Genomic DNA, 72,089 nt, shown 5'->3' with positions numbered 1-72,089 from the left:
TATTCTTGATAAATTATGCATTTATGTTTAATTAAGAAACGTTAATTCAATATATCATATTTAATAAAGTTATTAAAAAATTTATAATAGTATCAAGTTATACAATATTTAATTTAATAAAAATAATACATCCTAGTAAATAAAGAAAATAAATAACAATGAAGGGTTATCAATCACATTTTTTAGTAATCAATATTATCATAATTATGTAAATTCAATATTTTGTTTGCAATTATACTAAAATATTGGTTGTTGTTGAATATTCAAATTATCCCTGAATTGGTACATATTATTTTTTCTGAGAAATGTTGGTTAATTTTGTCTATTTTCAATATTTACTAATTATATATAAGAAACACTATCCTTCAATTCATTTTAATACAATGATTGTGATTTTACATTTAAATTAAAATTCTTCTAAATCTCTTAAAATTAGCATTATTTATTACCATTTTGAAATTTGAAATTCAAAACAATTGGTAATCAATAATTATAATTTTATTTGAATCAACAATTATAATTTTACATAAATAAAAAACATAAATATCTTAATTAAAAATTTATTGAAAATAATATATTAATAATTATGATTTTTTACTATAAAAATTTATTTATTTTTGTGACCGTGGTTTCTGCGGACTATAATCTAAATATCTTAATTAATAATTTATTGAAAATAATTAATTAATAATTATGACTTTTTACTATAAAATTTATTTATTTTGTAATCGTGGTTTCTACAGGTTATAACCTAATATAGTTTTAGATGAATATAAACATATCAAAAAACATTATAACATTTACCATAGCTTTTTATTTAGAGAAAACTAAATAGATTTCAAAAAAATCACCAAAATTTATTATGCAAATGGTTCTTTCTCATGTGTTTTTCTTCGGTTTAACCGGTTCAACCGGTTTATTTTTACTGGTTCAACTGGGTTTTACCAGCCGGTTCAATCCGGTTCACAAATCAACATAAAACCAGTGATAGTTGAACCGTTCTCTCTCCCGGTTCCCGGTCCAACCGGTTCGACCAGCCGGTTCAAACCGGTTTTTAAAACGTTGCTAAATTCTCAACCGAGGACCAGGTTCTCAGTCCTAGGTGTTTTCGGCCAGCTTGAAGATTTGAAGATTGTTCTTGGTGTTCTCGGTGAAAATTATGAAGATTTGAAGGATATTTCTTGAAGATATGAAAGTTTTTAGATGATACTTGAGGGTGATTTGAGAAATTTTTTGAGTAAAAAGGTGAGGAATGGCTTAATTTTTCGGATGAAAACATATATATATCGGTTGGTTTTTCGGTCGAAGAAGGGTTTGCGGTCTGAGGTCTGATTTCGGTGGGGGGGGGGGGGGGGGGTTCGGTCCGAGGGTTCTCGGTTCCAAAAGACAAGTTTTTGATTATTAAGTGTATTTCTATTCTATCCTAAAATAAAAAAACTTATATAAACATTATTTATATAATCTAAAACATGCCCCAGCCCTTATGAAATTAACGAAATAAATAAAACTCAAAATTTTATTTAACGGGTTTAACTTTTATTGACTTGAAAATAACGGGCTGTCACAAAACATATCCAGAACTGTTATAAAATTAGACCAAAATACCCCTGTCATTTGGGTGCAGCTGCCCTTATGAAATTAACGAAATAAATAAAACTCAAAATTTTATTTAATGGGTTTAACTTTTATTGACTTGAAAATAACGGGCTGTCACAAAACATATCCAGAACTGTTATAAAATTAGACCAAAATACCCCTGTCATTTGGGTGCAGCTGCATCAGTGAATCTATTTACTATTTTGCTGCATTGAGGATTAGTTATAGTAACAACCTCAGGTTTGTAATCATAGTCATGTAGCTGATGAAAATTAGACCCAAATACCACTGTAATTGGATGGTATCACTCGAAAGTAATTTTTTTGCTGCATATAGGGAGTGGTAGAGAATGTTTAGGTTTAATCAACAAAATTGTGGATAACTAGGAAACTATATATTCTTGCCTATTGGATTTCCTCCCCCGGTTGACTGTTTTACCCATCTCATTGCATCTCCTATTTTGAATATCTCACCATGGGTCTTCATGATTCAGTTGCTATTGGAATTAAGTAAACAAGTTGGCTGCTAGCTTTGCATACTCCAAATCCAAAATGAAAGATCTAGTCTAACTTAATCCTTTGGTTTAGTTAATATTTGGATTCTAACTTACATTTTCACTTCTCTTTTGGATAAAAATTAAGATAAGATGTCACAAAAATATAACTACATTCATATTTCTTACCTTTTGTATTGTCAATTTTGTATGTTTGATGATGATATTTAATAGGCTTTTCGACGTGACACGAAACAGCTCATGGGTCAGTGACACGACATCGAGGTAAATTACCGTTTTGGTGACATATTTGCAATTTCTAACATTTTTGGAAATAGATAAATGCATATTGTACTTGGTCTTTTTAATTTATTTAGGACTAATTGCAAGAAATAACATCACATTTTCATTGTTCTTTTCTTATAGAATCCTACTTTCAATGTGTAATGTTTAAGTGCAAGAAAAAGCTAACTTACTTTCATATATAAGACCGAAAAAGCCCAATTATACTGAAAAACCGATTATAGAAACTAAACTGATATTTCTTGCAAACTCATTGAATGAAAGAAAATTATGTTGTTTTGTGGCCTACAATGATCGAATGATTATATTAGAAACAAGTGCTATATCTCATTGTCCCTTAATGATTGTTTTTTATAATTTTAATAGAATTTTATTGATCCTTTTTTGTGCAGGTGTAACAGAAGTGTTTAAATTTTTCAATGTTTGGGATCTATGGATAAGAAAATGTCAAAACGATTTCTTTCTTTTGCCCTCGACAACATTCGCAAGAGAAAAGTAACATATTGAGTTAAACTTTTGTTTTTTTCAATTTATCTTATTGTTAACTTCTATTTGTCTTTTTTATTTATAATATTTGTTGTTAACTTATGTATTTTTTTGTCACGTATTCATATTTTGAGCAGCATTAAGCTGGATTATATTTTAAATGAAGTGAAAAGTTGAGGTGATGAAGTAGTTGTATAATAATTTTGAAATTACTCTTTTGGAAATGAATGGGTTTGATAGAATTTTTTTTATCTTATCTCTTTTTTCAAATAAAGATTGTATACATTTTTGTAGGATATGTAAGTTACTAAGTTCATACATTTATCCTAATATTTAACTATCAGGTGGTATTTCATATAAGTTCTGGTGGAGTGGTGATGTGTGAAAGGAGAGAGGTATCTAGAGGGTGTGAGTTGTTTTGTTGGAGAAAAATGGGGTGAGTATGGGCTCTAAAAGAGAAAAAGTAGGTGAGTGTGGGCTCTAAAAGAGCTTCCGTCAAGGACAATTGCTACCATATTAAAGGAAGAGGGGGTATCCACGTACACATGAAAAGAATGGTAACCTTCAAGATACTGTAATAGGATGTTATAATAAAAAATATATGAAAATGGGTTGATGATTCTTGCATTTAACAAGTATCCAAGTTTATATGCACAAAGATTATACATCAAATCTTTCAATGGCCTTTTCCAGTGATGATCAAGCAATTCATGCACACCATTTGGCACGTTACAACACTACCCATGTGAAGAAGAATCAAATTTCATGAGTGCGAACAACCAAAAGTTTTAAGCTACTAAGTTTTGGAATCTAAAAAATAATAAAAAGCTTTTAGTGTATCAAAATTAATTTATAAGATGAAATATTTTAATATTTTCTTTATTTATTATTTGTTGTTTGTAGTTTGTAATTGTTACTAAATAAATATATAATAAATGAGTAATATTTAATGCAAATGTCATTTGCTTTGTGATTTTTCAATGTCTTGGTGGTAACACTTTTCTATTTTGTTTCATCATTAAATTATAGTAACGAAGTTAATAACTACAAAAGAGCTAAACATGTTTTGAATAAAAAAAAAATGAATTAACTAAAAATTTTAATTTGATGAAACATTGTCAATAATGTAAAACACTTAACTATTTGAGCAAACAAATTAATCGTAATTAGAAACTAATTCTGAAAGAGAACTATTTGTCTTTAGAAATTAATTTTTGAAAAAACTATTCACACATGTTATGTTGTTTAGCGCAGATAAACGACCAGTATATATGAAATTATGTCACCTTAACCTTATATTTTGGACAACAATTCATCCAAAATTTGAACTATATGATGATAATCGGCGATACATGAGAAATTGTTTCATATTAACAAAACATGTGTTTTGACTTTTTTATTATGAAAACGTGAATTTAAAAGTGGTTAAGGACGTGAAAAGAAAAAAAAAAGAGAAACGGTTATTAAAACCACCTTTGAATCTATATTACCATTAGGTCGGGCGAAGCGGGGAGCTTCCCGTCAAGCGGAACACCGCACAGTCGGCGCGGGAACGGGTTGTGCGGGAAACGGAGAGGGGAGCCTCTCCCGCTCTCTCTCTCTCTCTCTTGCTGTGATTGGCCGGCGTTTTTTTTTTTTTTTTTTTTTTTTTTTTTTTTTTTTTTTTTTTGGTGAAAATAACCGTAGAATAACGGTAAAAAATGTTTTTTTTTTTTTTTTTTCTGTAATGGCTACTTTGGTTTTTATTTATTATTTTTTTTATCCTTTTACCACTACTATAAATATATACATATAACTTAAAAACATCACATTATCCTCTATTCTCTCTACTTTATATCAACAAAAAAAAATGAATCCCGACAAGCAAACCCCAACTTCCGATCGAAGGAAAAAAAGCCATGGTTCGAGTATAAACATCCCTCCTCGCAACATTTTTGCTATCGACTTATCCCCGCAAGGAGTTTACCGCCCCCAACTCGATGCTCCCATTCAATCCCCACTACGATTCCAATACCAAAGTGTTGGCTAATATTACCCGATGCAAGTTCCAAATGTTACGTCGCAAATGTTTTCAAACTTTGTTGTGTTTCTGGATCAACAATCGCCAAATCAACCTCAACCCCAAACTCAAACTGAAACTCAAACCCAAACCCAACACCACCACCAACTTGTCGATGAATCGGATGACGCGGAAAAAGAAGACATAGTTCCCGAAACTCAACCAACACCACCACCACAAAGACGTAAAAGGAAAAAACAAGTGCGCGAGGGTGTCGCACAACCGGGAAGACAAAAGCCGATAACATGGGTTCCACACGAGAACTAGTTTTGGTCAAAGCTTGGGTTGATATTTATGAAGATTCGATTCAGGGAAACGCACAACCGGGATAACATTTTTGGTTTCACATTTTAGAACGATTTTGAGAGGAGCTAGGAAAATGTGACGACTATCGTACGAAACATCAACTTAATTCGAAGTTTCAAGAAATAGCATCGGGGGTTTCAAAAATAAACGAGTTGTACAACAACCTAAAAACCCAACGAAAAAGCAATCAAGGCGACGAAGAAATACTTCAAGAAGAATTGCAGATTTACCTTGAGGAAGTCGGAAAATCATTCAAGTGGCACGATTGTTGGAAATTATTGGTCCGAAGTCCTAGGTGGAAAAAATACAAGCAAGATTTTATTTTTGGAGTCCAACAATCAAAGCAAACGAAAAATGGCTCTAGTGGTTACACAACCTCCTCCGATGCTCGTGTCGGTCTAGATTTAAATCAGGACGACGAACTCGAGCTAGAAGAAATTGTCCGCCTAATGGGTAGGGACAATGCGAAGAGAAAGGGAAAAGGGACTTCTTTGAGTGCATCTGATTTCAGCATGGACATTGACGAAATGTGGAAGATAACATCGTCGTTTGATCGATATAATCTAAATTTCTCCGAACGTTTGGCTTTCGACAAAGAAAAAGAAGAAACAAGGAAAAAGGAGCGGGCGGGGAGACAAGAAATGGAAGACATGAAGTCTTTGATGGAAAACGTTGATCATCTCTCGGGGCCGGCTCTCGAGCTCGTGATGAAGAAGAGGGAAAAAATTCTGAAAAAATATTTTCCGTAGGTCATTGTTGGTTTGTTTGGTTTTTAGTTTGTGTGTGTGTTTTTTTTTAATTTTCTACTTTTTTATATTTTAGGTTTAATGTAAGTTTTATTTTAATTAATGAAATGCTTTTTTATTTTTAATTAAAATTTATGTTTAGTATTAATTTAAAAATTATAATTCATAACAAAAAAATTAATTTTATTTAATAAAAAAAGTGAGGGAAGGGCTTTCCACCCATTCCTTGGCTTTTAGGTGAAGGAAAGGAGGGTGAGGGAAAGAGGGTATGACCCACCAAAAATGAGGGAAACTTCCGTCCCACTCCTTCCAGTCTTACAACCAATGTTTTAAAAACCGGTTTGAACCGGCCGGTCGAACCGGTTGGACCGGAAACCGGGAGAAGGAGCGGTTCAACTATCACCTGTTTTACATTGATTTTTGAACCGGATTAAACCGACCGGTTTTTAGAAAAAAACCGGTTGAACTGGTCAAAAATAAACCGGTTAAACCGAATAAAAACACATGAAAAAAAACCATTTACATAATAAACTTTAATGATTTTTTTTTCAAATCTATTTAGTTTTTTTATAAATAAAAACATACGGTAAATATTATAAATTTTTTTGATGTATTTGTATTCATCAAAAACTATATTTCGTTTCGGTATTATACTTTATTTTCTTTCTGACGTATATGGATTGATGTAAAAACACTAAAACTTATGGTTATGTGTTATTTTAATGTATTTGGATTCATCTACAACTTATTTTTATGTGTATTTTAATGTTTGAACTTGTAAACATCAAATTCATAATTTCTATATATATGTATGTGTAGGAAAATAGAAAAAAAAAACATAAAAAATATAGAAACCGGTTCACCCAGCGGTTGAACCGGTTAAACCGGGAACCGGTCACCATACCGGTTCAACTAAAAAACCGGTTTTTAAAACATTGCTTACAACCTCCCATGTAAACTTATTATCATACTAATAAATTGAATTTCTAAAGTACAAGTGTTTGATTTTTATAAGAAAACATATGTTTTCGCCTCGCATAATATTTATGTTTTCGCACGAACTACTTGTGTTTGTGTGTGTGTGTGTGTATATATATATATATATATATATATATATATATATATATATATCATTATATATTTATGAAGGAAACATTTTTTCTTTCACTACATTCATTTGAAACTCCCATTCTTTTTTCCTTTCACCACATTCATTTGAAACTCCCATGACTTTTTAATTTCTTTCTAATAATAATTATAATTTTGTAAATTAGGATAAATAAATATCAAACCTAAAGTTTAATCATATATCAACTAAATTTCAATATTAAAATAATATCTTTACATATACTTATAAAATTATGTTTTTTTAACTTTTAGCATGTTATACTTAATTTATTAATTTTAGTATATTGTTGGATGTAAACCATTATCATTTTAAATGTATAATTTTGGAACAATTTATATAAAAATACTTAAATTATTAATTTAAATATAACATTATAGGGTCAAATTAAATATAAATTTTAGTTTAACTTAAACAACCCAAAACATATTTTATAAATATTTAAAAGTGATAAATTATAATGTCTTTCTAATTATGATTATAAGTTGGTTATTAAGATTAAACAAATATCAAATCTAAAATGTAAGGATAAATAGATTTAATCTTAATTTTAAAATAATATATTTACTTCTATTTATAAAGTTATGTCTTTAAATTTTAACATATTATTATTAATTTATTAGATTTAAAATGTTGTTGTATGTAAACCATTGTCAGTTTAAAACTACAACTTTTGAACAGTTTGGACAAAATACTTAAATTGTTAATTTAAATATAATATTACTGTGTCAACATAAATATAAATTTCAGTTCCACTAAAAAAACTAAAGAATATTTTGTAAATAGTTAAAAATGATACATTATAGTGATAAATGCAAAAACTAAATTGTAATATCAATTTAACTAAAATATTTCCTAAATATATTTTTATAATCGTTAAAAGTTTTCAAATAAGTAAATTAAAATAACGTATAATAACAATAGTTAAAAATAACTCCATATAAACGATTATATTGTTACCTTTAAAATCAAAAAATCATGTTTGATGTTTTAAATAATTATAATGATAAATAGATTTTAAAAAATTAATTAACAATAACAACAACCATAAATAACATTAAACCATATATAATATTTAATTTTATTGATGTGTAACTCATGTGTATAAGTCATTCAAACGAATGAGATTTTGAAGTTATAATAGATTTATATATTATCATATAATTCAAAGTAATCAATATATTATATCAATTTAGTATGCGAACTATTATATCAAATTTGACAACAACGTTGTTGTCATATTAAAAAAAACATATATTTGTATAAACTTTACTAAATATAGGTGTTTCTGTGTATTATAATGTCAACTCAAATATAAATTTCAGTTCCATTTAAAAAACCAAAGAATTTTTTGTAAATAGTTAAAATTGATAAATGCAAAAACTAAATTGCAATCTCAAATTAACTAAAATATTTCCTAAAAATATTTTTATAATCGTTAAAAGTTTCGAAATAAATAGCTTAAAATAACTTACAATAACAATAGTTAAAAATAACTTTATATAAATGATTATATTGTTAGCATTAAAATAAAAAAAATACAATGTTTGATGTTTTAAATAATTATAATGATATAAATTAAAACATTAAGCAAATAAATTTTAAAAAATTAATTAACAATAACAACAACTATAAATAACATTAAATCATATATTATATTTAATTTTATTCATGTGTAACTCGCGAATAGAAGTCATTCAACCAATTGAAATTATGAAGTTACATCTTTTTGCCGAACACCTACAATGCTATATATATTGTAGTTGAAAATGAAAATTATGTAAGAGGAAGATAAATGTGTAATTTATAAAAATAATGGAAGTAAAATCAAGTTAAAAGTTAAATTATAAGAACATTGGACAATTAGAATGTATTATATGATACAAAACGACGTAATATGTGAGTTTGGGTACCTAAACTTATATACCCTTAAGAGTATATTCACTTTTCCCCTATATATATATATATATATATATATATTCTCTTTTAATAAAAAACTTCTAAACATGACACATATCAATTTTCTATACATCTTCTTTGCCACATGGCATGTTTTGTAGTTTATCATTGCTTTGCTTTCCCGCTCATTTTGAATATCTGTTTCATAAATGGTCTCCCAAGAAATCATCAAATATTCTTCCGTATTTCTATCCCAAAAAATCAGCCAAAATATTCCAATTCCCATTGCATCCTTTGTCCCTGAATATGTTAGACTCTGTTATTAAATGACAGTTAGTTAGTTAGTTAAAGGGTATCGTTGTAATTTCATATAAAGGTTGTTAGTTCTGTTTGATAGAAACAATTATTTATGTATCAATGTAAATAGATAAGTTAGATCAATGAAATAAAACAGACTCGAATATCATCTTCTCCAATGATATCTCAAGATCAATATCAATAGTTGCTTCAACTCCTTCAAAACAATTCTATTGCATCTTCATCATCCATAATTCATTCTGGTTCTTCTCTTACTGATGGAGCTATGCAACCTGAAGGTACAACTTTTGATTTTAAACATTTTGCTACCAATGTTTACAAATCATCAGATTTATTACAACCACATTTATCTTGGATAATAGATTCTGGAGCAACTGATCACATCTGTTCCAATAAATATCTTTTCTCATCTTTGTCTAAACTTTCACAGACTCAATTCATTGGTCTTCCTAATGGCAATGATACAACTGTTTCTTTTGTTGGTAATGTGCCATTACATGAGTCTCTTGTTCTTCAAAATGTTTTATATGTTCCCTCTTTCAAATATAATCTTGTTTCTATTCCCAAGATTACTTCTCAATATCAAACTTTTGCCATCTTTACTGATAATCATTATCTGGTGCAGGACCCTTCAGTAAAGAATAAAGTTGCTCTTGGCTCTTTTGGCAAAAGAATCAATGATCTATATGTTTTTCATCATCATGTAATACAAAAGACTCTTTCATTTTGTTTTTCTGTATTACCTTTTATGAATAATTCTTCTTTCAATGTAATGAATTGTTCATCTTCTAATATGAAACGGCATAGAAGATTTGGTCATCTTCCAATTAACAAGTTAAAATTACTTTCTCTTGTTAATACATCTGATATTTCATTGATTGAGTCTTGTGACATTTGTTTCAAATCTAAACAACACAGACACCTTTTTCCTAAAAGCATTTCTGTTGCTAATAATGCTTTTGATCTTGTTCATGTCGACATTTGGGGACCTTATAAACATTTATCTCATGATGGTTTCAAGTTTTTTCTTACCATTGTTGATGATCATAGCCGACATACATGGGTTCATATGCTTTCACATAAGAGTTATGCTCTTACTTTGATAAAAAATTTTGTTAGTTATGCTCAAAATCAGTTTCATAGAAATGTCAAAATCATTAGAACTGATAATGCTTTTGAGCTTGGATCAAGTCATGAAGGAATTACATATTTTCAATCCATGGGCATACTTCATCAAAAGTCAACTCTTCACACCCCTCAACAGAATGGCCTTGTTGAAAGAAAACATAGACACATTTTAGAAGTTGCAAGATCTTTATATTTTCAATCTGGTTTGGGTATTGCTTTTTGGAATGAATGTATCAAGACTGTTGTTCACCTTATTAACAGAATGCCCACAAAAGTTCTTCACAATGCCACTCCTTATGAAGTTCTAATGGGAAAGAAACCAAATTTGTCATATTTGCAAGTGTTTGGATGTTTGTGCTTTGTTGCTACATCACCTGTTGGACGTGATAAATTTATGTCTAGATCTCATTCTTGTGTTCTTATTGGCTACCCTACTGGTCAAAAAGCTTATAAAGTCTTGAATCTAGTTAATAAGCACATTCATGTTTCAAGAGATGTTATTTTCTTTGAGGATTTATTTCCTCTTCATTCCATGATTAAACCTCCTTTACATTCATCATTTTCTCATATTCCAACTAATTCAACCGATATTCTTGAAAATTCCAATTATACCCCTGACTCTGCTTTTGAACATCCACATACTCATGATCCCACTCATGATCCTATTCCCACTCATGATCCTATTCCTCATCCTATTCCCACTTGCAGGTCTACTAGAATACATCAACCACCAATAAGACTTCAAGATTACATATATAATCATGTTGGTTCTGATCATCTCTGTTGTCATACTCTCACTAATATGTGCATACCAGATGCAATTTTTACTTCATCAACAATAAATACCCTCAATCGTTCCTTTGCTTTTCATTCAACATTACATTTTCCTAAACCAGCATTTTATCATCAAGCTAAAGGGAATAAAGATTAAAAAGCAGCAATGCAAAAGGAACTTCAAGCTCTTGTTTCAAACAACACATGGGATATTGTTAAACTTCCTAAAGGCAAGAAACCCATTTCATGTAGATGGGTTTACAAAGTCAAATACAAAGCAGATGGCTCAATTGAAAGGCATAAGGCCCGTTTAGTTGCCAAGGGTTTCACTCAACAGGAAGGAATAGATTATCATGATACTTTCTCTCCAGTAGTCAATTTCAATACTGTAAGATGTATAGTATCATTGGCTGTAAAGAAAGGGTGGACAATTCAACAATTAGATGTTAATAATGCCTTCCTTCATGGTGATTTACATGAAGAAGTATACATGAAGATTCCTCCTGGTTTTCAGGTTGACTCTCCTCATCTTGTTTGTAGACTTAAAAAGTCATTGTATGGCTTAAAACAAGCATCCAGGCAATTGTATTCTAAACTTTCTGATGCTCTCAAAGTTCAAGGCTATACACATTCTCATAATGACTATTCTCTTTTTCTAAAGAAAACCAAAGATTCCATAGTGATTGTTGTTGTGTATGTTGATGACATTCTTGTTACTGGTGATAATCTGGAAGAAATCACAAAGTTAAAAACTTTTCTTAATGATAAGTTCAAAATCAAGGATTTGGGACAAATAAATTTCTTTCTTGGTCTTGAATTCACCAAAGTCACAAATGGGATGATTGTACATCAAAGCAAGTTCATTCGAGAATTGTTAGCTTCATACTCAATCGAAGAAGACACTCCTGTTTCCTCTCCATTACCACACAAAGTTCATCTTCTTCCCAAAATGTCTAATCCTCTCAAAAATCCTACTGAGTACAGACAATTAATTGGAAAACTGAATTTTCTTCTTCATACAAGACCTGACTTAGCTTACTCAGTTCAATATTTGAGTCAATTCAATCAACAGCCATCTCAAGATCATTTCGATGTTGCTATGCATACTTTACACTATCTCAAAGGAACACTTCATCAAGGTTTATTCTTCAATAACACTCAAAATTATAAATTGGAGGCATATTGTGATTCAGACTGGGTAGCTTGTCCTATAACCAGGAGATCTGTTAGTGGTTTCTTCATTATGTTTGGTGATGCACCTATTTCTTGGAAATCCAAGAAACAAATAACTGTTTCATTATCTTCTGTTGAAGCAGAATACAGGTCTATGAGAAGAGTCTGTTCTGAATTAGCTTGGTTGAGTCGATTATTTCATGAACTTGATGTATCTCACATTAATCCAATTCCATTAAAATGTGACAACCAAGCAGCTATTTACATAGCCACCAATCTAGTTTTTCATGAGAGGACCAAACATATAGAGATAGACTGCCACTTTGTTAGAGAAAAGCTAAAAGAAGGGTTAATTTCGTTGTCCCATGTTAACTCTGATGCTCAATTAGCAGATGTTCTAACTAAGTCATTAAATGGAGTTCTTCATCAAAAATCTATTTCCAAGCTGCATTTACAGTCTACAGCTTGTGGGGGGTGTTAGACTCTGTTATTAAATGACAGTTAGTTAGTTAGCTAAAGGGTATTGTTGTAATTTCATATAAAGGTTGTTAGTTCTGTTTGATAGAAACAGTTATTTATGTATCAATGTAAATAGATATCAATGAAATAAAACAGACTCGAATATCATCTTCTCTTTCATCTTGTTTCTCTCAAAGCTTCTTTAATGGTGAAAGATAACAGAATAAAGCAAGAAATTATGAAAATCAACATTCAAATCCAAATCCCCTAAAACTCGGCACACCCTTCTTCGAATCCACCTTATCGTCTCCTTTATTATTGCTTCAATCCCTCAATATTTCCTATGTATCTCAATATATTTAGGATTTTTATTAACCTAAAAGGTTTTGAAATGGAAGTAACGGAGCCCTATGGTTCCCAGCTTCCCTTTGTCAGGCGTATCCTTTTCTAAAAGTCTTCATTTTTATTTCTAAGAGTTTTACATAAACAAAAATGGCTTCCTTTTGTGTTCGTCTCTCTAAAATCACTCACTCTCGAAGGCAGAGTTTTGTAGGGATATCAATGTCTTCCATCGTTTCTTTCTCTTCACCATGGTTTCTTTATTTTCTTTTTAATATAACATGTGTGTTTGTTCAATTGTGTAGATTCAAGAATCAACGGTTCAATGTTCTTTGACTGCCTGATCTCTGTTTTGAGTTTCATTTAATGGTTGGTCTAACGGTCTTTGTTTGAAGGTATTTTTGTAGTTTTTCCAAAAGGTATTACATTTTTAGGTTCGACCTACTCTCATCATGAATCATGCCCATAACCTCTTTTATGGAGCTTCTTTTCTTGATTTTTTTCCTGTCTAAGACTGTTGGAGAACATCGTGCCCATAAGTAAAAGCAAAGGAGAACCGAAAAACATTGAGTCCAAAAGAACGAACAGATCCATGACCACATATATATTAATTAAAATTTGATTTTAAGATTCAATAAATTGTAAGTTGCCTTGCTTTCAATTAATGATTTTGAGTTTATCCTTGTGATTCCATTTGTGTTTTTGTTATCGATTAGTAACCCAACTTATCTATGTGTTGCTGAATTTCTATTTTGAATCTCTTAATGAAAGAGTTTAGACACTTCAACTATTTTGATTTTAAAATAAATAAGTGTTATGTTACAGTTTTTGATGTTGATCTTGCTATTGGTAGGACAGTGACAACAAGTACCATGAGTTATGCCATCTACAGGTATCACTATGAGTATGTTATTTTGTTAATTGTTAAATAGTTAATCTGATTTAGTTTTACTTCTTCTACAACTTATTTTTGAAATCTGAAGAAATAAACTCATATACCAAGGATCCTTTATGAATAAGGATAAGGATCTGCTAAAATGTTAGCAACATTTTAGTTAAAGTGGAACATAAAGTCAATGTGATTTCTAATTGGGTTAAGTGTAACTTCTTAAGTTACCCTTCCCTTTTTAAACATGAAAGTTCACAAACTACTAAGCGATGTTTGTACACTGTTTTTTAGAGGCTCGCAAACTTGAAGGTTCAATACTCAGAAAGGCATTGCTATTTAATACATAGAATGTTAAGTCATGTTTGTATGCTATTTTTCGTTTGTGTGTGTATGGTTGTGTGGATAGCTCCAATGCTTCATTTAGGTAACAATGGTACAATGATAAATAGTTGAAAAAATATATTTTGTTAATGAATTTTCAACAAAAAAATAGAAAATACTTTTTTTTTTTAAATTTTATCTGAATGTCATAATTTGCACATGGAAAAAAGCTGAACAAATAGCATGGTACTTTAGTTATTTCAAGGCAAAAATAACAATTTACTTTTTTTTTACTTGTACGTGAATGACATACCAAGTAGTTGGCACAAAGTTAAATTAAATAACATGGTACTTTCATTGTTTCATTTTTGTTACTTATTTTTTAATGCAAAATAGTAATATACTATTCTTTTTTTGACCTATAGCTAGGTGAATGACATGCATGTAGTTGGCACACAGTTTAAATAAACGGCATGCTACTTTCATTCTTTCGTTCATGTTACTTAATTTTCAAAGAAAACAAATAGCAATGTACTTTTTTATTTTGTGACCTGTTAAATTATTTCTTTCTTGGACTTGTTTTTAGAGCAACTAGCTGAATATTACTCAACGTTCTACAAATCGCGGACTGACTTGGTCCGAAAAAATGCACTGTTGCAGCTTGTCTTACCCTAAAAAATGCGACCCACTCAAAGACCGTTGTTCACCTCTACTAATTTGATCATTGTATAATGTATACTTTATTGATGTGTTTTTCATATCATCCCCCTTGCATTTCTTCATATTAAACCATTATACTCTGAAAAAACTATCAGTTATAATAAATTATCCAAATATAAAGCAATTCTCATTGCTCTATTTGGGTACATTTTTCAAGTATAGTTACCCATAATTGGGTTGATTTCCAATACGCAATGCCGTGATGAGACTGAAAACGGAAAATATAATGTTTCAATAAAAAGGAAATGAGAGTAGGATGGTTATTAATGATACTTATTGTGCTTTCAAGAGTAAACACACTATTCTTTTTAGACTATTCCTAATCTACGTTGGAGATACACATGTTAATTTTTACTGTCCATTGCTAACTCCCTAGGAAATCAAAATTGGTAGATGCAAGAAATGTCAATGTGCATTATTTTGTTAACCGATAATGTGTTTTTTCTTTCTTTTTTTCACCTGTTGGTAACACTTTATCTTTTTTCTTTTGTATTTCAAATATTAAGATTTGGCTAACCAAATCTCTAGATCTTAGTCTTGTCATATCTACCATTATACAGACTTAATTTAACTTACATGTTGATATGATTATATTGATATATTGTTTACTTTTGAGTTAAGGGCACACTTGGAGATTCTTAAAGCGGGTTTAGGACCCTTAACGGAATTGAAATTAACTTGCAAATTCAATGTTCGGATATTAAGTTTGTAATCATATGTACAAATATGTTGAAAAAGGTTTTGGAATAAAAACTAACGTTAAAGGGTCTCTAACCTAATATGTTCTATGTTTGGCATATTTTTTTTTTTTTCTAATTTCATTATATGCATATGATATGTTTGCGTATACTTTCAAAAAACAATATGTTATATCCTACTGGAAAATTTTATCTATTTTCATTTTTTTATAACGTATGTTACTATTTCGAGAATCTAATAAAAATATATTGTTTTTTTTAGAGTTTAAAATTTTAAAGTTTTAACTCTTTTGTTGCTTGCTTTATTTTACTATTTCATTTATTTAAAATTTTGAGTTTACCTATTTGCGGCATATGGACATCTTGAAGCACCTACTGGGATGTCATCTATAAACCTAAAAAATGTTAGACGAATATCCTTTGTAGTTTCCTTACATGTAGCTTTATTTGATTACGTTATCCTATGCTTTGAGATTGTTAGAATATTAAAAAAAATGCCATGTATGGTTGTTATCATAAGTTTATCCAATTTTTATGGTTGATAGTTGGATCTCTTATATATCATTTTTACAGTCTAAATATTAATAGGTTTTGATTTCTAAACAGTTCAGAAGTAGTTGTCATTAACCTTATTCACCAATATCTTATTAGTTGGAAAGTTGGTATCATTAACCTTATTCACATAGTTGTCTCTTAGTTTTTATTTATCTACATAGTTAAAATCTTATGGTTTATCTTTTTATAACAAATCACTTATGTTATAACAAGTCGCTTATTTTAAATTGTGATCCATGTAATATACGGGTTACAACCTAATATATATATATATATATATATATATATATATATATATATATATATATATATATATATATATTACTATATTATTATATATACAAACTTTACTATTTCTAACAAGAGATTTAAGACGTCCAAGTGTTTAAGCTTAAAATACAATTAGACTTCAATAAAATAAAATCAAATTTTAAAATGTCCAAATTTATAAGCTAAAAGTATAATCAAACAAACAATCAATACATGTATCTCATTTCACTTTTCCCGTGTATTCTTATCTTTCCTAATATATTCCCAAATTTTAGCTAAGACTGATTCAAATTACGGGTATTTAGGCCAATTCAAATAGAAAAGAAACCATATAAATACGGAGGAATGAGAGGATTTGGTGCTGCACACTTCTAGATAATGCCCCGCTTCATCTCACTGTAAACCCTAACCACCACCATTTTCCATTTTCCATGGACTCCACCACTGTCACTCCACATTCTCTCTAAAAACCCAAACGGCCAAACCTCTCAACGCCGCCCCTTCTGAACCAGCAACAACAACCACCAACCATAAGCTCATATCTTCTATTGCTCCAACATCACTACCACCGATCTTCTATCAACGCCACTGCCTCTCGTCTCCTTCGTTTTTCTCTCTCTCGAACCAAACCCAAAACGAAGCCACCAACACCTCTCTATCTCTCTATAGAAACACTGCCATTACTTTTTGTCTCTCTCTGTATATGCATCACCATGAAACTATTGCTGCTAAAAATCCAAGGTCTAGAAACATTCCACAACTATTTTCTCCCTGTCTTCGTCACCATGAAACCGTTGCTGCTAAAAACCCAACATCAAAAACCCAAGGTCTATAAACATTCCATAACTATTTTATCCCTATCTTCGTCACCTATCTCGCCCTCTTCATTTTTTGTGCAGGAATAAGAATGGTCTGGATCTCAAGAAGGTTGGGGCTCTAAAAAGAGCAAAATTTGCTTCAAAAAGGTGAAATCGGCCAAATTTAGTTTAACTTAAAGCACTATCGTTCCCAATGCTGCAATTTTTGTTGTTATAGGGTCTCTCTTTTAACCTTTATTGGCTTATCTTCTTTGTAAAACCCTTTGTCTGGGAGTCATATCTCCCCTGCAAAAAGCAACTTCAAAAATAAGAATTTTAATTCGAAATATTTTAAATTTAGGTTTCTCTTTGAGAAAGTTCTTCATTTCCGTTTCTTCTCATGGTTGTTTCAATATGCGATTGTTTAAAAGGTAATTATTTTACCTTTCTTTCTTGACTTATGATAGGGGTGTTCCTACTTTTTCACAGAATTTGAATTTGCTAAATGCATGATGGATTTGGACATGGTAGATATTGGTTCGATGGTTCATCTTTTTGCAAGGTAAAAATCCATACCCAATTCTATTGACAGACATCTTGGTTTTGAAGTTATTTTTGTAAAAAGGGCATCTAGAAGATTCTGATACCCCAACAAATTACTTGACAAAAACAAGTTCTGTTGAAAAGTTTTATAAAAAAGGTCAGTAGAGTTTATAGTTATTTATTTATATGGAACTACAAGAATTACTATTATAAAAAATGGAAAGTAATTTATGTTATTGAATATTATTATTTTACTTTTTTAATGATTTGATATTGTTGTTATTAGGGCTTGAAACTTGCATAAACGACTTACTTCGTGACTAAAGGATATAAAGGGCATAATTGGTATAATTTGTATAAATGGTATAAAGTGTAAAAATATTTTATTACAGTTCATGTACCTTTGTTGTATCCACTATTGGTATAAAGGGCATAATTGGTATAATTTGTATAGAGGGCATAATTGGTATAATTTGTATAAATAGGAACGTTCTTTTGTTTCTTATAACAGGTGGAGGCTGCATATGCAAAGCTTATCACATAGGAGAGTAGACAAAGTTGTAATAACTTTCATTTTAGTTGGTGGTTCATGATTTAAAGTAGTATGCAGCAAGGTATATGGCCATGTTAGAAGGATTGTCTTGTCTCTTTCTCTTTTGTAATCAACATTCATTTTCAGTTGGTAGTTCAATATTCAAAGTGAGTTTTTTGTTAGTTGGTAAAACCGTAAAAGGACTAAATGCATTATTATAAAAGAAACTTTCATGTATTCCTGCGACTTGTTTTGATTTATTAGATATTGCAACACCACAAAAAAAAAATTCCTCCGTAGAAAATATGATTAATTTAATAACAATTTCATTGTAAAAAATTAGTTTACTGATGTAAATGGCTCATAAAGAGGTTGTGAACTGATAGCTGGAAATAGTTTTGCAAAACTAGGAACAATGTCTTATATTGTCACTGCTGCAAATTCAACTACCTTTGAATCCTCCAAAGAAATTAAAGTTTTCATGCAGATTGTAAGATGAAATGGTTTGGGATCCATGTTTAACAAAGCACCCGATGGCCCAGTGGATGATTTGACAATCATGAAGGTACAAAACACCAAAAAGAAATTACAGCTGCTATCCAGTCTCCACCATACAAAAAAACAACTTCAACCGGCTTAACCAACCTTTACATGTTAAACTAAAAAAACCAATTTCAAAATGTCATAATCTACCAATTTCAACAAATAGTGTTATACTTTCAATCTTAAACTAAACAAACCAATAAGAGAATATTTCACAACAAAAAAAGCAAAGAGTTTGTCACATAGGAGGCTGCATGGGCAATCTGGGAATATATCATATTCCATTCCCTTCTATCACATTACAGCTAAGTTATGCCTGAGATCATATCAGTTAAGCTCAACAAGGGCAATTTGGTCATAATTACAGCTAAGGAGGAATGATTGATCGACTACTAGGATATCATGGTGGTCATAATTACAACTGTGAAAATCTATTTTTCATTAAGGGTTGAAATATTAAAAAATTGACCGGAGAGATGGTAAAGATGCTGGTAAGTTAACAAAAAATAATTGATACAAGGATATCATATATTTTATGCATTCTTCATTTAATTATGAATTAGAAGGAAATAAAATAAGTGTTGAAAGAGAAGGAAAAAACAATTAGCGGTTCTTTTTTATTTTTAAAAGATGAATCTAACATTTTTAATAAACTTCAAATATTTGATAGTCAATAAGAAAAAAATTTCTTTTAACCATATTAAAATATTATTTATTATTACTGTGGTTATTATTATTATTATTATTATTATTATTATTATTATTATTATTATTATTATACTATGGGTGTTGAAATTATTTGGCGCTCGCTGGAAGGACTCTAATCGTCATCCCAAACCGGCCGATAACAATATGTATGTTTCTTATGTTTCGTATAATATGACATGTTTCTAAATGAAACTAATTACTTAAAAAACTATTCAACGCCGCCGCTTTGCGCGAGTAACGACTAGTATATATACTACCGGTACCTTAAACATTTTTTGAGCTTTGTTTGTGGTTGACCAAATTTTAGGATACCTATCAAGCCTCCACCTATAGGGGTTGATTTAATAATTTAAAATTTTTATAATGAAATTTTATAATATATAATGACCGTCCAAATTTGTAATTAAGTGTGTGATCTATAAAAAATGTACCTTAACATTTTTTGAGCTCTGGTTGTGTTTGACCAAATTTAGGGATACCTATCAAGCCTCCATCTATAGCGGTTGATTTAATAACTTACAATTTTTATGATGATATTTTAAATTATATAATGACCGTCCAAGTTTATAATTAAGTGTATGATATAAAAAATCTACCTAAACAATTTTTGAGCTTTGTTTATGTTTGACCAAATTTAAGGATACGTACCTATCAAGCCTCCACTTATTGCGGTTGATTTACTAACTTACCATTTTTATAATGAAATTTTAAAATATATAATGATGGTCCAAATTTATAATTAAATGCATGGTCTATAAAAAAAATTGTATCCGAACATGGTGGGTGAACAAATTCGTGGTCAATGATACTAACTTGTGAATAATAATTATCGACGGTATTATTTTATGTATAATCACTTTTGTGTTCATCTTCTTTTGTTATATAGTGGACCGAATGATTACCTAACAAACAGTTCAAACCATAAAATAAATTTAAAATACATTTATGGTCCTTTACTTATATATTATTTCCTGTTTTTCTCTTTTTAATTTTTTAAATATTAAATTATTATTACTAATATAATCTGTCATACGAAAACAACTAAAAGCATTAAACAATCAAACATGGGTGTGTTCGGGACGGAGCTTTTGGAAGCGTTTAGGAGCTTCTATCTTTTAGATTTTGACTAAACGCTCTAGTTTAAACAAAAAGTTTCGTTTGATAGTTCGAACATTTAGTTTTTAGTTTAAACAAAACACTCTAAATCTAAAGGTATTTCATGTAACGTTTAACAAAACGTTAATGAGCTTTTGAAATCAATTTTTATAATTACTCTTAAAAATATATTTATATATTTCTTTATTTTTAATCAATTGTTCTTTTATGTAATCTTATATCCAACTACTTTTGCCGAACACTCATATAACAAATACTCCCTCCGTCCCAAAATAAGTGTCCACCGACAAAAAACATGCGGTTTAAGAAAACACAAATCAATGTGGCTTTTACCTAATAAAATGCCATTTCTACCCTTATTAATTTTTTTTATTTAGTTTCTTTTAGAATTCAAATAAACATATCTTGAAACAAATTTTTTTGCCACAATGTATCTTGAAACTTTCATTATTTTTGATAAACAAATGGAGGCAAAATTTGCCGCCATAATTTTGTGGCAAATCACAGTAAAATTTAATTTAGATTAAACTCATTTAAAATTTCATTTTGATTTTAGATTACGTAGCTTTTTCTTTTGCCGCCAACTTATTCCAGGTGTCTCTTCACTTCCCATTAATTACATATAAATATGACTTCATTTAAGCAAAGACTTTTGTGACTAGCCTAAAACATTATTCATTATTGATCATAATTCAAATTTTCATATATGGAGCCTTTCACAAATCCATCCACTAAAAAAAACACCACCTTTGCCCCACGTCAAGCCATATATCAATTCTTATTGCAAGAAAGTAGTGATGGAGAATTAAAAAAAGGTTCCATAAGTGAAATAGCTTCACGATTTTCGGTTTCTACACGGACAATTAGTCGCATTTGCCATCAAGCTAAATTTCAAATTGACCACGAATTACCGGTTGATTTATCTTCAAATAAGCCAAATGTTGTTGGGCGGAAAAGGGTACAAATAAACTTGAATCAAGTTTCAGAAGTTCCATTACGTCGTCGAGCCAATATACGGTCTCTTGTGAAATCTATAAATTTCTCGAAATCAACGATGCATAGACGTATCAAGGAAGGTGTAGTTCGACCACATACAAATGCGATCAAGCCGACTCTAACTCATGAGAATAGAAGAGAAAGGTTAGAATTTTGCTTATCCAAGATTACTATACAATCATTATTAAGTCTGATTCCTACATTCTATGATATGTTTAATGTTGTTCATATTGATGAAAAGTGGTTTTACATATCAAAACCATCAAAACGTTACTACCTTGTCCCCGGTGAGGATGAACCGTTGCGAACGTGTAAAAGCAAAAAGTTTATCACAAAAGTTATGTTTCTAGCGGCCGTAGCAAGACCGAGATTTGATTCATTAGGTAACGAAGTATTTTCAAGAAAAATTGGTATCTAAATGTTTACAAAATTAGAACCCGCTAAGCGTTCAAGCAAAAACCGTATTGCGGGAACATTGGAGACGAAGCCTATTTTATCGGTGAACAAAGAGGTAACAAGGTCATGGTTGATAGAAAAGGTTCTACCGGATATCAAAGCCAAATGGCCGCAAGGTCATATCGGTCCAATATTTATTCAACAAGACAACGCAAAGCCCTATATTGATGTTAACGATAGCGAGTTTCTTGAAGCGGCATCTCGAGATGGATTTGATATTCGACTTTGTTTTCAGCCCCCTAATAGTTCGGATTTGAATGTGTTAGACCTTGGTTTTTTTCGAGCAATCCAATCACTTCAAGAGCAAGAGGTTTTGCATACAATTAATGAATTGGTTGATGCGGTTCAAACATCTTTTGAAAGAATGCCATCACAACAACTTAACAATGTTTTTTTAACTCTACAAACATGTATGAAAGAAATCATAAAAGTGTTGGATTAGTGTCTAAGTCCATAACTATTTTGGTATGTACTTGACCCGATGGTGCATGGTCTTTTTGGGTTGCCTTCACCAAAGCAACTTGATAGGATGAATTATGGAGAGAAAGGATTAAATATGATTTATTAATATATTATGAGAATAATATATTAAAGGATAAATCATACTGTTTAATTAATATTAGTCAAGAATTAATAAGAAATAAGTTTGTGACTAAAAGAGATTAATTAAACTTAAGGGACTGGAATTGTAATTATAAGATAATTGCAATTGGACCATGGATTGCCTTATATTATAAGGTTGGACGAATTCTATGGGGAAACCCATTAGAAATCGTCCAAGGCCTTTAAGGAAATGAGTCAATGGGTTGCTTAGGGCTTAAGCAACCAAATTAGGGTTTCCTTGTTAGATAACCCTAATTGCCTCACTATATATAGATCCCTTAAGGACCAAAAACGTGGCTAAGCTTCTTGCTAGGGTTTCACACGAGTTTTGGCAGCCTCTAACCTCTCTCCTCTTCATCCTCTTGCTTATGGTGTTTGTGAACCATTAGAGGAGTGACACTTGTGACTCTAAGCCTTCCAAAGTCAATTCAAGGAGGAATTGGGATTGTTATTGCTACATAACAATCAAGGTAATATTATAAACCTGTTCTAATATCTAATATGATTACTTGTATGCTAGAATTAGAGTTTATAGTCTTGGATTCAAAGCATGTACAATAGAGAAACCTAGATCCAAGCATTAGGGTTTGTATGAGCACATAGGATGTCTTATGACCAAAACCCATCAAAAAGTTCAAGGTGGCAACAACTATCATGTACCGCATATTGGTAAATGTAGGTTAGAACGAGAAGGTAATTTGTCACTCCAAATTGAATGTGATGAAAATTTATTAGACGATGCCATATTGTATTTGAACTAGTAAAAATGCATTGCACGTCACCTTGTTTGGAAAAGAACACTTGTATTTTGACCTTTTTCTTAATGAAAATTAGAAAAAGTGAGATGTTGTGGTTGTGTGGTTACGATTTGATTTACTATGCCACTACATAATGAATTCATATGATTGAATTTTTAGTTTACTAGAGTTACTGGAGTATTTGTTTCCATATTCTGTGGATGATCTTTTTTTTTTTAATTACTAATCATAAAACACATTAATAAAAACATATTGGTTAACTCAAATGATAAGGGGTAATTTGGTAAACTATTCATCTATTTTTAGTAATGAACATTTATTTTGGGACAACCTAAAATAGTAACCTGGACATTTAAATTGGGACGAAGGGAGTAAAAGTTATAGCTTCACGCTTCCAGCTATCCGCTACACGCTACCGGCTGCCCGTTATCCGCTTCCAGCTAACAACTACTTTTTGTCAAACACGCTCTATATCTCAACTAATATTACATGCATGATTTTTTACTTATATATTATTTTTGTTTTTTCACTTTGTTAAAATAATCCAATTTTTTAAATCCATGTTTACAATTTCATTTTATTTCATTTTATGTTTTTCACAATTTTATAACTTAATATGTTATTTCGTTTTAACGTCGAAGTAAAAATTGAACATATCTTGGTTTATTTTGAAAATAAATAATTCATCTCATATATATAAATAAATTCTATATTTATTATCCTTTATTTAACATATTTGTTATTATTCTAATCCCTTTTTTTAACATAAATAATGTTAGGCATATTCTTGTATAATTTCTATTTATCTACCATTTTGATCTTTTTTCAATCTAAAATAGTTATCTTTCTGGATGAGGTTTTGCAACTCAATATTGGTTGATTAGGTCGGATAGTGGTTTTTTACAAGAATGTTGTTAATGTTTATTTTTAAGGAAAAAATGTTTGTCGACATACTTTTGGTTTGATATGGGCCATAAGACATCTCATATGGTTCATTTGTTGTTATGGTCAACTTTCATGGTGGTGATTATCTTAAACTTTATTTACATAAATTATATCTAATACCTTTAGTTTTGTCAGGTTGACATAACTACCGATCAAAACGTTGTATTCAACTGGATATATTATTTGACTAAATACACCACATAAAAATTGTTGTTATTATTTATGTTGATTTATAAAAAACTCATCCTCTAAATATAAAACTGTTTTTGATAATATAATAAATCTTGTTAATATTTTTAATTTTTATTTAATTTATTTGTGTAGCATTTTTTATTTCATCATTTTTGGTACATAAAAAATTAAAAAAAAAAACAAATACAGTTTGTATTAAAATAAAAAAAGACAATAAAAATGTCACAAATAAATGATTAATTCTGCAGTTATATTAAACTAAAGGGGGGAGAACTGAAAATATAAAAGGAATCGGCAAAATAAATATACACTTTAAAATGGTCAACCCTTGTCATGTTAAATAGGGCATCATAACAAATTTTGGGTACAATTAAAATCCCCACTCTGGTCTTCATTTTATGTACCATCACTCCTATCTTAACGTCTCTTCTTCACTCTGCTACCATTTTCCCTTCTTGCATCATCATAATTTTCTTTTGTTAGCCAAAGAAACACTTCTCTTTCCTTTTGTGCAGTTCATAATCTGCAAGGCCTTCGGTTATTTGGCTCATCATAATCTTTTTTTCATATCTAAAGAAAGACTACATCTTCCTTTCTTTGAAATTGGAAATTACTCTATTCAATATTCAGACTTGGTTTTCTATTGCATAAAAGTTTATTGTTTGAAGATCTGCTATATTGTCAACTACTTTGCCATCCAAGCCATAATCAGAATAGAAAAGTAACCTTGCTAGAATGGCTGATGCCATTAATGCCGTGGTTAGAGAAGTAGTGGACTTGTTGTTTAGTGCAGCTAAACGAGAGATTGATTACGTCCGAAATCGCGCTAAAAATGTTGAAACGTTGAAGAGTGAAACTCAAAAGCTCAAGAATACCAGGAAAATGATTCCAGTACTAATCAAGGCAGCTAAAGAAAAAGGAGAAGCTCTCGTAAATGATGTGGAAGTGAAAAACTGGATGAACAAGGCAGACGAGGAAATATCCAAGGTGGAATTATTTCTTGAAGAAGAAGCCAACGCCAAGAAGACATGCTTCAACTTACAACCTTGTGTCAATTTGTGCACGCTCTCCCATTACAGTAAGATGGCGAAAAACAAGACCGCTTCTCTTCTGGGTCTACGAAATGCTGGTGAATCTCATGAAAAGTGTCTCTCCATTCCCATTCCGACCCCAAGATGGGTAGACCTCTACCACCCAAAGAATCTTGATGGTATTGATTCCCACAAGTTGGCGTTGAGGGATACCATTCAAGCTATCAAAGATGAGAGCAATCAAATTGTTGGAATTTATGGATCAGGAGGTGTAGGGAAAACTACATTAGCCAAGGAAGTTGCTGCAGAAGTGAATAATCTATTTGTAGACATTGTGTTTATAACTGTCTCACAGACTGTAAACGTTAAAGAGATTAAAGAAAATGTTGAAGTAGCTGCAAAACGGATAATCAATGGGGAGAAGATTCTAATCATTTTAGATGACATATGGGAACCACCGGTCCTCTCAGATCTTGGCATACCATGTGGGAAAGACCACATGAATTGCAAGATTTTGTTGACGTCTAGAAAAATAAACGTATATGAAGCGATGAACGTTGATAAGAAAATACCTGTAAACATTTTGATACCGACAGAAGCGTGGATCCTTTTCAAACGTGTTGTGGGTGATGAAAAGATAGCAAACCAAGATAGACTGGAGAAAATTGCAAATGATGTGTCTAAAGAATGTGGTGGATTGCCACTTCTCATTGAAGCCGTGGGAAATGCTTTAAAAAGTAAACCAATTGATAGATGGGAGGCAGCACTTAAACAACTACAAAAGAATGCACCTGTAGATATCGATCCAGAGATACGCCAAGCATTTACTAAGTTGAAGCTGAGCTATGACTTACTTGGAAGCGAAGTAGCTAAATGGTGCTTCTTAATGTGTAGTTTGTTCAAGGAAGATGGAATCATAGATATGCTACGCTTAGCAGAATATGGGGTGGCTCTGCAGAAATTTAATGATCCGGATAGCATTAACGATGCAGAAGAAAGTGCCCAAACGGCAGTTGACATCCTCACATCCTCTTCCTTGTTATTATCTGAGGGGGACAAAGTAAAAATGCATGATGTTGTTCTCAAGGCGAAGAGAAGGATAAGTTTTTAGTGGAGGCTGGAAAAAATTTGACAGAATGGCAACCAAGAAACAGAACCTCAGACAAGTACACCAAGATCTCACTCATGAATAATAGAATTCGTAAGCTTCCAGATCATCAGCTTCATTTCCCACACCTTGATACTTTCCTTATACGAAGCAATCATCTTTCCGTTATTCCTGATGATTTCTTTGGAGGCATGAAAGAAGTTAAAGTTTTAGATATGTCTTTAAATGACATCATATCCCTACCAAAATCACTGAAGCTGCTCACAAAACTCATCACACTCGATCTAAGTGGCAATGAATCTCTCGATGAAATTTCAATACTTGGGGAGCTAAAAGACCTTGAAATTCTGAAGGTTAGAGGGACCGGAATTAAAGTGATTCCTAAAGAGATCGGTCAGTTGATCAAGTTAAGGCTGTTGGATGCTGGCGAATGTTATGATTTATCTGATGTAACACCTGGTGTCATATCAAAGCTCACTTGGTTGGAAGAGTTGTATATTGGAACAGATGAAGAGAACGCAGTGTCTCGCCTTTGTCTTATGGAAATAAGGAAATTGAAATTCTTCAGAGCTCTGCATTTTTCAACGAATTCAAATGCTTGTCATCTTTTTCCTGAAGGTACCTACTTCGAAAAGTTGCAAGAATTCTTTTTTCAATTTATTGATATTGATACAGAGAGATTCCTTTTGCAATCTGATTTTGATCGATCAAAATCACATTTAGAACGTCGACTACGCATTGCAAGGTCTAAATTCCCATTCAAGATGCCAATCAAGAAATTATTTCAGGTAAGTGATGGTATAGAACTAGACTACATACAAGGTTTGGATAACATCATACCAGACCTTTATGGAGAAAGTACTATTGATAAGTTAAAGGCTATTGAATTGTATAGTTCTGAAAATGTTTCATGCTTGGTGAAGACAACGATTGAGGATGAGGATGCAACAAAGGAAAAGCTTTTCTCCCAAGTGGAACAAATCCGCCTGCATGACCTTAAGAACCTGAAGCTTCTTTTTGATTGTTCATTTCACTATATAAGCTTGCGTAATCTACAAGACATTACAATTTCAAGTTGTTCTTCCTTGTTGACGGTGTTCCCCTTGAGTGTAGCACAAGGGCTTTACAATCTGAGACGTATACATATTTGGGATTGTAGTAGTTTGGTGGTAGTGATTTCTGGTGGAGATGAGCAAACAACTGTTAGTGACATTGAGCAAACAGAGGATATTGAAATCGAAGTGGGCATACATGATGCAAATATTGAGTTCCGTTGGCTTGCCCGTATCGACCTTACAAATTTGCCCCAATTAAAGAGCTTCTACTCTGGGGATTCTACAATCAAATATCCTTCCTTGAAGTTTATCCAGGTGAAAAATTGTCCGAGCATGAAGTCTACATGGGGTCACGGGGTCGACGATATGCTCAATGTCGACGATACGCCCAACCTCGACGATACGCCCAACCACAATTTTACTCCTAAAGAGGGTGAATTGTTACCTATAGAGGGTGAATTGTTACTTTAATGATCTTATCGGAGTGCACCATGAGGCACGAGGTATGAAAAGACAAGTATCCATATCTTTACTGTCTTATAAAAGAAATCCTATTTTTTCTAAAAATAGATTGAATATAATAATATTATTTTTTTAAGACGTTTAAATCATTAAGCTAATAGTACAAGTAGTCATCAATAAAATAATATTAAATTTTAACCTGTGTTTTGAATCCTTATATTTCTCAACAAATTCTATCTCCTTCCCTGAATTTCAAATAATTTAAAATTTGAAACCATCAGAAAATACATGTTGATTCAAATATCCCTCCTGCAGATGGCTCTTTCTTAACAGGTTTTAATTTTAATCCTTATTTGTAATTGATTTCATCATTTTTAACTTTTTGTAATTTTATCTTATAAATATATTGGGTGAAGGCTTTATTATATCAGGTTCGTTCCTAAAAAGGTTTTTACTATGTTTCTTTAATGTGTTGGCTTTGCAGGTTCAAAGAACTCAACCAAGAGGGTCAGTTAGAGCATTGTATTATCATTAGTTTGTATATTTTGGCATCTTACTTTTGCAATAAAAAAACGGTTAAACACAAGATTTGACATGATTAAGATAGTTTGTATATTTTTCATCTTGTTTGGTCTAAAAATGAAACCTTTTTCATCATTGGTCCTTATACTATCAAGTTTCATCACATTGATTTCCTGATTACGGTGATTATTGTCCTTATTATAAGGTTTTATATAGATTTTGTTCAATATTTTAAGGTTTCGAGAACCTAAATCAATATGAATCCTTGAATTACATACCATCGTTGAAAATGTTTTAATTTGTGACCAAACTTAGTTTAAAATCACAATGAACAAGTTGACACCTGAGTATTTTGGTCTTCTCAAAGGCCTATTTATCGACTTTTGAATCACAACACCTGATATTCTAAAAGTTTATTTTTATAAAATATTATTAATATATTTTAACATTTTACTTAGTAGGACATTAAATTAATAAAGGAATTAAGGAAAATGAAAAAAAAAAAAAAAAGAGGACGATAAACAGTATAAGTTGTTTGGGTATGTATAAATGGAAGTAAAAACCATTTAGGGGGTGTTTGGCAAAAAAAGCTTATTGCTTATTAGTTTATTAGCTTATAAGTTAATAAGTAAGTGTAGAGTAACTTATGAAAAAATGACGTATTAGAGGTTCCCCACCGGAATAAGTTATTTTAATCCAAACACTTTTTTAACTTATAGTGATGTAGAACCTAATAAGTTGTTTTAAAAAAGCTTAGCCAAACACCCCCTTAATATGGTATGATAATGCTCTTGAAAAATAGATGTCATTTAATATTCATTTCTCGAAGTGAACGCAAAATGGTTTTAACTCTAAAGAGATCAAATTATTTGCCGCCCGCCGCTTTGCGCGGGTAGACGGCTAGTATATATATATATATATATATATATATATATATATATATATATATATATATAATGATTTTTTTTTCAAAAAACATTCATTTCATTTTTTTTTTAATTTTTGAGAATTCAAAGTTTATCTTTTATTGAAAAAATAAATAAATATATTAAAATTCATAATTTTTGGTAATTTTTAAATAAACATTCATATCAATAGAAAAAACCGAATTCTTTTTTTTTTTTCAAAATTTATGTTGAGATTTTAATGTGAATCATTAACTGTTTTGAATTAAAAAAAAAAAAAAAAAAAAAACATATGAATGTTTGTACACTACATTTCCAACAATTTTGGATCATTTACGTGTGGATTTGAATAAATTCACCTACGATTATTGTGTATAAAAATCTTAAAATTCACATGATCTTTGCGTATAAAAATCATTATAATATATCGATTTGTTGGTCCACATTCACAATTTTATGATAGACATAAATTAATAATATATATGTAAATAATCGCTAAAATAGATATATCCAATTTACATGTGAATTCGAACAAAATTTTGCTTTCACATGTGAATCTAACTAAATAAAATATAAATTTACCTAGATTCACTTGATTTTTTTGATGATATCAACATTTTACATAAATATATTTGCTAATGATCGTAGGTGAATTAACTCAAATTCACATGTAAGGAAGCTAAGGTTTTTTTTTTATTTTTGGTATGATCTTTGTATATGCCTGTCCAATGTATAAATCTATACCTTTTCTTTGGCTGCTGATGTTATGATTTCCGAATTTCTCAATTGATTTATTTGTTAATTATTAATAATGATTTTCTATTAAACGTAATCCATAAATTACTATCATTTTAAAATTATATAACTATATCAGACTTTAAACGATATCTACTAGTTTTTTAATGAACTTAACTCAATTCTTTATTTTTCTTTTAAATTATTTTGCTAGATAAAAGTAATAAAGAATGTGTTGGTGCAAGAAGAAAACATTTCCTAGGCAGGGTCACTAAACTCCATTTTTTTCTTTTAAGGACAAAGTTTTGTAGAATACTAGTAAATTATATATTTCCAATGGAATGTATATAACATATTCAAGTGTTTTGCATTATGAATTCATATAACATTGGCTAACACTACCAAACATACATTTTCGGTCACTATCTAGATAGATTGCACGTAATCCGTTAAAATACATGAGTGAAATGTTTTTTCTTACCGATTGATTTCTAGTACATGATTGAAACAATTGTAAAATATGTAAAATATTAGTAAAATCATATGTTTCCAATCCTATGTGCAATTTAGCATAAAAGTATATATAATAAAAATGTGTGATTGTTTCTTTGTTTCATATTATATTCACTTATTATCCTTTTCTAGTTTTTATTAGTAATTAGTTTATAATTCGTGAGAATTACAATTATAAAATTAATTAAAATTTTATAGCAAAAACTGAAAATTATTAATCAATTATTTCAAGTAAGTTATTTTATATAAATTATTAATTAAAAGATATTTTTTTAGTTATATAAAATTATAATCGTTGATTTAAATAAATAAATAAATTATATCATCTTATAATATATATTAATTTTATTTCTTTTATTCTTTTGTTATTAATTTAATATAATTAGAGTGTGAAATTTAAAATTTGAAATTTGAAATGAAGAAATCAATTATTAATTTAATGTAATTAGAATGAGAAAATTAAAATTTAAAATTTAAAATGAAGAATTAATAGGTTGGCATATGACATGATAGATGTGTTGAAGTCTAGGGTAGGCTATGCTACTCAAAAAAATCTCAATTAATGTAATTTTTTTTTTAATTTTAGTTTAAGATGCTATTTCTAAGACACCCTTTAGACACCCTATAATCATTTCCATAAAAATCAACTTATAATCAACTACTTGTAATCATCTTTTTTGGAAAACAATTCAATTTCAACCGATAAAAATATTTCAAACATTAATTGGGATTGTCTAAATTGTAAAATAGAGTGTCTTTTTAACCAACCCCTTAATTTAATTAGTTGAACCAAGAAAACATATAAATTATTTTTTGATTTGTTACACGATTCAAATCTAGATTTTAACCCAAAAAAATATTTTGTTTTTAATGTATTATTTTTTTGTTTTGTTTTTATTTTTATTTTTTTCATGTTACATATGTTTATTATATTATATACAGATTCTTAAATTCATTTCTTATCTTTTAACTGTAGGGATGGAGTTGTTCTTCGGTGTGGATTTTGATTTGAATCGTGGTGAGCTATGAAATAATTGGTAATTTTAATGATATTTTATAAAAGTTACTATTATGAACGAGGTTGTTGTGTGTATTTTATTTAGGAATGGTATGAATGATGTAAAAAATATTAAGTTATTGTGTTTCCAAATAATCATTTTGTGTGGAAGAAAGCATTTTGGAGAATCATTTCAAATTTTGGAGTGAAGTAAGTATTTTTCTGTGTTTTATCGCTATCAGTTTAGTTTAATGTTTTTTTTTGAACGACGGAAATATTATATAAAAACTAGCAAGAAGTTAGAAAAGAACAATTACATAAATAAAGGAGCAGAAGTTGGATTATGCAACCAAAAAGACCATCCAAACTTTGCTTTCCTACACCTATTAGAAATCGAAAAAAATGCCCTATGAACAATATCATAAAAAATGTTCGATTTCCTAGGAAGAATCTTGCCGAAAACCAATTATTACGGAAATTCCACAAATACCAAAAAGAAGTAAAAATCACCGCTTGAAAGACCTTCTCTTGCCAACCCTTAAAGGAATCGAATCTGACCAAGAAAAAAGAGATTGCACTGTAATCTGAGCTGGAGTCTGAACACCCCACCAAATAGCAATACGCGACCATATGTCAATCAACTCACTACATCTAGAAAAAATATGGTTAACTGTCTCAACATGACGATTACACACAGGACACAAGATGGAGTCCACCGTGATTCCTCTTTGAGAAAGTCTCTCTCTAATGGGGATACTATGTAACCGAATTCTCCAAATAAGAATATTAATTTTGTTGGGAATCCAATTATTCCATCGAGTCTCTTCCCCTCCTGAAAACACCATACCGCCATCTAGAAAAGATCTAGCAGAAGAAATCGAAAAACTATCTGTGACATAAAGGATCCAACCCAATCTATCCGGACGTGACTCCAAGTGAAGATCCTGCATCATGGAAATAACATTATCCCATTGCGTCTGCTCGATACCACCTCTAGGGGCACGTCTAAAATTCTCTAACTCCCAACCAATGTCAACCCGGTCTCTAACTGTACACTAACGATGGTTATTAAGGGCATAAATTCTATGGAAAATAAGTGATAGGGGCGAATCTCCCAACCACACATCATGCCAAAACGACGTAAGTCGCCCATCTCCGACTCTAAAAGGACACATAGACTGAAGATCAAGACCTTTATCCCGAAGCAGACCCATCATACGAATAATACCATTCCAAGGACCAGAATAAGATCTTTTAGGTATCAAATATCTAAAACCACCATCTGTACCATAAATAGATTTGATCAAACGAACCCATAATAAATTAGGGAAATGATAAAATCGCCACCACCACCGAAAAACCATAGCTCTATTATAAGAGAACAAACTGCCGACACCTAACCCACCCTCTCCTCTAGACGCAAGGACTCTATCCCATTGAACCCAATGCAAACATCTATCATCTAAGTCTGCACCCCAGAAAATTTTTTCCCTTAAAGCCTCCAAAGAGGAAATAACATAAATAGGAGTCACGAACATCGACATCAAATAACTTCCGAGAGTACCCAAAACAGATTTGACCAAAGTAAGACAACCACTAATGGAGAGATTCTTAGTCTTCCACGCCGATAATCTACTTCGAAGCCGATCCAACAAAGGATTCCAAACAGTAATCCGGGACATATTCTGACCAATTCGGATACCTAGATAAATGAAAGGAGGCACAACTGGATTACAACCAATCATATCTGCCATCTCAACAACCTGATTATAGAGAACCCCAACTGTGTAAATTGATTCTAAGACCCGAAGCCATGTAAAAACATCTGAGGATACATATAGTACAATTTGCATTCTCAGGATCCCAATCATCTAAAATCATGACATCATTAGCATAAAGAAGATGTGACAACTCAGTCCCATAGATTGAAATCCCAGTAAAGATATTATCCTCCCGAGCTCTAAATAAAGCCACATGAAGACCCTACATGGCCAAAATAAATAAAAATGGAGAGAGGGGATCTCCCTGCCTCAAACCTCAGTGAATCTGAAACTCGCCAGTAGGAGAACCATTAACTAAAACTGATGCTCTAGCAGATCTCAACATCTCTAAGATCCAACCAACCATCGAGAAACGAATCCCATAATCTACGTAATCTCAAGAAGATACTCCCAAGAAAGAGAATCATAAGCCTTCTGAAAATCCACCTTAAACATCATTAATGGATTTCCATAAGCCTTACTACAAGCCACCACCTCATTGAGGAGAAATGGACCATCAAGAATATGCCTGCCTTTAATAAAGGTTGACTGCTTCGAACTAACAAGACTGTCAATCACCTCCACTAACCTATTAGCCAATATTTTACCAATAATTTTATATTGGCATCCGATGAGACTAATAGGTCTAAAATCCAAGGTTGTTTTCGGGTCTCTAACTTTCGGGTTCACAGTAAAAAAAAGAAACATTACAACCCTTCGGAATGGAAGAGTATTGCCAATAATTTTAATGTGTTAAATCTAACTATTTTTGCTTCTAACCATGGGGATATTGAGGGGGAGCAAAGTGGACAGCTGCATAGGGTCTATTTTTTTTTCTTTATATATATTTATTTAAAAATAAAAAATTATAAAAAAAATAAGCGCCACTTTTTCTTGTTCATCTTGTACCTTTGTAAATATTTAATTTTTGAGGACCAACCCTGCTTCTAACAATATTTTATATAAGAGTATAGTTTATATTTATACTTCCTCTATAACATAAGGATCTCTTTTGTAACTTATTGTATTGTAACCATCGACAATACACACCTAACTCATTGATGTTTTTTTCACGATCGAGTTAAGATTTTCACCCATCACATACGACATCTCAAGTTTTTATTTATTTATTTATTTATTTATTTATTTATTTATTTATTTTTTTTATTTATTTATTTATATTTTTTTTAAGATCCATCCTCATTCTCCTTTGACCTTCATCAAAACCCTCCTGGCTCACTTCTACAATTCATACCTTTTGTTTCCTCACGGTTTTGCTCTCCTCAATTGGTTGCTCAATATCCATAGTAATCTACTCTCATGCTCTCGAGTCTATCGATCATCTTCACCTTCCTCTACCATTCCTTCTACACATAATCTTGTGTGTTCCCTCAAACTGAATGTAGATGGGTCTTGAACTCTCGATATAAACTTTGGCATCAAATCTTCTCTAATATCACTACAAGAAAAAAAGCCGAAATAGCTATGGAGTGTCTTTTCATTGTTATTTTGCAACAGATCATACTATAGAATGTCATTTTGTAGCTAATTTGCTACCACATTTTCTATGGAATGAATTTTCCATAACAACCATAGGAATTGCAACGGAAACTATTATCGACTAGAAATTTGTTGGTATATAGCTACCAATATTTCTATGGAAAAACCATTTGTAGCAAATTTGCAACAAAAATTTTTACAAAAATACTTTCAAGTTGTAATTATGAAAAATTAAATTTTGTGGTTAATCTGTAGCGAAATTTTTCAACGGAATAAAATTTCATAGTTGATTTGCTATGGAAGTGGCATTCATAGCTATTTACCTATAGAATTATGCTAACGATATTTTATTTCCGTTGCTTGTTTTGCTATGGGAATAAACTCCTAACTACATTGTTAGGAATTTTGTTACGAAATTAAATTTCATAGCAAATTTGCTAAGGAGTTCAAATTCATAACCATTTAACTATGAAAATTTGCACCAACGATAAAACTTGTGGAAGTTTGACTATGGAACCAATATCCGTTGCAATTTTTGTTACGAATTTTGTTAAGAATAAATTTTTTGTAAAGTATTTTTTATTATAATGCCATATTGAATTCCGTGGCATAAAGCGGGCCTTCCAACTCCTATATTCGCAAACCCACAAGTTGAAGAGACAAATTAGGGTAAATCGATGTCATCTTCTTCAAACAGTAACGTGAGACTGTGCGGATGTGGAGATCTGGTTAGAATGTGCACGACATGGACACTAAAGAATCCTGGTCGGAGGTTTCTTTACCATACTAACTACAATGATGAAGACATAAATTATGGGTTTTTTCGCTGGATCGACCCACAACTCCTGACAAGTGGTATAGAGAGAAGATGTACGAATTGAAAGCTCAAGCCAATAATGAACATGTTATTTTAGATCCCACCTCCCTCGATGCTCCTGTCAAATTTCATATGAATGAAGTCTCGCCTGAAAGTTGTTATTGATGGGTATTATGCAGAACATATAAAATCATGTGTGTGCATGCAACCCTAATTCTTGATCTATGTTTACTCTAACTGAACATACAACTTTGAACAATAAATAAGAAAATCTAGGATACCTAGCATATTTTCAAAATTATACTAATTAGGGTTAGGAGAAACATACCTTGATTGTTATTGTAGAGAATAAAAAAGAAACTTTCTTGTTAATATCTTGGTAGCAAGCACCACCAGTGTCGCGCCTCTAATGGTTCACTCATAAACCCTAGCAACCAAGGAGCTTGAAGAAGGAGTGGATAAGAGATGAAGAAATCGAAATTCCTCTTAGGAATGAAGGCTTGGACGAAATTCAACCCCAAGGGGGTTTATATAGGTGATAAGAAGGTATTGGATAAGGCAGATATCTCCAAGATAACCCTAATCCCTTTACTTCCTCCCTAAGGCATCCAAGGCACCCTTAAAGCCTAAGGAAACCCTAGAAGGGATTCTAGAATTCGCCCCCTTATGGGAGGTTCTAGAATTCCTCAATGCTCAACTATTGAACATTGTCACCTTTAGTCCTACTTTTAATTAATCCAATTAATCTCAAAATTAATTTCTGATTAAGTATTTATTAAATATTACAATTTCTAATTAATATATTATTCTTATAATATATTAACACATCATTTATTTTGATTTCTAATTAATTTATTAACCATATAATAAATTAATAAATTAATCTCTCTCTGTAAAAGTTATCATATTCGATTGCTAGGTTTGAGGGCAACCCAAAAGGACTGTGCTACCATCAATTCAAGTTTATACAAATTATAATTAATGACTTAGACACCTAATCCAATAGTCTCCCACTTGGATAATTCTAATAACTATATCTATTAGTACAACTTCTAAACTGATCAGCAAATTGTAGCTTTCAAAAGCCGTTGTCGAACTCTAACCCAGTCAGTTATGTGTTCTAATATAAGTGATCAAATATTCCTTCGTTCTACAAGATATCGTACAGACATGAGACATAGATTATAATCAATCCCATAGTCCAAGATTTTGTTTCCTAATTTTTGATTTATGACGACTGAAATCAGACTACCAATCGAACACATCAATTCAGTCTAGGCTTGACCAAACACTTTAGATGTCGACATCAAATTATCGAGGGGCCAAAAGATATCACTTTTCCCGTTAGAAAAAATGGAACAAATAATCTTTTACTTATATGCTTGTACTATTTACTTATCAAATCATACACACCAATACGTTTTATATCATCAAGTTACTGATTCGTTTACGTATTATCAATGGACATCTGACTTGTAAACAACAATTATTATATCTCCGTTTCAAGAATATAAGATATTATCGACTCAAAATTACTCGTGATAAAATCTATTGATACGAAATGTTGTCATCTTTTTCCTGAAGGTACCCACTTCGAAATGTTGCAAGAATTCTTTTTTTAATTTATTTCTATTGATACGGAGAGATTCCTTTTGCAATCTAATTTTTTATCTAGTTCTATACCATCACTTACCTAAAACAGTTTCTTGATTGGCATCTTGAATGGGAAGTTAGTCCTTGCAATGCATAGTCGACGTTTTAAATCTGATTTTGATCGATCAAAATCAGATTTAAAACGTCGACTATGCATTGCAAGGGCTAAATTCCCATTCAAGATGCCAATCAAGAAACTGTTTCAGGTAAGTGATGGTATAGAACTAGACTACATAAAAGATTTGGATAACATCATACCAGACCTTTATGGAGAGAGTATTGATAAGTTAAAGTCTATTAAATTGTATAGTTCTCACAATGTCTCATGCTTGGTGAAGAAAACGGATGAGGATGAGGATGCAACACAAACTTTTGTTTCATCGAATGACCTGATGCTTGGTTAAAGGAAAACAACAAAGGAAAAGTTTTTCTCCCAAGTGGAACAAATCCGCCTATATTACCTTAAGAACCTGAAGCTTCTTTTTGATTGTTCATTTAATAAGCTTGCGTAATCTACAAGACATTGAAATTTCATATTGTGGTTCCTTGTTGATGGTATTCCCGTTAACTGTAGCACAAGGGCTTTCCAATCTGAGACGTATAAAGATTTTGAGTTGTGACAGTTTGATGGTAGTGATTTCTGCTGGAGATGAGCAAACAACTGTTAGTGACATTGAGCAAACAGAGGATATTGAAATCGAAGTGGGCATACATGATGCAAACATTGAGTTCCCTAGACTTACCCATATTTTTGCCCCAACTAAAGAGCTTCTACTATGGGGATTCTACAATCAAATATCCTTCCTTGAAGTTTATCTAAGTGAAAAATTGTTCAAGCATGAAGTCTAGATGGGGTCACGGGGTAGACGATATGCCCAACCACAATTTTACTCGTGAAGAGGCTCTTAATTTGTGACTTGAATGATCTTATCGCAGTGCACCATGAGGTATGAAAAGATAAGTATCCCAATATATATACAACTATTTATATACAACTTTTTTAAATCACACATATACATACAAACATTTCAATACTTGAAAAAAATTAAATAAATAATCATTAAAGAATAAATCCAATGAGTCAGAATTCATTGCCGTCAAAAGTGGATTCCAATATAGGAAGCGATAATTATACTAAAAACTCATATCATTTTTTAGATGTATTCTTTTAGGCAATGTTTTTATTTAAAAAGAAATCTGAATACACCAATTTTCATGATTTTCCGTCATTTATATATATATATATATATATATATATATATATATATATATATATATATATATATATATATATATATATATATATAATAACAATAATAATAATAATTCTTTTTTCAAATAACAGTCAATTCATTTTTTTCTTTTTAATTTTTTTTTGAGAATTTAAAGATTATTTTTTATATATAAAAAAATAATAAATATATCAAAATTTATAATTTTTGGTACTCTTTAAAAAAACATTCAAACAGTACCAAAAATTATGAATTTTGATATATTTATTTATTTTTTTCGATAAAAGATAAACTTTAAATTCTCAAAAAAAAATTAAAAAAGAAAAAAAAAGAATTCAGTGTTTTTTGAAAAAAGATATTGTTTAAAGTCTGATATAGCTATATAATCTTAAAATGATAGCAATTTATGAATTAGATTTAATAGAGAATCATTACTAATAACTAACCAATGAACCAATCAAGAACGTCGAAAATCATAACATCAACAACCAAAGAAAGGGTATATACGCGTTCAATGTACAAATCTACACCCTTGGCTGTTGATGTTATGATTTTCGATGTTCTCAATTATTTCATTTGTTAGTTATTAATAATGATTCTCTATTAAATCTAATTCATAAATTACTATCATTTTAAGATTATATATCTATATCAGACTTTAAACGATATCTAGTTGTTTTTTTTAATGAACTTAACTCAATTCTTTATTTTTCTTTTTAAATTATTTTCCTAGATAAAAATAATAAAGAATGCGTTGGTGCAAGAAGAAAACAGTTCTTAGATAGGTTCATTAAACTCCATTCTTTTCTTAAAGGACAAAGTTGTGTAGAATACTAGTAAATTATATCTTTCCAATGGAATATATATATATATATATATATATATATATATATATATATATATATATATATATATATATATATATATATATATATATATATATATGCAAAACACTTGAGTATGTTACGTGCATTCCATTGGAAAGATATAATTTACTAGTATTCTACAGAACTTTGTCCTTTAAGAAAAGAATGGAGTTTAATGAACCTATCTAAGAACTTTTTTCTTCTTGCATCAACGCATTCTTTATTATTTTTATCTAGGAAAATAATTTAAAAAGAAAAATAAAGAATTGAGTTAAGTTCATTAAAAAAACAAGTAGATATTGTTTAAAGTATGATATATATATATATATATATATATATATATATATATATATATATATATATATATATATATATATATATATATATATATATAAAAGTTCAATAGAGATTCATTATTAATCAAGTAACCAATCCAAAACATTAAAAATTAAAGCGATCAACGACAAAAAGAGAGGTTATAGTTTTTTTACAATGCATGCACATATACCAGATTATAACAAAACTCAGTTCCTTTTTTTTGTTTAATTTTTTTAAGTCATGTTTTTTTATCGAAAGAAAAAAACGAATATATCATTGTTCGTGATTTTTCGTTCATTTTTATAGAGTTCCATATTAATATATAAAAAATAAACTTTTTTTTTTATCAAAAAACTCACTTTATTTTCTTTGTTTGTTGAAAAGTTAAAATCTATTTTTTGTAGAAAAAAATTAATAAATATATCAAAATTCATATTTTTTGGTACTTTTATAACATAAATTCATATTGATGTTTAAAAAAAAAATCAAAATTTCAGTTCAAATTCACATTGTTAATCTGTTCCGATTCACAACAGAACCCACTTCCTTTTTTTAGTTTAATTTTTATTGCCATGTTTTTTATTGGAAAAAAACGAATATACCATGTTTCGTGATTTTTTGTCATCTTTCCAAAGAGATCCATATTCATATATAAAAAATAAATTTTTTTTTTCAAAAAACTCACTTCATTTTCTTTATTTGTTGAAAAGTTAAGATCTATTTTTTGTAGAAAAAAATTAATAAATATATCAAAATTCATATTTTTTTCGTATTCTTTAAACATAGATTCATATTGATGTTTAAAAAAAATCAAAATTTCAGTTTATATTCTCATTGTGAACCTGTTCAGATTCACATTCTGAACCTGTTCAGATTCACATTGTGAGGCTGCTCAGATTCACATTGTGAACCTGCTCAGATTCACAGTGTGAATAATAGTAAGTCAGATTCACAATGTGAAGAAAAAACATCATAAATGGTCCCTGTGGTTTTCCCAAATATGAAGTTTAGTCCTTGTGGTTTAAAAACCTCATAGATGGTCCTTGTACTTTCAAAACTTTTGACGATTGGTCCTTATTGCTAACTCCGTTAAGTTTTGTCCGTTAACTGAATGACATTTTCGTCATTTCATTACAAAAGGGACCATTTATGATGTTTTCACTTATTTTTTTTAAGAAAAAATTAAATATAATTATTTAATATATAAAATCTCTCTCTCTCTCTCTCTCTCTCTCTCTCTCTCTCGTCCTAAAAAAACACACATACTAAGTTGAATATTTTAGTGATCATCACTTTTGCCCCTATTAATTTTCTTCCTAAAAAAATGAATAACATGCGAGTCTAATGTCGGTTAGGGCAGCGTATAAATGGAGTTTGTGAAGGTTAAAGCCGCCATTTATCAAAACACTTTCTTCTACTAAAAGTAAACCAAAGAAAACTTGCGAAAATTAAGAACAACAACCACAAAGAAGTCCCCTTCATATTGTAACGACCCAAAATTTAAGACTAAAAATTTCTTTTAATACAATATTACTTAAGGTAAAATCATCGATTCAAAACATAATCAAAGTAATAGTTTTCAAAACATATGTTCATTATTAGAGTAAACATTCCCAGGCTGTCTAATCTATAGTGTGTGTGCCATGCGATCACCCCGAGCTCCTCCCTCCGCTACCGGAAGTACCTGAAACCAAAACTGAAAACCGTAAGCACGAAGCTTAGTGAGTTCCCCACCCTACCACATACCATGCAAACGTATAACAAACAACGTTCAGCTTAGGAGTTACGGGCCTCGCCCACACTCGGGAAGATACGGGCCCTGCCCACACTTCGCTACCCGGGAGATACGGGCCTCGCCCACACTCGGGAAGATACAGGCCCTGCCCACACTTCGCTATCTGGGAGATACGGGCCTAGCCCACACTCCACTATCTGGGAGATACGGGCCTAGCCCACACTCCACTCTCTAAGAGATACGGGCCCTGCCCACACTCAACTCTCTGGGAGATACGGGCCTAGCCCACACTCCACTCTCGGAGAGATACGGGCCCTGCCCATACTTAACCGCTAACCCATAATATACAAGTATCACACAGAAAACAAGTATAAGCAACTCTATCATATTGACACATATATCATACTTGACTAAACCCAGAGATACGGTACTACTTCTATCGCATATAACATAACAGGCCAGCATGCAATCATATCATCACATACTGTCAGACGTTTCTAGGGTGTCTGACTATCCTTCGGTCCTATCAACCGAACTCTACTTATGAGCCATGGAACCCCATCCATGCTCCTGACCAACTCGCTGAGTCAGACGTTTCTAGGGTGTCTGACTCGCCGAGTCCAACGATTTCCGAGTCCTGACCTGACCAACTCGCTGAGTCTCCACCCGACTCACTGATCCAAGTCTCAACTCGAAGGGTTTGGGGTTTCGCGACCTGACTCGCCGAGTCCAAGAACTGACTCGCCGAGTCTAAGAACTGACTCGCCAAGTACCAGGCAATCTTCATCCAACTCGCCGAGTTCATGCCCAACATCATCCGACTCGACGAGCTGTTCATCCCACTCGTCGAGTTCCTCCTCATCTTCATGCTACTCGCCGAGTCCACTCGAAGGACTCGCCGAGTTCATTCAGATCTACATACATGCAAAGGACTTTTGAGTCATGCATGGACTCCAAACTGTAGATCTACCCTTCCCAAACATATTCCCCACGTAAAGTTGCAAACTTTACGGGTAAAGATGGAGATCTAGGCAAAAAGCACCATAAACTAGGGTTTAAGGCCAATGGGCTACATAATCGACTCAAGGGCTGATACTTTCTGCTTCTCCAGTCCATAACACACTTGGATCTGAAGTAGCAACTCCAGATCCGGCTTCTAACTCAAAATAATATCATTATGGCTAAAGAGCCCCAACAACCACACATAGATCTAGGTGCAAAAGGGTCCAGGAACTAGTTCATTACCTCCAAGTGCTCAGAATGAACTCACAATCCCAGATCTATAGCCCCTTCTTGCTCCTCCAAGTTCCTTCTTCCTTTTCCAAGATTTAATGCACCTTCCAAGGCTCAAATAGGGGATATGGCGGCTAGGGTTTGGTATCCAGGGCTAAAGAGGTAGTAAGGAACCCTAGGAAGGAGATTAAGACGTTTATATAGGCTCCAAGTCCCGAATTTAGGGTTTTCCATGCACAGACCAGACTCGCTGAGTCGGTCACTTACTCCTCGACCCGGATCCCGCTCTGACTCGCCGAGTTCCTCCTTAGACTCGCCGAGTCGCCCCTCAACATTAAGGTTTTCTTTCCTTTCTTGGCCTTCAAAACTTTGGGTGTTACACATATCAATCAGATTCATGCTTCTAGATCTAGATGACGTCGTTATCTGGAGAGGCCCTCACAAGAATCGAATCATTAGAGTCGGAGGAGCAGTCACCGGATTCGGGGGAGACGAGGTCGGAGAACCGACCGGGTATGGAACCATCGAAGACTGAATCGATGTGGGTGAAGTAGTTTACTTTGTGACTTCACGCCAAGTTCCCGCTCTTCACCGTTTTTGCTTATTCTTGAATTGGGAGTAGCGAGATTTCTAGATCGGTATACTGATTCCTCAACTTCATTAATTATGTAGAGCTCAAACCCAAACCATGGAGTTCAATTTTTAGGATTTGATAGACCAAGAATGAAAGGGAAAATGATTCAGGTATTTGTGCTAACTGTACATCAGGAGACGAGTTGTGAAGCGATTGTGCTAATTGTGAATCAATTGTGCTAACTATCTAACCAAGATTTGTCCCTTTCTTTGATACAACATGTCGGTTGTGCTAAATTGGAATTGTATGCTTCCAATGGTGATAATTCCAAATAAATAAATCAAAAAACAAAGGAGGAGAACAATGCACTCTAGGTGCTCGATGAAACACCTAAAAGAAAAGCAAAGGAATTCGGAATGCGTTCATCGTTCAACTAAGAAAACATCAAAGTCAATAGCTCACGAGTTAGAGAAATCGCTAAAGAAGACTCACAAAGGTGGGGGAGAAGAGGTAATATCAGTATGTGTGTGCGTTTTTGAGAGAGAGAGAGAGAGAGAGGGAAAGAGGGAGAGGGGTAGAGATTTTATATATTAAATAATTATATTTAATTTTTTTCTTTTTAAAAAAAATAAGAGAAAACATCATAAATGGTCTCTATTGTAGTGAAATGATGAAAATGTCCTTTAGTTAACGGATAAAACTTAACGGAGTTAGCAATAAGGACCAATCATCAAAAGTTTTGAAAGCATAGGGACCATCTATGAGGTTTTTAAACCACGGGGACTAAACTTCAGATTTTAGAAAACCATAGGGACCATTTATGATGTTTTTTCCAATGTCAATAAATTCATTTGTTGATTCTACAAAACTAATTTATAAGTAATGAAAACATTAAAAGATTATAAAACTATATGGAATATATTTCGATTCATAAATTTCACTAAGTTAATTTGTGAATGATCAAACAGTTAAAATAGTACGTCAAATTTACATTGTGAATGCTACAAAATCAAATATTTACAGTTTAGATTCACAGTATAAATTTGAACTGATTGATGATTTTTTTTTAATTATTATAAATAATTGGTGTTGATGTTTATTAATATAGTACAAAAAATTAATATTTATGGTATATTTAGTTTTTTTTTGGATAAAAAAATTAAATATTGAAAAAAATAACAAAATGAAGTGAGTTTTTTTCGTAAAAAATTCATTTTTTGTATATTAACATGGATCTCTATGGAAAGAGGAAGAAAAATCATAAACAACGGTATATTCGGTTCTTCTTTTTCGATAAAAAATGTGGTCTAAAAAAATTTACACGAAAAAAAAAGTGAGTTTTTTGGTAAGGTGGTGAATTAATTCATTGTGAGTTTTTTGGTAATGTACAATTGTACATCCATTTCCTTGACTGCTGATCATTATGTTTTCAATGCTTACGATTAGTTTTTTGATTCCTTGTTAATTATGATGGTTCTCTATTATTAAACCTCACCCTTATAGTGAATCATTATGAATTAGGGGTGTTTGACTTTGTTATAAAAACAACTTTTGAATTTTTAACTTTTCCAAAAAATTAAAAAAATCCAAAAGATGTTTGGCAAAGTAGAAAAATTATTTAAATCAACTTTTAGCCATGACAAAAAATGAGTCATTTTAAAGTCATAAAATCTTATATTTTTATGATTTTTGATTTTTATCTCTTAAAAGTTTTAAAAATCCACCCAAACATATTTTAAATACTTCCTTTTAGAAAAAGTTCTTTTAAAAAAAATAATACCAAACACACCACCCTTTTCTAGTTTTTATTAGTAATTAGAATATATATATTTATCAAAGGCGTATGCTTGAAAATTGTTGCAAATCTGTCCCTAACTCAATATATTGATGGTTCTGATGGTTCTCGGGTATTGTTTGGGGTTGTCTTAATTAAACGGTTATATATTCTTTTTCTGTTTATGAAGCTAGTTGTGTTGAAAAAATTTGTGTAATCCAAAGTGATTTTTTTACTGTTATTAATTTAATTAGTTGAACCAAGAAAACAGATAAATTATTTTTTTGATTAGTTACACGATTCAAATCTAGATTTTAACCGAAAAAAAATATTTTGTTTTTTTATGTTTTATGTTTTATGTTTTGTTTTTATTTTTATTTTTATTTTTTTCATGTTACATATGTTCATTATATTATGAGAAATTAAATTACTTCCTACATTTTATGCCTACAATTATTTCTACCCACTAAAATTATGACAAATCACCATTCAATTTAATTTTATTTGAGGTAATCCTAATATAGCCTTAATGAGTTAGTTAAAAAAATATGAAATGATGACACTTGTCCTAATTTTATTGAGTAAGAACATTTGTAGACATAAAAAGTAAGAAACACTTTAATTTGTCTTATATTATATATAGATTCTTAAGTTCATTTCTTATCTTTAACTGTAGGGATGAAGTTGTTCTTCGGCGTGGATATTCATTTGAATCGCGGTTGGCAATGAAATAATTGGTTATTTTAACAATATTTGATAAAATTAGTATTATGAACGAGGTTGTTGTGTGTATTTTATTTTAGGAATGATATGAATGATGTAAAAAATGATTAAGTTTTTGTGTTTCCAAAATATTCATGTTGTTTGGAATAAAGCATTTTGGAGAATCATTTCAAATTTTGGAGTGAAGTAACTATTATTTATGTGTTTTATCGCTATCAGTTTAGTTTAATGTTGTAAATCTATTTTTTTTTTCTTATAATAACAGTATAGTTTATATTTATACTTCAGCTATTGTATAGGGACCTCTTGTGTAACTTATTGTATTATATCTGTCAGACAATACACACCTAACACATTGGAGCTTTTTTTCACAATTAACATGGTATCAAGTTAGAATTTTCAAACATCACATATGGCCACCGATCTCAAGATTTTTTCTTTTCTCTAATTGTCCTTCCCTCCAAATCGATCCTCATACGTTTGGTGACCGTTCGACCTTCATCGAAACCCTCCTGCCTCACTTCCGCAGTTCATACCTGTTGTTTCCTCACAATTGTGCTCTCCTCAAATGGTTGCTCAATATTCATAGTAATTTGTTCTCATGTTCTCACTTTTACCTGTAACGCTTGTTCTAGGTACCATTTGATTTTCTAAGTTTTTTTTTGGAGTTTTGTACTGGGACTTGACGAGTGGGGAGCCCAACTCGATGAGTAAAGATCGATTTTGGACGCAGGGCTCAGGGTCTACTCGATGAGTTGGAAGGCCCCAACTCGACGAGTAGACACTGTAAAGGAAAACCATAATTTTCAAGGGTTTGTACCTTATTTAAAGAACTTATGGCTCATTTGTAGCCTATTTCATCGTTATTATAGTCCATAGAGAAACCCTAGCCGCATATTGGTGTTTTCTTGGGTGTTTGTGAGCTTTGGAGCGTGAATCTTGGGCTTTTGGAAGGAGACTTGAAGGGTGAAGAGATTGAAGTACGGAGAAGGCTTCAGAACCGACATCTACCTGTTGTTAGCAACCATTTAGAGGTAAAAGGTTGCCACCTTGATCTCTTTTTACTTAGATCCCATCTTATCGAAGAATATGGTTACTTTTGGTGCAAAAATGGTGTCATACTCGGATTTGGACTTGTCATGGGGATATGGTTCCAGCACTGGACACCTCTAGGTCTTTCATGACATAAAGTTGCTCCCTTTACCTAGTCTAAGCCCTTTTCCATGTCCTAAGTGTTGCACAAATCCTAGTTTTAGTGTTTTAGCCTTGGGAGGCCTTGTATGCACATAAAGTTTACAACTTTACGTGGTAACTACACCATAAGGGGTTGGATCTGTAATTTGGAGACTTGGTTTCCACCGGAAAGTACTGAACACAAAAAAGGGCTGAAGGGACTCGACGAGTTGCTTAGCCAACTCGACGAGTCGAGGAGGGTTTTCCCGTTTTTGGGATCCAGAGTGATTTCGATGAAATGATTAAGAGATTTTGGTTTAGAGTTTTTGGCCCTTGGACACTGAAGAACACGACGAGTTACTAAGGTAACTCGGTGAGTTGACTCGGGACTTTAGTTTTATAGACTATGAAGGAACTCGACGAGTTGGGGTCAACATGGACTGTTAACCTTGACTTTGAACAGGTTTGACTATGGTTGACTTCGAGGGTAATTATGGTATTTCGGAATCTTGAAAAGTTAATCACATGATGAATGTAGGCGGTTGAGTTGGAGCTACGCGTTGGGGCTTATCTGATCTTATCTTAGCAATTGAACATTCTTGAGAGGTGAGCCTTGTCACCATACCAATGGGTCTAAGGCACCAAGGCCTCCCATTTAATGTTGTATGGATTGATAGTTGATTATGTGATATGTCGCTATGACATTTGTATGGAAGTCCCCGAGGGTTCCCGTGGCAGTATATTAAGACCATGAAGAGGTTCCTATAGCATTTGGTATAAGTCATTGGAGGGTTTCCACGGCTTCCTAGTATGTTTACTTTTTTAGCTTGTATGATATTTCCATGATTAGTGTAGACCGTGTGGAGGTTCCTACGGTAGTTAGCTAAGACCACGTGGGGGGGTTTCCAGTGGCACTAGGTGTAAGACTTTGGAAGGTTTCCCTGGCATCCTTATATGTTGTATGCATGGCTTATGTGGTTTATTAGCTAGTATGGATCATGTGATTATGTGGATTGTGTGGGGTATGCTCTGGGGAACTCACTAAGCATCAACTTACAGTTTGTTGATTTGTTTCAGGTACTTCTGAGCCTAAGGGCAAGGGCAAGGTTTGATGGTGCGGCATGCACTCTCTTTCATACGTTTTTATGGGACACTCTGATCTTTGAAATAAAATTGTCAATGTTATGAATTTGAAAACACATGTTCTTGAGATTTTGGTAGTCTATTGTTTTAATTATTTAAAAATGATTTTGTGACAATAGTCAATTTTGGGTCAAGTCAAAGTCAAACAAAGTCAACGAGTCAAACCGGTCGACTCAATTAACCCTTGTATATTAGGGTTTACGTTATGTAATTACTGTACAACTCCCTATTTTAATGAGAGAACATCATTTGGAAAATTCGTGTGTTTAAATTTTCCTTAACCTTGATAGTGCTAAACAATGAACCAAAGAGATAAAAATGTTAGATATAGTGTCTAAGTCCATAACTTTATTTGGTATGAAGTTGACCCGACCCGACATGGTCCATTTGGGTTGCATGCCATTGCAATACTTGGATAGACTAAATGAGAGAATAAGGCACTTATGATTATTAATATATTATAAGTTCTAATATATTAATAATAGTATTATTTAATTAGTATTTGATCAAGTATTAATCTAGTATTAATTTGGTGATCAAAGTGAGACTAATTAAATATATAGGGTTGATTATGACAATCATCAATTCTTTTATGGTGGATTAATGATCCATGGTTTATGGGTTTGGTTATAACCATATGGAGCTCCATGGATAGTCCATGGGAGTTACAAACCCATGGGTCATGAGAAATGAAGAGTCTTGACAATTAGGGTTTATATTTGTAACTCCTAATAATGACACACTATAAAAGAAACCCTATAGCATGCAAAATCGGCACTAGTGTTACTAGAGAGGGCATAACCGATTTTTGAGTGTAAGAAATATTCTCTCAAGTTATTCCAAGTTTTGTGGTGTTGTGTGAAGCATTTGAGGCACAACATTTGGGGTGCTAAGCTCACAAAGTCTTGAAGGAATCCAAGCAACAACAAGGTATGTATTTCTACTAGTTCTTTATGTGTTATGTAATACCCATGCCATGCTAGTTAGGAAATAACCTTGAAAAAGAAATTTGCATTATATATAAAGAAAGCATAGATTCAAGGTTATTAGGGTTGCATGTACACTTAGAAAGTGTTAGAATGCTCAAAACCCAACAGTGGTATCAGAGCCTAGGATTGTTTTCTGTATACTTGATGCAAACTGCTTGAAAAAGTCAAAAATCTGCTTTTTGACGACTGTACTCGCCGAGTCCATGGGGAGGACTCGCCGATTCCAAGAACAAATTCATCCTACTCGCCGAGTAGGATAATGAACTCGGCGAGTAGGATCGAGCTGGGCAGATTTTTCGAGTTTTGTTGCTGGAAAAGGATTAGAATCACTATCCCAATCTGTTTTGGACTTGTAAAATCTGTTTTTCAAAATGATAATGATTATGTTAATCCATTTTACATGACTTTTAACAATTTCAAAGTATTATATATGTTTATATGATTTCTTGAAATTGCTTAACATGAATTTGTGTTCTTATGAGTTTTTAGAAGATCATAGGAATTATGTGTAACCTCCATGTGTGTTTAATTCATGATCTTAATGGCACTAATGGTATCCATAACTTGTCCTCAAGTTATGGATAACCAAAAGTCACTTCTTTAAAGGTTGAAATTAAAGAATTGTAGGTTTCATAAAATGAAGAGTCTTCAACTTTATGAACCATTAAAACTCATAAGTTACAAATTTGAAGAGTCTTGAAATAGTTTCAATACTTGCCCTCAAGTTTTGGAATTTGTAAAGTCTTACACTTTAATTCCAAATTATTTTTTTTAAAGTTAAAAAAAGAATTCAAACTTTATGGACTTCATTAAATTAATTAAAGTGTTTAATTAAAAGAGTTAATAATTCCATAAAGACATGGTTTAAGTTTAATTAAATTAAGAGTATAGTTTAATTAATAGATTAAACCACCAAGTATTTTAAATGTTTAAAATACACCCTTATACTATTATTATAATTTTAATTATATAGATATGTATAAGAATATGTCAATCTTACCGTTAGTAGGCCTCATTCACGAAGTCGGTCTATAAGGGGGGGGGGGGTATAAGGTTGTTGCCTATAAAATGGTGACTTAATGGGTGTCCACTCTCACCCACCGCTTCCTTGATCGGTGGAGGGTCGTTAGCCGAACAGGTAGGATGCGACTTTAAATACTCATTAAAACTATAATGAATTATAAAGTAACTATACATCATAAATCTTCCCAATCTTAGTTACTTTAGGAAAATGTGAAATTGGTGCTAGCCCATAAAATTACACTTTGTACCTTACCAAGTCATTAGTGGAGCGTGTGTGGTTAACCGACACACTAACATGGACTAGTAAGAGTGGCAAAGGGTAACTTGACTTTATTATAGATCGGTGGAGCGTGTGTGGTTAACCGACACATCGATTAGTTAATATTGTTGAGGGTACCAAGTCAATTTGTATGGTTATTTACACCTTGTTTGTGATCCTCGGCATCCCAGTCACAAACTTGAGAGGGCACAATCGAGATTCAAACATGCCATTGAAAGTTCAATGTATTTCAAAAGATCTAGGAGTTTCAAATCCAATTAAAACTTAATTATATTTCGTTTTTCATGGTGGAAATTGGTAAATCGTCATTTACCTACCTTTAACTATTTTATAATTTGGATTACGGCATCCCTCTTCCAGTTATAAATAGGTTATTGGGTCCTAGCCTTAATATTTCATATTGGGTGTTATATTAAGGACTTTAAATCAACTAACTTGAATTTCTCCCATTATAGATGTCTAGTTTAGACAGCTATGGTCTTCCCAAATCTTTAGGAAAAAGCTTCCTAATGAAGATGATATCCCGAATGGCAACCAAGGTGAAAGATCAATCCCTTTGTTGTGTATTAGTGGGACTGGAAATCATACTTCACTTCCTCCACCACCTCTAATAAATCTCCCTATCCCATAAGTTTCAAGACCTGATAAGTTCTAAGTCACTCAATCCCTATTGGCAAAAAAAAGTCTATATGTTCTTAGGTCTTGGAGATTAAGTCACATATTGACAAGCCGGGAGAGTCGGGTGTCGAAGTCTCAAGGTAGCTGGCTATTGACTTGGTCACTCACTGATGACAGATCACGACATGACCCTTAATGATTTTACCTATTTGCTTGATGATGCTGAATCAACAATGGTTTGGAACATTGGTAAAGCAAAATTTGATTGGAAGATCAACTTCCCAAACTTCCATGGACACTGACAATGGTAACATTGGAAGTCCAGAAAACCTTTCTTTTCCAAATTGAAAGGGATTGGCCATAGTCAACTCGGTTGACCAAATGGTAAAGAGAAAGGCTAAGTCTGTGATAGTCCCATGTACCGTTTCCAAAGAGTCCATATGTTTTTGTTGCCAAAGGAAGGGCATTGGTTGCGAAGCTGCCAAATTTACCTAAAAGTCCATAAGGATAGTAAAGTCAAATGTTTGACTCTACTTTAGGTAAAATCCATTGTCTAACTCTATTAAGTTTCTATTCTGAGATTCTTATTGCATGTTGTGACTGGGTCACATATTGATGTTTAAGAATCAAAGAAGAGTGAAGAAACTTAAAGGAAGTATATGTTGATTCTGATCGTGAAGATGGATTTCGATTGCATGGTTCGGTGATCAGAATTTTGAGTTGTTACTTAAGAGTTAGATATATTGCTTAGGAAAGGATAACAAGAAGTTTTCCATATGGATTGTAAGGATATGTTTTCCGCAAAGTTTTAAAATAAAAGAAAAATGGTTTTGATTTTATTTATTTTAAGTATCCTTACAATGGCATTTGTGAAAAAGGTTGTTGCTTATATGTTTCCATTGATAAGCAATGTAGGTAAATGGATTTGATTCTTTCATTAGTGGTAGTATCATAATTTACCAAATAAGGAAAGATTCTCATCACCCAAGTTTCAGTTGGATAGAAACTTGGAATCATGCAAGTTGTATTGTGTGATGAATGAAAATTTTCATCTTTGGTAAATTAAGACTAATTCCTTGTTCACATTCACATGTGAGTCAAGCAAAGGACTAAGAGATTGGGTACACTTGGTTGTGTGCTGGTCAGGTCCACCACAAAGGTTGATAAGATTATTCATTATGATTTACTAAAGTTTAGTAAATATGGTTATGCTTACAAGTTTAAGTGTAATTCTAAAACATTGGAAAAGTTTCAATGTATGGCAGAATGAATAAGAAGAATGAAATAAGGCAGAAAGATAAAAGTTTCTCCAATCTGAAGAGATGGGAGAGTACTTGTGTATTTTGTTTTATGATTATCTTAGTGATTATGAAACCAGATCACAATTGATCCTCTAAGGACACCTTAGTTCATTTGTTTGGCTAAGGAGAGGAATCATGAGTTGTTGAAATGGTTAAATCAAAAGATAAATCATACATCAAATCTTAGAGTCATACTCCAAGATTGAGCCATTGAGTGACATAATCTTTAGAAAGTTTATAACACTTATCAAATGTAGAGTAAGACGTGTCATACTCTTGTACATCTGAGGTTGGTTAGTTGTGATGTTTTGGATAAAACAAAGACCAACTAAGTCCAATTATGGGAAGTGTTTAACTTGATAAGAATCCGCACTAGCTCTTGAATATTTGTATTGTCAAGGAATGGATCTTGACAAAAATAAGTCTTATATGTCAAGAGGACAGTGGGAGTCTAAAAGATTCTGAAATAGTTTCAAGAACTAATCAAGAGTTTTGTTAATCACTAGCCCACGACTTGAGGTTTGTAACCTATCGTGTTGACATATTCTGTGCTCATCCTAGTTAAGGTTGGCTTTGCATTGGAGTTCTGAGAGTTCTCAACTGTTTGCATAACAACCTGGAAGCAATGGTAGGCCCTTATGCTGCTGGGTGGCAAGAAATTAAGATTGCACAAGTTCAGTCCATATGAATTTGGAAGTGTCAATAACCTAGTCCTGTGATTATGGTTTTGACAAAATTCACATGGATAGGAACACATACACCATAAAATCTAAGTGTTATAAGGTTTCTCTTTGATTCATGAAAATGATGGTGAGGAAACGCTTCCACTAAGAAGATTTTAAGTAGATAGCGGTTGTGATATTTGCCTTCTCATATAGTTAGTGGAGCGTGTGTGGTTAACCGACACACTAACTAGTGAGAATTGCAAAAGGTCTAGACAAAACATGTGAGCTATCTAAGGAAAGGTGTATGTTTTTGATAAATTGGTAAGAAATTCAATAAAGTATTGATTTCTAGAAGTCTAGTTGATTTATGAGTACATGTTAAAGCTAGTGGGAGCATAAAGTGTTATGTTGGTAATCATTATGCTAGTGGGAGCATGATGATTATGTTAAGTATTGCAAGTCAGAAATATTAATTATAGAAAACAAAAGTTTCAATTTGCTTTGAAAAGTTGTTTGCTATAATTAAGGGAGAGGATTTTATACTTCATTCCAATTCTACCAGCTTAGATTGAGTTTTATCAACTTTAGTCAAGGATATATATATATATATATATATATATATATATATATATATATATACATATATATATATATATATATATATATATATATATATATATGAATGTTATGTTGGAATTGTTCAACATAAGGAATTTCTATATATGTTGCATTCTCAAAACTCGATTATGATTACGACATACCTCTTCATAGTTCAAATTGTGAGAACATGGCAAATAAAAATTTTATAGCATGAATCGTGTCCCATATGCTTCAGATATAGGATCGATTGCATGTGCTATAATATTCATCCATTCTAAATTTTCCAAATGCCTAGGGCATTAAGATGGAAAAAGGAATAGAACTGGAAATGACTAAAATGATTAAGCAAAATTGTCGAGGACAATTTGAGGTTTATCAAAGATTGGTTGCTCATGGACAATTAGAAGTATAGAGTAAGGACCATATTAACATATTTTGAAAAGAGGCAACTCTTGTTCAGAAGTGATGGTCAAAATGGTAATATGGAACTATCTCCATAGGTGGAAGTTATTCTTTGAATCTGTGTAAGATTAAAGAACTTAATGCTAAGAAGGATGTTCAAAGGAATGAACTTTGAATTTGAGACTTCATTTCCATGGAATTCTTTTCCATTGGAATACTTTGTAATATCTGTTGCCAAGTCTTTGTGACTTCTGTGCATAGTCGTTACAAGGGGATCATTGCATATAAGTTTAGAATCTAACATATATTATAGTAAATGGCAAGAGTTTGGTATTCTTGAATTTACAACAAAGATTGGAATTGTGAAATGAGCAACATTGGAATATTGTCAATTGATCTATTTCGCAAAGAGAGGACCATGTGTAAACATAGTATGCATACTTGGAGTATAGCATTATTGTTTTTTGGAAAAACATAGTGTACATGCTTGGAGCATGGGACAACTAATGTTTTAATTCAAGAATACAGTTGATTAATCGAAACATAAATAACGAGTAATCAATATGGTGCTTAAATAAAAGGTGTTTTATTTACACTCAAAGTGTTGGGTCCATATAAGATTAGTATTATTCTTGTGTTTCACTTTGCATGTTTTGACTTCCAGAATAATTATGTTATAGTATATATCATATTATTCAAACCATCCACAGTCGGTCATATGTTGGAAGTAGATATGAATCAAGACTGTCATGAATTTGTCTTGTATGATTTGTCTAAAGTGCTTTAGACAATGCAATGGTTGCTACAACATTCATGAGTAATCATAAGGGCTGAGTATTGGATTCAACCCATGCTCACTTGCATCACTTCATGGAATTTATCTCGAGTGATCATGAGACTGTAATATCATATAAATCTTCAAACCTAGAGATATGAGTTGTTGACTATGAGTTGGTTATTCATTGATTGTATGAAAACGCATTGGTAACTCGATGTTATAAAACGTGCCTTTGTGAATAATTAAACAAGTAGTTAGTACAAGCATATCAGTCGAAGTTTATCTGTTCCTTCTAGAAATACAAGCGATATATGGGCCCCTCGATGATTTAGTTTTGACCTATGTACCGGGCCCGGTCAGAACCTAATTGATGTGTTCAATTTAGTTCTATGTAAAAACAAATTAGAGATCGAGAAACAAATTCTAGACAATAAGTAAGACCATGTTCCATGTGTTTGTCCAGCTGATATCATGAGAACAGAGGATTATATGATCACTTATCTTAAATGGTGTATCATCATCATCTCAGTTCTGAGAGACTTTGAAAGAGCTATGATTGCTAGTCGGATTTTGAAGTCATATTTGCAAATATAGTTATTAGACTTATCCAAGTTGGAGACTGTTGGATATAGTGTCTAAGTCCATAACTTTATTTGGTATGAACTTGACCCAACCCGGCATGGTCCGTTTAGGTTGCATGGCATTGCAATACTTGGATAGACTAAATGAGAGAATAAGGCACTTATTATTATTAATATATTATAAGTTCTAATATATTAATAACAATATTATTTAATTAGTATTTGATCAAGTATTAATCTAGTATTAATTTGGTGATCAAAGTGAGACTACTTAAATATATAGCGTTGATTATGACAATCATCAATTCTTTTATGGTGGATTAATGATCCATGGTTTATGGGTTTGGTTATAACCATATGGAGCTCCATGGATAGTCCATGAGAGTTACAAACCCATGGGTTATGAGAAATGAAGAGTCATGACAATTAGGGTTTACATTTGTAACTCCTAATTATGACACACTATAAAAGAAACCCTATAGCATGCAAAATCGGCACTAGTGTTACTAGAGAGGGCATAACCGATTTTTGAGTGTATGAAATATTCTCTCAAGTTATTCCAAGTTTTGTGGTGTTGTGTGAAGCATTTGAGGCACACCATTTGGGGTGCTAAGCTCACAAAGTCTTAAAGGAATCCAAGCAACAACAAGGTATGTATTTCTACTAGTTCTTTATGTTTTATGTAATCCCCATGCCATGCTAGTTAGGAAATAACCTTGAAAAAGAAATTTGCATGTATATAGAGAAAACATAGATTCAAGGTTATTAGGGTTGCATGTATACTTAGGAAGTGTTAGAATGCTCAAACCCCAACAAAAAACACTAATGCACCCTCATCGGGAGTGTGTAGGAAACTAAAACATGGCTTAACGGGGTTTACGGACCTTGCGTTGCGAAGCCGGATACTCAAAAAGGTCATAAATAGAACCTCTCTTAAATCTCTTTTACTCTATCTCTCTCCGTATGCGAAATCTCTCCAAGTATGTCAAATCTCTCCCAAATCTCTCCAAGAATGTGGAATCTCTCCATATGTGAAATCTCTCCACGTATGTCAAATCTCTCCCAAATCTCTCTCCGTATGTGAAAACTCTCCAAGTATGTCAAATCTCTCCCAAATCTCTCCACGAATGTGGAATCTCTCCCAAATCTCTCTCAAAAACCTCTTTCGAGTTTTATAATCAATTGGGGCATCCCGACACTTATCTTGGTGAAAAATCACTCAAGGAGGAGTGATACATAGGAAAATAGCCCCTTAGGGCCGAAGCCTCTCTATAGGGCCAAATCCTTCTTGAACCGAGGTCAAAGAGTCAAGCCGAAGTAGCCATCCGAAGCCGCAGCCAAGGAGACCGCAGCCATCCGAAGCCGCATCCAAGGAGACCGCAGCCGTCCAGCCGCAGCCAAGGAGACCACAGCCGTCCAGCCGCAACGAGCCTCGCCTTCTTACCTCATTGAGTCTTCCCTTCGGACCGCATTCCCTTCTCCTCGGATCCGCATCAGCAGCCGAGCCACTCCGGTTCCAAGGCTGCTGATGACCGCACCCTCGCCCAGAACTTCATAATTTCTCATTTTTCACCCGGTTTTCAACCACGACTCCGTTTTAAGCCCATTTTTCATCATTTTAAAGCGGGATTTTCACCCAAACTTATATTTTGACATATAAGGTCCCATATATTCATAAATTCAACATATTTCTAAGGAAATCCTTATTTAAGAATAAAATCTATCAAGTAAGATTTTATGGTGGAGTGTTGACTTTGCCATAGTGTTAGACACAAGCAACCACCCCCATACCCACTCTATGACTAACCCACACCCCTCACCACCATACCTGGTCATTCAAGGGTATTTTTCCCACTCATACTCACGTTTTTGAGCTGGAACAACCCTCTCTCTTCCCTCATTCCCACACACTTCTCTCATTTCCACCAAAGATCCAACACAACTTTTCTCTCAAATAATCTCACACAAATTCGAGATTTCCAAGGCATTTTCTAGCTTTTCCCCTTCATTTGGTAAGTATTATCACCCTCCTTATGGTTATTACATTTCCTTTTACTCAAATCATTGATTCCTTACATGAACTCCATCATTATTGTGTTAGATTCTTGGATCTTCAAAGTAATCCTTCAAGTGTTCTTGAGTTGAACACTTCTCTCCTTCAACATCAATCCCCTGAAATCACTCAAGGTGAGTTCATACCCCTATATTTTCATGCTTTCTTAAGTTTTAAAGGGGGGGGGGGGGAATACAAGTCAAAACACCAAGAACACCACTAAGTTCTTCTAACAACTTTCATCAGAAAATTTGGGCTCCATTCACGGACTATTTTGATCAACTTAAACATTTTAGTTTTCAAAACTGTTTTAGGTGCAAGTAGTTCTAGTTCTTAGCTTTAAAATGACTACTTGCACATCTCCACATGATTTTTCTACGAATTATGGTGATTTTTACCAAACTGTCTATCATTTCAAGAACCAATCCGGACTAGTCTATGATTATGGACGTTTTCACGCATGTTGGAGACCACTAAAAATCATTAGAAATTTTGTGAGCAAACTAGACACGTTTTCCAAACTCCCAGACTTTACGAATTCTGATTTGGACTTGTTATGAATTTTCTATAAATTTTCTAAGAACAGTAAAAGAAAATGTTAACAACAGAAAAATGCTATCAGTTTCATTTCACCTTGTAACATGTTGAGCAAGGTGTAAATCTTTATGAATATATGTTATTTCAAATAAAGGACATTTCGTATTAGTATATAGACATGCATCTGTTAACAAATGGATTATATATATACATATATATATATATATATATATATATATATATATATAGAAGATAACAATTTGTTATAATCAAAGTGCATCCATTACATACAAACATTCGAGTAACTATGTTAAGTATAGTTTACGTACATTACCACTACTACCCTTGTTTTGATAAACTATAATAGGTATAGTTTATGATACATCACATAACACACTCATACAAAAATGGTACATTTATACAAAAAGGGATTTTCATTACATTACATGTGAATTCGTTAATAACTTTTATGAGACATTCGCTTCAGTTTACCAATAAGTCCTGTATTGTAACCAGAGTCTCTTGGAGGGAGAGAGTGATAGCTGTATATAGATCTATATTGGGATTGACAAACCCACACCTGAGCTGCATGCAACAGCTAGACCGGTAGGTCTGAGGTGACAAATGTCATAACATTTCCGACGCCTGAAGAACGTCGTTTCAGGCCACCTAGTTCATAGCATGGTTATAATAACTCACATTAAGTTTTAACAAACATAGAATTTATGGGGATTTCACCAAAATCAAACGAGTTTATGTCAATTTAAACTTGCATTGTTTTACTATAAATATGACAAATTATTTGTACATTCCGGTCTTTGGGTTTTAAGACTACATTTACACATTAAGGAAAATATTGGGTTTTCTGGAACGGACACTACTTTTAAAAGAAAAGGATTTCATAATTGCATACAAAAACTTATGAACTCACCAAGCTTTGTGTTGACACTTTTTCAAACAACTTGTATTCTTAGGAAATTACTAAACAGGTAATCAAGTGCATTTTGAGGATGGGACGTTAAGGCGTCAAACATTTCACATTTTGTCAACATATTGTAATTGATTTGGAAACATGTAATTCATTCAATGGTGTAACTCTTTCAATTATATATATGTTGGTTGTGTTTGCTTAAATTACTATTTCAATTGTGGTTATGATACTATACATGAAGTCCCCCACCCCCGGACGTTTTCCGCCATCCTTGGTTTGGGGGTGTGACCGATTTTTTTTTGAAAAATTGGGTTGTTACAAGTTGGTATCAGAGCCTTGGTTTGAGGGATTCGGACACACTCTCAGGTGTGTCAGGACTCAAACTACGGAAATGGTAAAATTGTTTTCAAAATAAAAGTTAAAAACTTCTTAAAACGGAAAAGAGGAGAGTGCAATGCGCATGATCGGCCGAGCCAAGTAAGTAGTTCCCCAATATGTTAGCCATGTTATACTGATATATGATTTATGATAATCGTATAAATGTTGCTACGTGTATGCTTTCAAAATTATATACGGTTAGGGTCTTATAACATCATAATGATTGATTTGGGCTTATTTCTTGTTCCTTGTATGGTTGTGGTCCTAGGGTAGAATCTGTTATTCGAAAGTCTATTCGATCCTATTCCGTGTATAATTTGCATGCATAAGTCAAGCTGTTATGATTGGTTTGATATATGGATTGATGTGGGTATAGAAAATCTTAGGATAACTAGGATTTGAGGTATGTTGAAGCCTGGGGGATATGTTTTGTTCTGGGATGAATTAGGGTTATCAGGTAAAACCTTGGGGAAGGTACAGGTAGGTGTGGAAGGTAGTATTGGGCCCGTACTATTGAAAGCACAGGACCTATACCCAAACTGATCTTAGATCTGGAAGATCTAAGGAGAACCGGTGTGGGAGGATCCTTTCTTTGGACATCCTGATCATTATGTTTTATGGTATTGTAGCACAATATGGTGGTGACACGGTTTGGAGCAGGGGGATCAGGATCAGGATCAGGATTCGGATCTGGGTCAGGAGACGGTACCGAGCCCATTGATGAGAGGTTGCACGACCTCATTGCAGCTGAGGTTACGAAGGGGATCCTTGACGCCACCCCAGTGATTTTTGGGATGGTCAAGGAAGGGATGATGGAGATTATGGAGGAGAGGCTCAGAGCATTGAGAGCTGAGATTGCTGCGGGCCAAGTCAAGGCCCGAAATCCCTCATTCCGGGAGCTCAAGACGTGCAGGGTGTCGAAGTTCTTCGGGGTCAGGGATCTCATAGCTAGTCCATGCTGGGTGGCAGACATGGAGAATGCCCAGCGCATGAGATTTTTCCCCAATGCGGAAAAGGTAGGATTTGCCTCGTGTATGTTGAGGGACCGGGCTAGGGATTGGTGGGAGGAGGTGAATTGACAGGTGGGAGCAGCCGGTGTGGATGAAATGAAATGGGCAGAGTTTGTCAGGCGCATTGATTTGGAGTTTTCACCGTCTATTGAGGTGTAAAGGTTGGTGAGGGAGTTTCAGGAGCTCCAGTAGACCACTGAGACTGCGGCGGAGATCACCGCCAAGTTTTGGGAATGAGCATTGTTGATCCCAGAGTATGATACAGATGAGGACATGAGGAGGATGAGGTATCATTCCATGTTGAGGGACGATATTCGTGAGTATGTGAGATTCACAGGGTGAAAAACCTTGAATGAGATGGTGGAGAAGGCCTGTGAGCAGGAGATGGAGTTGAAGTTGGAGTTCCACACCAAGTAGAAGCCCGAGCATGCACAGACAACAATAAGTCAGGCTAAAAAACATAAGACCTCGGATTCATCCAGTAGGGGCAGCAGGTCCGTGCCCGTTGTGCCAAGTGTGGGATATCTCATGGTGGAGTTTTCCAGGAGTCAGGCCCGATATGTTATACATGTGGTCAGCCAGGCCACACGAGCAGGGACTACCCCAAGAAGGGCTTGATATGCTTCCACTGCAACCAGGCAGGCCATAAAAGCTCGACTGTCCGAGGTTGCAGGGAGGAGGAGGAGCAGTGGTAGCGCCTGAGTCCACCACGATGAGGATCACGGATGGCCGCCCTGCCAAGGCGGAAGCTCCAGCGGTGAAGAGCCGCGTATTTCAGTTGACCACCGAGGAGGCTCGGACAACACCAGACGTTGTGGTTGCTACGTGTTCTATCCTTATTGCTTGATATTGAATGTACTGGTTATGTATATATCTATGTGCTCATGTATAGGGACCTTTTTGGTCAACAGTATGTCAGCTCACATTCTATTCAATTTAGGTGCTACTCGATCGTTTGTGTCTCTTGCGCTTAGCAAGAAGTTCCGGGATGCGCCAGGGACTTTGGGTTCCCCACTTGAGGTTGAGAGTGTGGATGACCGCATTGTGAGTGCTGCGAGGGTGTATCGGTACATTGTCCTAAATGTGCTTAGGGAGAGGCTTCATGTTGATCTAGTCCCGATACCATTGCGAGGGCTGAAGGTGATTGTAGGGATGGATTGGTTGGGGGCCAATGGGGCCATGATCGATTGCGAGCGCCAATTGGTGAGGGTTTGAACCCTAAGTGGGGGAGAACTTGTTATTCATGGAGAGAGGGCCTCTCAGGGGCCAACCATCTGTTCAACTGCGAGGGATAGGAGACTTCTTTAGCTGGGTTGTTCGGGATTTCTAGCATACATCTCGTATACGAGGGTTGAGACCACGACGGAATTGAAAAGTGTACCAGTTGTGCATGATTTTCGGTATGTCTTTCCCGAGGAGTTACCTAAAGTGCCTCCGGAGAGGCAGGTGGAGTTTCGCATTGATTTAGTGTTGGGTGCCGCTCCGATAGTTAAGGCACCGTACCGGATACCTCTGTCCGAGATGCAAGAGCTATCTATGCAGCTTCAGGAGCTGCTAGACCGAGGGTTTATCCGTCCGAGCAGTTCCCAGTGGGGAGCACCGATCCTGTTCGTAAAAAAGAAGGATGGGTCACACAAGATGTGTATTGATTATCGGGACCTGAACAACTTAATGGAGAAAAACCGTTATCCGCTCCCGAGGATCGATAATTTGTTCGATCAGCTACAAGGTTCATCTTGGTTTTCCAAGATTGATATTCGATCGGGGGACCATCAGATGAGGATCCGGGATTAGGATATACCGAAGACAACCTTCAGGACTCGGTACGGGCACTACGAGTTTTTTGGTGATGGCATTCGGGCTCACCAATGCCCTAGCAACGTTCATGGATCACATGAACAGAGTATGTAGACCGTTGTTGGATCGGTCATTGATTGTTTTCATTGATGATATCTTGGTCTATTCTCAGACCAAGGAGCAGCATGAGCAACATCCGAGGGAGGTATTGGAGACACTGAGAATGGAAAGGCTATATGCCAAGTTATGTCCGTGTGGAAGTCAAGCAAGTATGGGATTTCAGGATGCTAACAACGGTATGTTGGTTTGCCTATTAAAGGAAGTAGTGTCTTGTTTAGCCTTAGCAGGTTTATCTTGTAGTTTGTCTCGTGTTGTTCAGGGAATTGTTATCATCAGGATAAGCTCACTCTCGATGGAATATCTAATCCCTTTGGTTCAGTGGAAAGTTGCCAGCTGTAGTTTATAGTCCGGACTTTTGTTCTCTAAGTGAGAACCTCAGGCAATCAGAAGTGGGTAATCAGTTGATTGATAAAAGGAATGGAATTAGCAATGGCTCAGTACAAGCATTCTGCCAGGGAGTTAGATCAATTCAAGACTTCATTGCAGGGAAAATTAACCATGCTTAGTGGTTGGGGTAGCTTAGGCCCCATCGCAGGTACTTTGACAGGAAGAGAGGGTCAGGGTTTCTTCAGACGATATTGCGGGTATGTTATCTTTGCTTTCTTCTTGGTTATTATCAGAATTTATATTGCTTTGGAACTTAGTTTTGGTTCAGGTGAGTATTATATCTGGTACGGTTCACTGCTATTGTTTGGGTTATATTATCATGAATTGTTATATGTTATTCTGCATGCCATGAATCATTAGTGGGTCGCATCTTGCCGAGAGGATTTCAACATGTTCGATTGTTGGTATGGGTCCTTGCCGGGATCAATTCAGGGGTATTGATTAAAGAGTGTATGATCATATTAGATGGTTAGTTCAGTTGTGTTAGCAACTGTTCTAGCATAATCAAACAGTTTTCCATGGAAGGACCTTTGCATTCAATCAGTATCATTGCTAGGGAAGGAGAAGTAGCTAGAAGATGGTGGTGGCGGTTGGATGAGTTGTTTGGTCATTGGAGGTGTCTGGAGAATTTCATATTGGCATGGGTTGTAAATGGTTAGAATCCAGTGATTATTTGAGGATGGAAGTGTTGGATTTTACTTCAAAAATAGTTTCAAAAACTTTAATAATATGGAAACGGAAGACTTTAATTTTGAAGTAACATAAACATTTTATACCCACCAAGGATGTTCTTGCAAGTTATAGAAAGATTAAAACACCAACCAAATGAGAGGTGAAGAAATAAGAACCTTTGTAGTCCTTTGGGTCCTCTCGAGAGGCTTAGAAGTTGATGAAGAATGTGGAACCTTTGAGATACCAACAATGACTCAACTTGATGTAGAAGCTAGTCCAAAACTCTTAAACTCTTAAGCTTGAAGTTCATAACTAAGGTATGAACTTCAAGAGAGTATAAATGCAAGTAATCTCCGAGTCTTCAAAGCAAAACTAGACAGAATGAGAGAAGAAGAGGAACTTTCGGCCATATGCCTCAAGGAAGGAATTTTTGTACTCTTACCAAATGCAAGCCCTCTTATTTATATACAAAAAGTGAAGGTATTAACCATTAGTCCTTAGCACTTTAAGAAAACTTGTCCCCATTTTCATAAGCATGTCTCACATGCCTTTAAAGCATGATTAAACAAGTCATACACTTCTTCTTTTTTGCAAATCTCAAAAATTGCATAAACAAGAGGAAAGTTAGTTTAAATTTTATAAATTCAAGGTTTATAAAATATAAAACTTTATCTTTTGAGTAAAAGACAAAAGGTTTTCTACTAGTCCAAAAAGTTGTGCATGACTTATTAATTCATACCATATGAAATAATATAATGTTACTTGCTTATGAAAATTATTATTTCCAAGAAACAAATAATTTCCAATTTAATTATAAGAATTTTATTGAATATTTATTAAAATAAATTTCTAATAAATAGTCAATTGTATCAAGTTGTTGTTAGTGTGACCCATTAGTATCATATGTTATTTAGAAATATTACTTTAATATGATTCTTGAGCATATTAGGCCTTTCAATCTCCCACTTGCGCAAGACTCATATTAGACTGATATAGACAATGGTGAACGTCTAACAACATTTCACTGCCCTTAAGACCATACAACTGTTTGTTCCATTCTATCAACTCCCAATTCCGAAAAAGCTCAAAGCTACAATTGGTGTATAAGGTAAGTTTATTAATTATCCATTTGCTACAGACATCATGTGGAACATGAGATTCGGATTGCGATTAATCTCATTAGTTGTTCAACGTTTGGTAAGGCACCTTAGATGTCTAACTCTCAACACATAAGAGGAACAAATCCCATATTGACTATATAAGCCTCTTTCATAGTTCACACCATACCTGAAAATGGTTTTTATAACTGCCTGGTTAAGGAACAACAATTAACAATTTCAAAGCATAGTACTCCCTACACTTAAGTGCCATTATGTATCTCAGGTGTTAAGGATACAAAGATAGTACCTTTTAATCAAGTATCATTCAAGATAGCAATCCATGAGATGATCTTGATGTAGTCAGTTCAATACTAGTTCTCTAACAAGTAACCTATAAAACTTGGTTACAACCACTTGCCTACTTTCATTTAGTGAGAGTCAACCAATCTAATTGATATTAGTCTTACTTCATAATTGCTCCCACAATTATAACCGACTATGAACCTTTAGAATAATAACATTATTCATGGATTAAACATGTTAATATAGAACACAAAAAGTAATAATGTGATGACTATATCCCAATATATCATAACATTATCTAATAGTTGTTATTATAATGTTCTAATATCCAAATACTAAATCCAAATCAAAAAACCATTTCTAGAATAATAAAGTTTTATAGCTGAAGTGTGACCATTCATACTTAGCTCAAAAGAATGACTTTATCAATGGAGTTGAAAAAGTTTAATTTGTGTGAATTCTATGAATACGATCATCTCCATACTCAACTTTACTCTAAGTATAGTTAAATATCTTGGAGAAAATGATTGGTGTTGTAACATCCCGACTCCCAGATATAAATTTGAATTGTTCATATTCATTTTGTCAGGGAAACTTGAGATATTGGACCGGAGGGTCCAACCCGATCTGTAAGACCGGAGGGTCTTCACTGAGACACATGGTCGGAGGGTCCTTATCAAGTTATAGCAACGAGAGGCTAATTATGTGTGTGTGGTATTTTGGGGAACTCACTAAGCTTTGTGCTTACAATGTTGTGTGATATGTGTTTTAGGTACCTTTCAGGATCGTGGGAAGGTGCCGAGATGATTCTATACATTAGTTAGCTGATTGTGTTTTTTGAAGATTCTGGGATATTGTTAAACAATTATTGTCTTGTGTTTAAGAAAATTTACATATTTTGGTTTGAGAAATGTTAAATGGTGTTTCTATGTGGATTTAAAAATGAAAAATTTATTTGCAAATTTACAGTTTTACAAGTTGGTATCATAACCTCAGTTTGAGGGATTCGGATGTACCCTCAGGTATGTCTGGACTCAAACTAAGAATTTGAGAAAACTTTCTAAATAGAAATGATTTTCTAAACGAGCAAAAGATTTTAAGAGAAAACGAGATGAAGAAGTGTGTGCAATTAGCGCGAGCCCGAACGGTGATTTCCCAAAATACCTTACTTGTTTATATTATAAGATGAGATACTTATGAGATATTAGAGCTGCAGGCTAGATGATAGGCTAGGTATTTCAGGAATTTAGAGCTAGGATTGCTTGATTCATGACGCCTTAGCCTAGGGGGATGCAATTAATTGACATTATCTGCTATTTGCTCTATGTGTGTGTTGAGTAGGAGTACATGGCATGAATCTTTTAGAGAGAGTTTTGAGTCAATGAGTAATCTAAGGGAGATACCTAGATGTGCATTTGAGGAATCTACTGAGATAGTAGTTTGATATCTGTGAGGGATAGATTACTTGTGAATTAGGATCCTAGGAGGAGGACTTGGGTCGACTATGGGATGGTGTGGAAGGTAGTATTGGGCCCGTACTACTGAAAGCACCAGATCTATATGCAACCCGAGTATGAACCTTAGGATACTAAGGAGCATGTAGGAGTGAGTAAATGTGTGTGTGAATTTAGCATGTCCCTGGTGATTTTTGTGTTTGTGTTTCAAAGGGACTATGAATGGTGATTACCCGCAGCAACCCCAGAGGGTAAGTACCAGTGACAAGGAGATCTGCAGGATCATTGCTGAGTAGGTGGCCGCAACTATCAGGGAGGCCATTCCAGAGATGTTTGGGACTATCAAGACCACACTGATTGAGACTTTTGATGAGCGTTATGCTGCTGTCGCAGAGGATGCTGCTCCCGTAGCCACCATGGCCGTTTCTACTACGAGGCCACAGGGGGTGACTCGTTGTTGTTTCGATAGTTCAGCAACAAGAAGACACTGGAGTTTGATGGGATCCAGGACCCAATTTCTACTGTGAGATGGATCTATGACATCGAGGGATGTTTTTATACTTGTTCATGCCCAGAGCACTTGAGAGTTCGGTTTGCATTGAACCAGCTTTGCTTGGGAGCGAATGACTACTGGAAGTTTGTGACGACTGATTTTACTCTTGCAGACCATGCTGCATTGACTTGGGAGAGGTTTACCAATTTGTTCAGAGATGATTATGTTCCCCTGGTGGAGAGGGAACGATTGGCCTAGAAGTTTCTATCTCTCAAGCAGAAGACAGAAACAATGACAGAGATTACGAGGATGTTTCATGAGAGGGCGTTGTTCTGCCCTGAGCAAGTGTCTACGGAGCAGGCACGTGTGAGCCGATACTTTAGCATTTTGAGGAGGGATATTCGTTAGTTTGTGGCAAATTCATTATATCGTACATTGGCTGAGTTACATACCAATGCCAGGAGCTGGGAGATTGAGATGGAGATTCATACCAGAGAGGAGAGGGAGCCTCAGGGAGAGGCAGGACACCAGTACAGTCGCAACCGGCGAAGAAGCAAACTAAGCCTGCTGATTCGAGAGCAGGAGGCCAGAAGGGACGCACTTGTGGGAAGTGCGGCAAGAGCCATGAGGGATCTTGTTGACCAGGTATTTTCTACAAATGTGGTAAGGAGGGGTATATGGCGAAGGACTGCCCCAAGGGATTTTTGGTTTGCTTTCATTGCAACCAGACTAGCCACTGGAAGGCCGAGTTTTCCTCAGCTCGCTCAGGGACTAGCCCAGGGTTCTGCTTCAGCTATTTTGTGCATTTCTGATGGTCATCTAGGGAAGGCCGAGGCTACGAGAGCTCGTAGGAGGGCATTCCAGCTGATTGCGGAGAAGGTCCGTGCAGCACCTGACGTTGTTTCTGGTATGTATCTCCTTATTCATGTTATTTTGAGATTTGTTTATTCTTATGTTGTGTTTCATATAGGTACTTTTCTTGTGAATTATGTTCCTGCTTTGGTGTTATTTGACTCGGGTGTGAGTCGATCCTTTGTGTATTTATCCTTTAGTCATCACATTAGTGTTAGACGCGAGGCATTGAGTCGATGGCTGAGGGTTTCTATAATCGATTAACATGCGGTTTTTGCCACTGATGTATTTCAGGGATGTGTTTTAGAGAATTTTAGTGTTGATATTCTGATAGATCTGGTGCCGATAGAGATGGGTGATGTCTTGTCATAGTGGGCATGGATTGGTTGAGCCGGTTTGGATCCGTGATTGATAGTGAGCGTCAGATGGTTACCATATGAGACCCTAGTAGGGGAATACTTACTGTTTATGCGAGGGAACTAGATCGGGATCAACTTTCTACTCTGCCACCAGGGCAAGGCAGAGTCTACAGCAGGACTACGTAGGCCTTTTAGCGCATGTGATGGATATGCGGGTTTCCACTGAGAGGCCGATTTCTATTTCTGATGTTCCAATAGTATGTGAGTTTCTAGATGTTTTCCCCTAGGAATTGTCAGGTGTGCCTCCTAAGAGATAGGGGAAGTTTCGGATCGATCTGATTCCGGGGGCGGTGCTTACTGCTAAGGCACCTTATCTCCTTACGCCGCCCGAGATGCAGGAGTTATCCTCGCAGCTCCAGGAGCTGTTGGGGAAGGTTTTCATCAGACCGAGTAGCTCGCCGTGGGGAGTGCCAACCCTTTTTGTCAATAAAAAGGATGGTTCACACCGGATATGCATTGACTACCGGGAGTTGAACAGGCTGACGGTCAAGAACCGTTATCCACTACCGAGGATCAACGATTTGTTTGATCAGTTGCAGGGGGGCGTCTTTGTTTTCCAAGATTGATTTTAGATCTGGGTATCATTAGATGAGAGGCTGTGAGGAAGATATCCATAAGACGGATCTGCGGTCTCGTTGTGGGTATTACGAGTTTTTGGTGATGCCTTTCGGGCTCACCAATGCACCGACATCGTTCATAGACCTCATGTACTAGGTGTGTAGGCCAATGTTAGATCGGTCGGTGATCGTGTTCATCGATGACATTTTGGTGTACTCGAGGTCTAGGGAACAACACGATGAGCATCTTCGGGAGATTCTTGGAGTGTTGAGGATGGAGAGGCTTTATGCCAAATTCTCCAAGTGTGATTTTTGGTTACGTGAGGTCCAGTTTTTAGGACACCTCATTAGCCAGAATGAGATTTTGGTGAACCCGGCTAAGATTAAGGTAGTTATGCAGTGGGAGGTGCCGAGATCCCCATCCGAGATCAGAAGTTTTATGGGTCTGACATGCTAGAATCGGAGGTATATCAAAGAGTTCTCTAAGATTGTTGTTCCTCTCACCAGATTGACCAGGATTGGTGTTATCTTTGTTTGGGGGCCTGGGTAGCAGGCATCATTCGAGACTCTTCGCCATTGATTGTGAGAAGCTCCAGTGTTATCCCTTCTGGAGGAAGTAAAGGCCTTTGTAGTCTACTATGATGCATCGATTTTGGGGATGGGTGCCGTGTTGATGCAGAGGGGGAATGTGATAGCATATGCGTTGAGGCAGCTGAAGCCTCATGAGACGAGATATGTACCCATGATTTGGAGCTGGGGGAGGTAGTGTTTGCCCTCAAGATTTGGCATCACTATCTTTATGGTGTCCGATGTACCACATACATGGATCATAAGAGCCTGAAGTACCTTATGTATCAACCCAACTTGAATATGAGACAGATAAGATGGTTGGATGTAGTGAAAGACTATAGCCGTGAAATTTTGAATCACCCTGGCATGGCTAATGTGGTAGCCAATGCCCTGAGTCGTAGAGCAGCGAGTTCTTTGATTCGAGACGTGTGTATGAGGATGAAGGTGATGACTCCAGTCTTAGATACCATCCGATCGGCCCATATGGTGGACATGATACCAGAGAACCATAAGAGAGAGCGGGTGATCGGGCATATTTCTGAGTTTGAGACTGATAGTAGGGGCTTATGACCTTCCGTGCGCAGATATCGGTGCCATATTCGGGTGGATCTCGACGAATTTTGATGGAAGAGGCCTATATGTCAAGATTCTCGATCCATCCCGGGGCCACCAAGATGTATTTGGACATGAAGAAGGATTATTGGTGGCCCTATATGAAGATAGTTGTGGCATGGGTAGTCGAGAGATGTTTGACTTGTCGTAAGGTGAAGGAAGAGCACCAGCATCCCCATGGCTAGTTGCAGCCTTTGGAGATTCCCCTGTGGAAGTGGGAACATATCACCATGGATTTTATTACCAAGTTACCGAGGACTATGCGTGGTATCGATGCGATATGGGTGATTATAGATCGGTTGACGAAGAGTGCTCACTTCCTGGCCGAGATCTACTTTCGATAGGTAGTGATACGACATGGGGTGCCAACATCGATAGTGTCAGATCGCGATGTGCCTTTTACTTCTAGGTTATGGAAGAAATTTTATGAGGATTTGGGTACCCGGCTGCATTTCAGTACCGTGTGCCACCCACAGAGAGACGGGCATAGCGAACGGACGATTCAGACGCTCGAGGACATACTACGCACATGTGTTATGGACTTCGGTGGAAGTTGGGACACCTAATTTCCCTTGGCTGAGTTTTCATTCAACAACAACCACCACTCCGGTATTGGGATGCCTACCTTTGAGCTTTTGTATGGGAGGAGATGTCGGACTCCCATCTGTTGGGGAGAAGTACGACAAAGAGTGATGGGGAGTACCGAGATAGTGCTCTAGATGACAAAGCAAATCCAGCAGGTTAGATAGAGATTGCTAATGGCCCAGAGCCGTCAGAAGAGTTATGCAGACTGGAGACGTTCCGAGGTAGAGTTTCAGGTCGGTAATTTTGTCCTCCTGAAGGTATCCCCATGGAAGGGGGTGATCCAATTCTGGAAGCAGGGCAAGCTAGGCCCTAGATAAATTTGTCCTTTCGGAGTGATTGCTTGAGTAGGTAAGGTGGCTTATTGGTTAAAGCTGCCTGCAGAGTTGAGCCAGATCCATAACACCTTCCACATATCCCAGTTGAGGAAGTGTGTAGCCGACGAGGCGGAAGTGGTCCCTTCAGAGGACATTCAGGTTGATGATCTCCTAAACTACATTGAGAAGATGGTGGCTATTTTGGATAAGATGGTGAAGGTCTTGAGGAATAAGGACGTGTCATTGGTTAAGGTTCAGTGGCATCATCGGAAGGGATCCGAGTGGACTTGGGAACCGGAGTCCGAGATGCGTGAGCAGTACCCAGAGTTGTTTCCGGAGAATGACTTCAAGGGCAAAGTCTGATTCTAGTGGGGGAGAATTGTAACATCCTAACTCCAAGGTATAGATTTGAACTGTTCATATTCGTTTTGTCAGCGCAACTCGACAAGTTGGATTACCCAACTCGTCAAGTAGAGATTGAGATGGTCGTGTGAGTTTTAGAGTCAACTCGACGAGTTGGAGCTGAGTGAGAAACCCTAATTTTTAGGATTTTCACCCTATTAAAAGGACGTTAAGACCTTTATTCCGCCTCCCTCATCACCATACCACCCTGAGACAAACCCTAATCAAGTTGTGTGTGTGTGAGAGAGAGAGGCTAAGAGAGTGTGTTATGGTGCATTCTTTGTAGGAGCTTGAGGAGTAAAAGGCTTGGATCAAGAAGGATTCCTTGGACCCGACATCTATTTTGTTGTAGCAGCCAAATAGAGGTAAAAAGTCATCACCTTGATCATTTGGTTGTTTCTTCATTAGAGAGTTTATGGCCATTTTAGCATCATTTTGGGTCCTTTGTAGTTTTGATCTTACCTTGAAGTCAAGACTTCAGATCTGGATGTTATTAGGCCCTTTAGGCCTAAAGACTTGAGCTTTATCAAGTTTTGGCCAACTTCCATGCCTTAAACCCTTTTTTTTCAGTTTTGGTTTGGCAACTTAGCCCTAAATGCCATGCGTGGACGTAAAGTTTACAACTTTACA

General features: G+C 34.0%; 3 protein-coding genes and 2 long non-coding RNA genes across 9 annotated transcripts; 4 read left to right on the top strand and 1 right to left on the bottom strand.

Annotated features, from left to right (window-relative positions):
* The first annotated feature begins 16,990 nt into the window (after positions 1-16,990).
* Positions 16,991-18,712, top strand: LOC145070556 (uncharacterized). 5 transcript variants are annotated; one of them, XR_013689997.1, is made up of 4 exons: positions 16,991-17,623; positions 17,945-18,155; positions 18,285-18,343; positions 18,510-18,712. It is a non-coding gene; the product is annotated as an uncharacterized LOC145070556 (long non-coding RNA). The 5 variants fall into 5 exon arrangements; XR_013689996.1 differs by having other exon boundaries at positions 16,993-17,623; positions 17,945-18,017; positions 18,081-18,155; positions 18,285-18,712; XR_013689994.1 differs by having other exon boundaries at positions 16,993-17,623; positions 18,285-18,712.
* A 2,891-nt stretch (positions 18,713-21,603) lies between these two features.
* Positions 21,604-22,791, top strand: LOC145067726 (uncharacterized). The gene is made up of 3 exons (XM_079014797.1): positions 21,604-22,037; positions 22,135-22,217; positions 22,328-22,791. The coding sequence occupies exons 1-3, from the start codon at positions 21,604-21,606 to the stop codon at positions 22,789-22,791; spliced, it is 981 nt and encodes a 326-aa protein (XP_078870923.1).
* Positions 22,792-25,582: 2,791 nt separating this feature from the next.
* Positions 25,583-26,989, top strand: LOC145067725 (disease resistance protein At4g27190-like). The gene has a single exon (XM_079014796.1). The coding sequence runs from the start codon at positions 25,583-25,585 to the stop codon at positions 26,987-26,989; it is 1,407 nt and encodes a 468-aa protein (XP_078870922.1).
* A 74-nt stretch (positions 26,990-27,063) lies between these two features.
* On the top strand, positions 27,064-29,121 carry LOC145070214 (disease resistance protein At4g27190-like). The gene is made up of 2 exons (XM_079017152.1): positions 27,064-28,544; positions 28,988-29,121. Exon 1 carries the CDS (start codon positions 27,064-27,066, stop codon positions 28,510-28,512), a length of 1,449 nt encoding a protein of 482 aa, XP_078873278.1. The 3' UTR covers positions 28,513-28,544; positions 28,988-29,121.
* Positions 29,122-38,184: 9,063 nt separating this feature from the next.
* Positions 38,185-38,846, bottom strand: LOC145069617 (uncharacterized). The gene is made up of 2 exons (XR_013689576.1): positions 38,649-38,846; positions 38,185-38,548 (listed from the first exon to the last, which is right to left on the bottom strand). It is a non-coding gene; the product is annotated as an uncharacterized LOC145069617 (long non-coding RNA).
* Between the last annotated feature and the right edge of the window lie 33,243 nt (positions 38,847-72,089).

The sequence above is a fragment of the Lactuca serriola genome, chromosome 8, assembly GCF_051521515.1.
Source record: "Lactuca serriola cultivar US96UC23 chromosome 8, Lser_US96UC23_V15, whole genome shotgun sequence".
Taxonomy (NCBI): domain Eukaryota; kingdom Viridiplantae; phylum Streptophyta; class Magnoliopsida; order Asterales; family Asteraceae; genus Lactuca; species Lactuca serriola.
The sequence above is the reverse complement of the archived record's forward strand: the minus strand, read 5'-3'. Positions and strand labels throughout refer to the sequence as shown.

Coding starts and splice junctions, on each gene's coding strand:
- LOC145067726 (XM_079014797.1), top strand. CDS start 21,604: ATGGAGCCTTTCACAAATCCATCCACTAAAAAAAACACCACCTTTGCC. Junction 22,038..22,134: donor CATGAGAATAGAAGAGAAAG/GTTAGAATTTTG, acceptor ATTGATGAAAAG/TGGTTTTACATATCAAAACC. Junction 22,218..22,327: donor CGAACGTGTAAAAGCAAAAA/GTTTATCACAAA, acceptor TTACAAAATTAG/AACCCGCTAAGCGTTCAAGC.
- LOC145067725 (XM_079014796.1), top strand. CDS start 25,583: ATGGCTGATGCCATTAATGCCGTGGTTAGAGAAGTAGTGGACTTGTTG.
- LOC145070214 (XM_079017152.1), top strand. CDS start 27,064: ATGAATAATAGAATTCGTAAGCTTCCAGATCATCAGCTTCATTTCCCA.